The sequence below is a fragment of the Euleptes europaea genome, chromosome 3, assembly GCF_029931775.1.
Source record: "Euleptes europaea isolate rEulEur1 chromosome 3, rEulEur1.hap1, whole genome shotgun sequence".
In the NCBI taxonomy this organism is placed as follows: Eukaryota; Metazoa; Chordata; class Lepidosauria; order Squamata; family Sphaerodactylidae; genus Euleptes; species Euleptes europaea.
The window spans coordinates 16,700,944-16,771,617 of NC_079314.1; the positions used below are offsets into that span (position 1 = coordinate 16,700,944).

The 70,674-nt window shown below is 46.3% G+C and overlaps 4 protein-coding genes across 4 annotated transcripts in view; 3 read left to right on the top strand and 1 right to left on the bottom strand.

Annotated features, from left to right (window-relative positions):
- Positions 1-2,182: 2,182 nt before the first annotated feature.
- LOC130474699 (membrane-spanning 4-domains subfamily A member 15-like) lies at positions 2,183-11,523 on the top strand. Its single transcript, XM_056846398.1, has 6 exons — positions 2,183-2,320; positions 3,375-3,500; positions 7,142-7,198; positions 8,416-8,583; positions 9,101-9,220; positions 11,440-11,523. The coding sequence occupies exons 1-6, from the start codon at positions 2,210-2,212 to the stop codon at positions 11,521-11,523; spliced, it is 666 nt and encodes a 221-aa protein (XP_056702376.1). The 5' UTR covers positions 2,183-2,209.
- Positions 11,524-17,986: 6,463 nt separating this feature from the next.
- On the bottom strand, positions 17,987-31,724 carry LOC130475495 (cytochrome P450 2A13-like). The gene is made up of 9 exons (XM_056847284.1): positions 31,545-31,724; positions 28,023-28,185; positions 26,717-26,866; positions 23,971-24,131; positions 23,620-23,796; positions 21,697-21,838; positions 19,971-20,158; positions 18,532-18,673; positions 17,987-18,168 (listed from the first exon to the last, which is right to left on the bottom strand). The coding sequence occupies exons 1-9, from the start codon at positions 31,722-31,724 to the stop codon at positions 17,987-17,989; spliced, it is 1,485 nt and encodes a 494-aa protein (XP_056703262.1).
- Positions 31,725-42,877: 11,153 nt separating this feature from the next.
- LOC130475498 (membrane-spanning 4-domains subfamily A member 4A-like) lies at positions 42,878-55,211 on the top strand. Its single transcript, XM_056847288.1, has 6 exons — positions 42,878-43,015; positions 49,700-49,822; positions 51,583-51,639; positions 52,688-52,855; positions 53,425-53,544; positions 55,131-55,211. The coding sequence occupies exons 1-6, from the start codon at positions 42,905-42,907 to the stop codon at positions 55,209-55,211; spliced, it is 660 nt and encodes a 219-aa protein (XP_056703266.1). The 5' UTR covers positions 42,878-42,904.
- A 10,983-nt stretch (positions 55,212-66,194) lies between these two features.
- The window catches only part of LOC130475497 (membrane-spanning 4-domains subfamily A member 4A-like), a 10,787-nt gene continuing 6,307 nt past the window's right edge, over positions 66,195-70,674 (top strand). Inside the window, exons 1-3 of the mRNA XM_056847287.1 lie at positions 66,195-66,305; positions 67,321-67,437; positions 70,587-70,643. Coding sequence (XP_056703265.1) covers positions 66,195-66,305; positions 67,321-67,437; positions 70,587-70,643 — 285 coding nt within the window. The remainder of the gene's footprint in view (positions 66,306-67,320; positions 67,438-70,586; positions 70,644-70,674) is intronic.

The following is a 70,674-nucleotide window of genomic DNA, read 5'->3' on the forward strand; positions in this document are numbered from 1 at the left end:
CAAATTGAAGACCGTGGCTTCCTTTATTGAGTCCACCCATCTCTTGTTGGGTCTTCCTCTTTTCCTGCTGCCCTCCACTTTTCCTAGCATGACTGTCTTTTCCAGTGACTCTTGTCGTCTCATGACATTACCAAAATACGACAGCCTCAGTTTAGTCATTTTTGCTTCTAGGGTCAGTTCAGGCTTGATTTGATCTATAACCCACTGATTTGTTTTTTTGGGGGGCAGTCCACGGAATCCGTAACACTTGCAGCTGCCTTTCCCTAAATGCGCGTTTTCCCCATCCGAATTCTCAGAACTCCAAAATAAATCCCCCGTGCAGAGTTTTGAGAATTCAGATGGGGAAAACGTGCATTTGGTGAGACAGCAAGGTAGACTTCCCCTGACTATGGAAGATCCACTGATTTAGTCATTTGTAATAATCTCTTTTCCTTTCTGCAAATGTATTGAAATGTATTAGGACAGCAAGGGGAATAGCTTGTTGCTGGGTTACGGTAAACCATAACAAGAACTGGGTGACACTTACTTTACTGCCGCCTCTATGTCTGTAGTGCTTATCAGCTTTACCCTGAATGTTGATGGGTTGTCATATCTTGCATTTGGATAAATATCTCTCCCTCTGTACAATTGGGACTCAGAGATTTCTGCCCATTAGGGCATCTGGGTCGCAGCTGCCAGAATAAACTCTTTTCTTGAAATAGAGGTGGAGATTCAAATATTTCTGCTTCCTCGGAGATCTTTCTGAGCAAAAGAAAGGGAGGTTTGGATTTCTCCCACCTTGCTTTCAGATTGCTCCGTTTTTTGTTCTTAAAATGCTTTTTTATGCAGCTATTGGATTTTTTTTGGGGGGGATCTTCTCTCACAGTGAGCATTGCAATTAAAAAGCAGCATTTAAAGGGGTGGGACTTGATTTGAGCTTGGAGGCTGCTGGTGCAGAGATTCCTAACAGGAAAGTGCAGGTCCAGCCAGCAATGAACCTCAGGCAAAACTCCCATGCATAAATGACCAAAAGCTCTGCTCACGATCTGAGTTTGATCCCGATGGAAGTCGGTTTCAGGTAGCCGGCTCAAGGTGGACTCCGCCTTCCATCCTTCCGAGGTCAGTCAAATGAGTACCCAGCTTGCTGCTGGGGGTAAAGTATAGCCAACTGAGGGAGGCACTGGCAAACCACCCCATAAACATAGTCTGCCCAGTAAATGTCAGGATGTGACGTCACCCCATGGGTCAGTAATGACCCGGTGCTTGCACAGGGGACTACCTTTACTTTAAGAGCATCAGAAGAGCCTTGGGGATGCAGCCTGTTTCCCGGCTAGGCCACACCTGCCTTGGCCCACATAAGGTTCCAGCTTCCGGTTGGGAAAGACTTGGAGTTTTAGGATGGAGCCTGGGGGGACAGAATTTGGGTACAGGAGGGAGCTCGGCAGAGATATGAGTAGGGTTGCTGACCTCCTGGTAGTCACTATACAAAAAAAAAAAAAAAACCCAGCACGCAGGCTCTTTCTGTTAACTGTGCGGTTCTCTATTCACAACTATATACAACTCTAATGAAAAAAATTCCAGCAAAAAATAAACATAACACAAAGGTTACAACTTATCTATACAAATATCACACTAAAAAACAACCATGTAGCGATATGCACAATATAAACTCAGTAGAAGAAATGCACCCCCTCGAGGCTTCTGTTTGACACCCATGCCATAGAGTCCACCCTCCCAGACTGCTGTTCCCTTCAGAGGAGCATCCTTATCAAAGGAGAGATTTTGCCTATGGGACCAAATGTGCTGCCCTCTGATAAATGCATGGTGCAAGGGTATGCGTTGGTGTCTATTGCACTGTATTGGCTCTTAGCCTCCTGGTCTTACAGAGCAGGAAAAAAATGGGAATGTGTGCTTAGAGATGCGATGAGAATACAAACTGAAGACATAATTGTGCCAAATGACTCTTTATTTCTCTCTGTGGGTGCCAGACTCCCTTTTTACCTGCATTATAGACCAATGACCAAAAGTCATCCAGTCCCTCTCCTTGCACTGTGACCCTGATACAAGAGGGGTCCTGCTTCCTCCTCCCGAGGCGGAGCCTACTTGAAGATATTTGCTCTCATTTCTGTCTCTCTCTCTCCCCCTCTGTTTTTCCACCCCCTTGACCACTTCTGCAGCCAGCTGTCTCTTCCGGATCCTGATTCATGTCGTAAGCTTCTTGCTAGTCACTATGGACCTAAGGGACTCAACAACATTGGAGTCCATTTCAATGAACGTAATACCGCCTCCTGTGCCACAGCCAGTGAAGACGTTGTACAGGGGTGAACCGATGGCCCTGGGGGTAAGTGAGGAGCACGGGAAAGCCCTTGCATACCACAAAAGATGACTCAAAAATGCAGGCTCATCTCACTCGGGAAGAGTGCCTGTTATGTCTCTGTATGATTAAACCTCAGTTCCTGCCTGTGTTCCTGCATCTTTCCTTACTGGGCCAACCTATTGTCTCAGGCTAGCCAATCGCTTCAGATCTTGCAAGCTAAACAGGGTCAACACTTGGAAGGGGGGCCTCCAAGGAAGACTCTGCAGAGGAAGGCAATGGCAAACCACCTCTGCTTCTCACTTGCCTTGAAAGCCCCTTGCTGGGGGTCACCATAGGTCAGCTGCGACTTGATGACATTTTCATACACAGAAGCAGGGTCCATCTTGGTTAGTACTTGGATGGGAGACCCCCTAGGAAGCCCCGATTCACTATGCAGAGGCTGGCAATGGTAAACCACCCCTGTTCATCTCTTGCCTTAAAAAAACCTACATAGTACGCTTTCCACCACCACCACTGGGTGAAGAAGTCTCCACTCCCTGCATGACTTTAAACAGAAATGGCTATGTGAGAGGTTAATACACTGGCTATGAAACACAGCATATTGCTTGGGCTGTATGGTGGTTAGAATGTCTTAGTAGGGCCTAATTGACCTGGGTCTAAATCCCCGCCTCCATGAAGCTCAGTGGGTGACTTGGGTCAGTCACACCATCTCAGCCTAACCTCCCTCACAGGGTTGTTGGTGGAAGCAAAATGGTGGCAGAGCGGGGAAGACAATCGCTGCTGACCTGATCTCTTTGGAGGAAAATCAGGACCCAACTGCACAGGTAGAGGCTGCATTTGCAGGTTTGGAGCCCCCGTGGAAACATCCTCTCTTCCCACTGCCTGAAACCTATTGGTTTTCCAGCCTGGGTGTTAGCATTGGGCTCACGCCACACTTCACACATGAGGGTACGACATTCTTGTCTTCTGCCATACACAGAAATGACCACCATGTTAGGAAAAAAATGGTGGCCCTTGTCTTAATTTGGCTGTGGAACACAAGGTAATGCTAACATGCCATTTTCCTCTGTCTTGGCAGATCACACAGATCTTGATCGGCATCTTTGAATTCACTTTTGGGCTTGTGAGAGCCATGGCAGCATATGGTATACATTACTATAGCCCTGACCATCATATCACAACTCCATATTGGATGGGAATTCTGGTAATTATCCACATACAGGTTTGGAAGAAGCAGACCTCGAGGCTTTCAACCCACAAAGGACCGTGCTTTGGAGAGTCCAGCCATCCTAAATTTAGCCCAGTAGATGCTTAAAACTTAGCAAAGAATGTACAGCTGTAATGGATCCATTGTATTGATGGGATTTTATTACACATTGTCAAAAGAACTAGAAGCTTGCCTTAAATACATCTCAAGATATCCTGGGAGGGTGGGGAGAAGTTAGTGAGGGGAGGGATCCCCTTCTTCTGCCCTTAGATTGGAGAGGGGGCACTGGCCAAGAGCTTTCTGTATAACTTTCCCAATGACTGTATATGATTGCAATTAGCAGAGGGACTAATGACATGATAAATGATCAGTTTTCAGAAGTTATCCTCAAGGTAGAACTTCCAGAAATGCATGATGTCCTTTTCCATTCATGTTCTGGGCTTCAGGAGATTTTTTGTTCCCCACTGTAAATAGAGATCCAGCTGGAGGGCCTGAACTAAACACTTTCAAAGGCTTTGCTTGTGCAAAGCTGCTTAGCAGCAGAGTTCTCCAGGATTTATCTATTAAAGGGTGATTAACAACCTTTTGGTTGTTATATACGCTGACTACTTGAGCATACGAGAGAATTTCAGAAGAAAATCAGCTTGTGTTTCATAGATTACAGCAACGCTTTTGACTGTGTGGATCACGAAAAGCTATGGCTGGTTTTAAAGGAAATGGGTGTGCCACTACATCAGATCGTTTTGATGTGCAACCTGTACTCTGGACAAGAGGCCACAGTTAGAACAGAATATGGAGAAACGGAATGGTTTCCAATCGGCAAAGGAGTCAGACAAGGATGTATTTTATCTCCCTATCTCTTCAATCTATATGCAGAACATATAATTAGGAAAACTGGATTAGATTTAGATGACGGTGGAGTGAAAATTGGAGGGAGGAACATTAATAATTTGAGATATGCTGATGACACTACATTATTGGCAGAAAATAGTGAAGATTTGAAATTACTATTGCTGAAAGTTAAAAGAGCAGGACTACAGCTGAACATCAAGAAAACAAAAGTAATGACTACAGGAGAATTACACAACTTTAAGGTTGACAATGAGGAAATTGAAATTGTTGAAGACTTTCTATTCCTTGGCTCCACAATCAACCAAAAGGGAGACTGCAGCCAAGAAATCAGAAGGAGATTGAGACTGGGAAGGGCAGCCATGAAGGAGCTAAAAAATATTTTGAAGTGTAAGGATGTGACTCTGGCCACCAAGATTAGATTAATTCATGCCATCGTATTCCCTATTACTATGAATGGGTGTGAAAGCAGGACAGTGAAGAAAGCTGATAGGAAGAAAATAGATTCCTTTGAAATGTGGTGTTGGAGGAGAGTGTTATGGATACTGCGGACTGCCAAAAAACCAAATCAGTGGATTATAGATCAAATCAAGCCTGAACTGACCCTAGAAGCTAAAATGACTAAACTGAGGCTATCGTATTTGGGTCACATCGTGAGACGACAAGAGTCACTGGAAAAGACAGTCATGCTAGGAAAAGTTGAAGGCAGCAGGAAAAGAGGAAGACCCAACAAGAGATGGACTGACTTAATAAAGGAAGCCACAGCCCTCAATTTGCAAGATCTGAGCAAGGCTGTCAAAGACAGGACATTTTGGAGGACTTTCATTCATAGGGTCGCCATGAGTCGGAAGCGACTTGACGACACTTAACACACACAACAACCTTTTGTTCTGATAATCCAAAGAAGTACAAGGGTGTGTTCAGTTCTTTGAACTTTTAGCAGCAACCCAGACAGAAAACCGGCAGAAACGTTTATCTTTTATTGAGAAAAAGAGTGTTCTCTTTATTGAATATGTCAGAAGAAAATACAGGCATGAAAAAGTTAAACCTACAATTACTGTGAAGATAAATGGTAAAATTATCAAAGTTCCTGGCATTACTTAATTAAATTATAGTGAGTAATCGTTTAAAAAACAAATCAGGCTTCAGCTTTTGACTAACTGCTTTTAGGGATTATCAAAAAGCCCAGTTTGTCTCACCAAGGGCGATAACACATAGCTGTTTTGTCTTGCGATTCTCCTGCAAAAGTAGCGAATCTTTATTGTCATAATGTATGATCATCTCCCACCTGCGGGTCCAACCCACTTCAGTTGCGAAACTTCCCCTGGTTTTCCAATCCCTGTTTTGTCCCGAAAGTAAATAAAGCATCAAGGCAATTCTGAGTGCTTGATGGTGCGTGTTTCAGCGCACGGGTTGACTCCCCTTCCTTCCGACATTCCCCATGGACATAGCTCCATTTTGGGATCCTGAGTCCTCTACCACATGACAAAATGATTTCCAGTGCTAGATGCCTCTGATCTAGTGGGTGGGAGTAGGGTTGTGCATATTGATATACCTGAACCAAAAATAAACTCGAAATTATCCATTTCAGCAATATTTGGGTTTCAGCTGAATACCCAAACCTGGGAATCGGCCTGAAGCCGATTGAAAAACCCGAATAACCATTCAGCTTTTTCGGGTTCAGCTATTCACCTTTGCTCAGACTCTGTGCTTTCTCCCATTTTTCTACCTTTGACTGGTTTGTGGGTTAATCTGGATCAAGCATAAGGGTTATTTAAAAGACGGGGCTCACCCAGCCCTGTCCAGAGGGATGTATCCTCCAATCTGGCTCCAATATCACCTCTCCATGAAAACCTGTATTCCTCCCTCTGTTCCTCCCACCTAGGGTCATACAAATTTTTTTTGGTAAATTTCAGGTTCAGGTTTATTGGGCCTGATTTTTTTCAGTAAACCCGGAATAAGCCAAATACCCATATCGAGTTGAGGCTTCATTTCCCCTCACTGTGACCATCTCTTGAAATCGGATTTTTTATTACTGTAATAAAGGAGAGTTCACAGGATGTCATTTGCCACCCAAAGAAATGTTTTCTGTGCCCATAAAATTGCACCCCCTGTCCCAATGTTCACCAAACTTTGGTGTCTGTCTAAGGAGAGTCCCTTGCGGCAAATTTAGGGACTTGTAAGCTCCAGCCCTGCGGCAAACCCATAAACAGATTTCAGCAGACGGCAAATCCACGAAAGCAGTTTTATTGGTTAGAATCGACAGCTTTCAGAAGCCATATTCAAAAGGACACTAGTAAGGGTCAAAGGCAAGGCACATAGCATATATGGGAGAGCAAAAGGAGATAACGGGTTACCCAGGCACCCCCCCCCAACAGGCAGGAAGGAGCACTCGACGATTCCTACAGTATGGGAATCTATGAAGACTAAACACGGGGCTTAGACTGGCCTTGGACAGGATAGCACAACAGCACCTGGAAGCAACACAACACTACCACATATCATCCTCATGGCCTGCTCCTGACAGGACTCTACCTCCATAAATGTTCCCTCAGGAGCTTTGGGGGGGAAAAAACCCATAGACGATAATGGACCCAATAATGCCGAAATACCCCTTTACTGGTATGGGTATTTGGCTTATTCCGGGTTTACTGAAAAAAATCACCTGAACCTGAAATTTACCGAAATTTTTTTTGTATGACCCTAGGTGGGAGGAACAGAGGGAGGAATACAAGGTGCTCAGATTCAGACCTTCTATTCTTTCTGACTTCCTTTTCTCTCTTCCACAGTACATCATTTCTGGATCCCTGTCTGTGGCAGTTGCCAGGAACCCCAAGGTATCACTGGTAAGTAATCAATTTAGGACTTGGATAATAGGATCAGACACCATGAACTGGCAGACAGATATAAAAAAATATGGGATACCGTGTTTTAACACACATTTCACTGTTCCTGACCTGAGGCTTTCTCAAAGGCAGGAACTTAATGTTTGAAACAAACAAAAGAAATAAATCTAATTCACTGTTGTCTCCATTGGTTCCAGTGAGAAATACGTCTCCAGGAGTAATGTCTTTGCTTTCTTTCCAGTCTAGATGAAATTTTAGGGATTGTTAACATTCATCCAGTGGAGCTTGCAAGACGTCAGTGATATGTTTTAAGTATATTCCAGTGTTATAAAAGAAAGGGTTGTGACTCTAACAGCTAATGGTTGTTGTAGCATCTAGAACACAACTTATCCAGTTAATGTAAAGATGTGGAGAAACATTTATACTCTCAGGTAAAGCAACAGGCCAACAAAAGTGAACAGGAAAAATTCCTTTGGTAATAAAAAAAGTGTTTTATTTCTGCTAGGTTTAGAAAATGAATCAGAAACAATCAAAGATATCAAAACAGATCACTATTTCTGATACTTATTTGGCATATCAACGGAGAGTCCTTTCCTTACATCTCTGAGATGTGGCAGCAATGAATCTTTCTGAAAATTCTTAAAATTTCACCTCAATTAAGTCAGAAATTACATTACAGCCAGAAATGTGGTTCGACTTTCACTGGATACAACATTGGGACCCTTTCTATTATCTGCCTGAATTTTTGCAGGGATGATCCTCAGGACAAGAGATACAACCATGGAAAATCTCATCCAAATTGGATGAAAAAAGCAAAAAATGAAAAGAAAAAGAAGTTACACTTTGTAATCTGTCTCCCATCATCATCACCAATAAAGAATAAAACAAATTATGAGTTTAATAACAAAAATGATCGTGATACTTTTGGAACTCTTCACATTTGTATAGGAGTGTCAGCAGCAGCCTGAATAGCCCAGGCTAGCGTCATCCCATCAGACCTCAGAAGCTAAGCAGGGTCAGTACTTTCTCGGATTCCCAGACATGGGTCTCAGTTCTGCCTTGGAATTGTCCATGCCAGGGGGTTGTCATAAAGGGCAGGGACAACCAAGCAAAGAGAGGATGAAGCGTGACTGCCATCTGCACAGGCTGAAAATATCAGGGTTTCCATGGAAGCAGGTGGGACCTAAGACAATTCATGGTTTGCTTTCTCCCTGAAGGTGAAATTCATGCTGGGGATGAATGTTGTGAGTTCCGTAGGAGCTGGCACCGGGATTATCTTGCTCTCCATTTCGATAGCACATTCAAGATACTACTATATGTGCGATCCATATTATACCAGGAGCGTACCGACTGAAATTTGCCGTGAATTCATTACCATCCCTGTGGTGAGTTTGCCCTGTATAAAGGAGGGAGGAATGGGAACAGCTCCCTTCTTGGTGAAGTTTGCCTCTGAAGGGAGAATCTCTATGATTTCATCATTTCCACTGTGAGGTACAGAACCAGTGGCTCAGTGGTAGAGCATCTGCTTGGTATGCAGAAGATCCTAGGTTTAATCCCCGGCGTCTCCAATTACAAACAACCATACAATAGGTGATGGAAAAGACCTGAACTTGAGACCCTGGGGAGCCACTGCCTGTCTGAGTTGACAGTACTGACCTGGATGAACTGACGGTGTGATTGATTCAGTATAAGGCAGCTTCGTATGTTCAGCTTCCCATGCAGATTTTGGGCATTGGTGCAGAACAAAAGTAATGAAAGTGGGCTAGGGGCATAGTAATGGAGCTCCTCCCAGTTGGGACTGGATGCAGCATCCTCTCATGCATTTATTTGCACTTCCCTACATATTGCAAGAGTTGAGTTTGTGTGTGTTGCAATAATGTGGTCATTGTGCTTCTCCGGCAGAATCAAATGCAGAGCATATCTGCGGTTCTCCTGGCCTTTACCATCCTGGAGTTCTTCATCACCATCACCACGGCTGCCTTTGGGTGTACCAGCCTGTGCCGGAACAGCTTTAGCGAAACGGTAATTGCCTAGATGGGGAACTCAGTGGTATGAAATGAAAACTGGAGTGGAGGAAGGGGTACCCGGGAGAGGAGGTTGCTCTGGCATAGGGGACATGGTGATCAAAACAGGGTTCTACTCAGAGGTGGGATCTGGATCCAGGATGCCCTGCCCATTGTGGAGCAATGCATGCATGTAGCCAGAGATCTTGACCTGCGAATGTCAGCCTCCTCAGCACATCCCGGTTCCTCCATTAGTTTCCTCTCTAAGGCCATTTATGCAGGGTCAGTTTTGATGCTCGCTCAAAGCTGTTTTTTTTAAATGCAACCTTTAAAACGCTTATTCACGGTCCCAGTGCAAAAGGAGAAATTCCACACACCCCACTCGCCTGCTCCTTTGTTCCTTCTGTTAGCAACCTCAGTTTGCATAGCTAACGCACGGCTGTAAATTTTGCATGCTTCTTTGAGGGGATTCTTCGCAGCGAGGGCGGAGCAAACACAAAAGGTCGCGTTAAAGGGGCTCTTAAGAAATGCGAAGTAGGTATGCGCTGGCTTTGCAGTCACTTCCTGAATGACAGTTCAGTGTGCAAAACTCAAAAAAAGCTGCGGGGCACTTCAGCCTGGAACGCAGTGCTAATTACCAAGCATAAATGGACTACGTGAGCTGGTCTGATCCATGATTTGGGCATACTGTTGTGTGGAGAAATCAAAGTGTGAATCTGTGGCATGGAGAGAGCCATGCTTCGGTGTTCAGAAGTCATTCACAGGAAGCGCTAAAGAGTATTTCTGGAAAGATTCCCTTCAGAGGCAGGTTAACAGAGACCTTTTGGTTTCTCAAGGCATGCGATAATAGGAACAATCGGTGATGTAAATGTGAAAGACACAAGCAGACTCATGGCTGCGTTTCCACTCATGGGCATCAGTAAGAAAAAAAAATGTAGGAGGCTGCCAGGAACTAGAAAAATGCCTCCAAGGTCTAGATCCAGCCTGCAGGCTGCCTTCCCTGACCTACAGGGCCGTGGCTCAAGGGGAGGGGCCATGGCTCAGTAGTACAGCATCAGCTTGGCATGCGGAAGGTCCCAGGTTCAATCCCCGGCATCTCCAGTTAAAGGGACTAGGCAAGTACTGTAAGTGACGTGAAAGACCTCCGCCTGAGACCCTGGAGAGCCGCTGCCGGTCTGAGCAGACAGTACTGACTTCGATGGACCAAGGGGCTGATTCAGTATAAGGCAGCTTCATGTGTACGGCAAATCATGCATATGTCCATTGCGCTCATGATCACTGTTGTTTGGATCACGATGCACCCTGAGCACAGAGAACAATTTGATGTGACCCTCAGCTATTGGAAGGAGTCTAGGCACTCTAGATCAAGGTTGCTTTTTGAGCTTGTGGGCACAATTGGAATTCTGACAAAGGCCACGACAAAATGGTGGCCGCTGGAGGCAGAGGACTCAACCGCAAAATGTCAGGTAGTGAGGTTATGCATAAGTCTAGTAATAACTTCTAAGCCTTTCAAGCAAAAACATGATGCCTTTTTAAATGAACAAATTGTTAAAAACATTTTCTTGCTTACACTTAACTTCTTTTACAGCCCATTCCTAAGCTGAGGTGTACAGGGACGCCACTGCGCCTCTTCCTAAGCCGATTCCCTTACACCGTTAAACAACAAAAAAAGCCATTTTGCGGCTAAAAAGCAAGTGTAGCACCGCCATTCTCGGTGCCAGCGGAAGTGGCCAAAAGGGGCCTGTCCCGGGACGCCCCCTGCCCCGGCATGCCGGCGCCATGGAGAGGCCGCGCCGGCAGAGGGGGGAGGCGTGGTCCCGCAGAGCTCGGCAGCCTCCGGGACTGGCCTCGCTGCTGGCGTGAATGCGTGTAATTGTGTGATTACACGCATTTACGCCGGCGGCCAGGTCACACTGCCTCCAAAGAACTTTCAGCCCCATTCTCAGTAATGGCCTGTTAGTCACCCACCGAACGTCCCGCGTTGGCAGCTGCTGCAATGCTTTTTTGAATCTGTGCCGCCAACGAGATCTCCAGGGGCAAAAGGCCCGCCTGGCCCTGCCCACTTTCTATAACACTCTGTGGGCGCCAAGACAGGTTTCAGAGGACACCGTGGCACCCATGGGCACCACGATGGGGATGCTTGCTCTAGAGAGTATAATAGCAAAGGCTGAAGGACTGAGCAGCTGTAAACCTGGCCTCATCTGTTGCATTGATTGGGGTATCTCTTCTTTCTTTCAGACTGTTGTGATTTATCAGTATGCACCCCAGGAAGACCTCCCGGCTTCCCTGCCAGCAAAAGGAAAAGAACAGAAACTGAGATAAAAACGTGGAGCATAAACGTGGAGCATAAGGCCCTTTGTTTAAAGGCGAGCCAAAGAGGCCAATACATTGCACCCCTTCCCCTTGGCTCACATAATGAGTAGGAGGCTATTGAGAGGCAATGCCAACCTTCAGGTACTGTGGTCGAACTCTAATACACTGTGGGCGACCTTGGTTCTGCACTGGAGTTGGCATTGCCTCTGATATCTCAATAGCCTCCTGCTCATTATTAAGTCTCAAGCTCTATAACTATTTGAGAGCCAGCATGGTGTAGTGGTTAAGAGCGGTGGACTCTGATCTGGAGAACCGGGTTTGATTCCCTACTCCTCCAGATGAGTGGCGGAGGCTAATCTGGTGAACTGGATTTGTTTCCCCACTCCTACACATGAAGCCTGCTGGGCGACCTTGGGCTAGTCACAGCTCTCTCCGAAATCTCTCAGCCCCACCTACCTCACAAGGTGTCTGTTGTGGGGAGGGGAAGGGAAGGAGATTGTAAGCTGGTTTGATTCTTCCTTAAGTGGTAGAGAAAGCAAGACCAACCCGCATGGGGGAGATATCAGCCAGCGTCAACAAAGCTTATATTTAATTACAGTCACCCCCCAGTGCAACCCCAACAGTCTCAAGTCCCATCTGCCCCTTTCCCCTTTCTGTATGCTTCCCTTGGCTTTAAGGTCCACGGGGACTGGACTGGACTGGCTCGTCCTGATTCAGATTCATTTATTAATACGGCAAATGTCATTAAAAAAAACATTCATATAGGTTACAGAATTAAAACTGGAGAGTATACAGCAACTAAAACTATAGGATACACAATTCATAGACAGTTTTAAAAAATTAAAAGACCTTGAATTAGTAAAACATTCTCCATTTTAAGTTAAATTACCAAGCCCCAGCTTTGACTGATGGATCTTAGATATTGCGGCACAGAATTTAGCTACTTGTTTCACCCTCTGGTCTGATCCATCCCATAGGAGACTCCTCAGTCTCCCTCAGCTATCCTTTATTAGATCAAGGAGAAGGGAAATTAGCCTGCATCGACTTCCTGTTAGAAAGAGCACCTGAAAAAGACATGCGCAGGCGATTCAACTTCACCTGACTTACAGGGACATCTTCATTCTGACCGTGGTAATCTCTAAAATCTGCCTTCTGTTGTAATAGTCAAGATCTAAATTTAGTCATTATGGGGTTAATGTATTTGTTTAGCCACCTCATAGACCTGACCTCGAAGTATAATCTGGCTTTTAGCCAATCCCACGTATTATTTGGGGTGTTTGAGAAACTGATTTGCCAATTTGAATTACGCCATTGTTTGAGTTGCTTAACGAGCTCAATTGGTTTCCTGTAGAGATTTTGGCTAATTTTGGCTAAAATGGCTAATTTGTAACTCAGTCGTATAGCCACTTGCCGGCCATGCCTAATTGCTTGTTGGTATGTAACCTAATGTTTTAGTAAGCCGATTATGTAGAGCTTAGGAGTTTATTATTTTATCAGGAATTTCCCGTTTTACCTTTTCCCTATAGGCTAGATGAAGTTTGCTACTTTGATTAATAACTACCGTCTCAGCGTTATTATTTTCAACACCCTTCTAGGATCTCCGAGGGCAGGGCGGAACATCTGGCTCGTCCTGGCTGCTGCAGCCATGTGCTCTCTGCAGCCTTCTTCCCAGAGCTCTCTTACCGCCTGCTCTCCTGCCTCTCGCCCTCGGCTGTTACTTTCCCCAGCCGTGCATTGTCTCTTGCCTGGGGGTTGGCTGCCGTCCTCGCATTCCTTCTCGCGGCAGCTGCCTCTAAAGTCTCTGGACACTCCTCTGCTCCTGTGTGTGGGGCTTTAACTTCTCTCGCAGCCACTTCTCTCCTGACGCACCTTCTGTACCTGCAGCCTTGCCTTCCTCCTTCTAGCCCTATGCCCCTTTCTCCCATTGGGGTATTCTTCACGGAGATTTGCTGCTGTTTCGACGCTGATTTGCGTCGGAGGCAAATTTTGGTTATTCACTGCAGATCCGTGTTTCCCCCCACTGAGCAAAATAAGCCGGGTTAAAAGAGAGGCAATCTGTTTTTAAACTCCCCGCTTGTCTGTGCTCTTTCCTCCCTCCTTCCCTCCTTCGCCTCCCTCTTCCATCCCCTCCTTGTTTACTCCTGACTTGGCTGTCGGCATCTGTCCAACACTGGTCAAAGCTTGTAGGGGAAGGGCTGTCTGCTGCACACAGAAACCTTAAAAGGAGCCATTCAAACCTGCTGCCTTGAGAATGAGCCAAAGCCAGAGGCTGGGCTACCCTTTCTGATGAGGTCCAAGCATGTTCTTTGAGCCAGGCAAGTGGGAGGTGGAGAAACTGGAATGCTAAAGCCCCCAAGGACTGGAGGAGGAGATTTGGGGGACAAAGGATTTCCAAATTGTCCTCCCTCCGCACACACTCCTTATAAGATCCCAGGACATTTCCTTAAACAGCAAACATGGTGGTCCCATCATGCCAAGCAGTATGTTTTTATATGCCGACTTTCTCTACCACTTAAGAATCAAACCGGCTTACAATCACCTTCCCGTCCCCTCCCCAAAACAAACACCCTGTGAGGTAGGTGGGGCTGAGAGCTCGAAGAGAACTGTGAATAGCCCAAGGTCACCCAGCTGGCTTCATGGGTAGGCGTGGGGGAACCAACCTGGTTCACCAGATCAGCATCCACTGCTCATGTGGAGGCGTGGGGAACCGAACCCGGCTCTCTGGATTAAAGTTCACTGCTCCAAACCACCGCTCTAAACCACTATGCCGGCTGTCAAGTAGTTATAGAGCCTGAGACTAATAATGAGCAGGAGGCTATTGAGAGGACTTTTTAGCAGAGAGGAAGGAGAGGGTTTTCCCTTCGGATCTGATCCCGCGCAAAGCTGCCTGCAGAGCTTGCTGGGGTGGGTGAGTGGGGGGCGAGGGGTGACGGGGGGTGGGTCGCACTGCATTTGTTTCTGACGGCCCGGGAGAGCCTCTGTCGGCAAGAGCAGCAGCGGGGCAGATTTCCAATCCTGGGCTGATTTGGCCACGAGTAAGAACATCAGAAGAGCCTTGTAGGATCCAGCCTGCTTCCTGGCTAGGCCATGCCCGCCTTGGCCCAGGTAGGGGTCCCGCTTCGGGTGGGGAAAGTCCTGGAGATTTGGGGGTGGAGCCTGGGGAAACACGTTTGGAGACAGGAGGGAGCCGGGGGGATATGATGCCATAGATCTGCCGTGATCCCCCAATACCCACACATGGAACAGTTTCCAACCTCACAGGTCCAAAGGTACGCCAAAAGCCAAGTCCAAGGGTTCAAGCCAAGGCCCAGACAGAGCAAACAGTCCACAGCAAGGTCAGGAATAGATAGACGTGTTGCTTCCACACAACTACGCCCTTTCCAGCTGCTTATTAACAGCACGCCACTTAGGCAGCCTGTAACGTAGGGTTGCCGGGTCCCTCTTCGCTACCGGCAGGAGGTTTGGGGGCGGAGCCTGAGGAGGGCGGGGTTTGGAGAGGGGGAAGGACTTCAGTGCCGTAGAGTCCAAGTGCCCAAGCAGCCATTTTCCCCAGGTGAACCGACCTTTATTGGCTGGAGATCAGTTGTAATAGCAGATCTCCTGCTACCACCCGGCGGTTGCCAACCCTACTGTTAACGCCATGCACCTGCCAGCCACCTCAGACCTGCTCCTGCAAACACTCATCCCCGCTGTCAGTGCTGGGTCGGTACTGCGCTGCCAGCCGGGCACTTCGCCTCCGATCCTGCAAGGTCCCCCATGTTCACCTCCTCCGCCATGCCTGAGCCTCCGGTGACGAGCGGGGCGAGCAGACGGGCAACTGGCTTTCTGCAGCCGGCTCATAGCTGGAGGGCTGAGGAGGAGTTGCTATGCTCGTTCCTGGCTGCGGGTTTGGGTCCAGGGGCATAGACTTTCCAATTTCCCAGGGGTGGGTGGGCTGGGTTCTGGGCCAGAGGCATTGCTAGGACATCACAGGGAGGGGCTTCCTTTGCCACTATCTATGGAGGCAGGGCCATGGGGGATTTAGGGAGGGGTTCCCCAGAAATTTAGAGGGGCTTCCCAGAAATTTAGGGAGGCGTCAACAAATGATCTTCAGACAGCTTATGAAAACATACTCGGGACTTCTATGGATTCTCTAATTAACTTCTAACGAGCAAAGCTGGGCCTCTTATACTCAAGGCCTTTAACATATATACGTGCTTGGTGTGACTTTAATCATAGATGCCGACTCTTATACACTGAGTATGTCATATTCATAAGTGCAGATTATACTTTATTGATTACAAAGAATATATTTCAAATCAGAGAATATGTTTCCAATACATTTTTAGTGAATGAATACATTTCTTCAGTGAAAGAATACATTTTCAATAACATATGATGATTTCAGGCATTACACTAGAATGACTGTCTTTTCTAGTGACTCTTGCCCTCTCATAATATGACCAAAAGACGACAGCCTCAGTTTAGTCATTCTAGGGTCAGTTCAGGCTTGATTTGATCTATAACCCACTGATTTGTTTTTGGTTTTTTTGGCAGTCCATGGTATCATTAACACTCTCCTCCAACACCACATTTCAAAGGAATCTACTTTCTTCCTAAACTGAGGTGTCTTCTAGCACATTTTAATCACACCAGAGAGCTCGGATCAGCATACGTGGCTCTTCCCTCCTCGTTTTATCCACACAGCAGCCCTACAGTGTTAGATAGGGCTGTGATTGGTCACCCAATGAGCTTCGTGGCAGAGAAGGGATTTGAGCCCAGATCCTAGTCCAAAATTCTTCCCTCTGCACCACGCTGGCTCTGATCCTTCATTGCTATTTATCTGAGTGCATGGGTGTGTCTTAGGACTAGGAGAGGTAGAAGCAAAACATCTTCCACAGCCTGGCAGGGTAGGCCCAGGCCCAGGGAATGAAACAGAATGAATGTGCTTACACAGAATCACAAATTTCTCAGAGGGCGCACGAGATGTTGCAGTGATTGGCAGAAAGATGGAAGTGCTGCTTAGAATAATAGAATCACAGAGTTGGAAGGGGCCATACAGGCCATCTATTCCAACTCCCTGCTCAATTCAAGATCAGCCTTGAGCATCCCTGACAAGTGTTCAGCCACTGATTGAAGACTGTCAACCAGGGGGAGCTCATCGCTTCCCTAGGCAGCCTTTCTACTGCTGAACTACTCTCACTGTAAAAATGTTTTGCCTAATATCCAGCCGGAACCTTTCTGCCCCAATTTAAACCCATTATTGCGAGCCTTATCCTCTGCTGCCAACAGGGACTGCTCCCTGCCCTCCTCGAAGTGACAGCCCTTCAAATACTTAAAGAGAGCAATCATGTCCTCTCTTAACCTCCTCCTTTCCAAACTGAACCTCCTGCCCTGTCCTGCTAAAAGGGCTTGCCAGGATGTATTTACCAGGTGAAGTTTATTTATTTCTATGCCACTAAAAACTGCTTATTTCCACACACTAAGGCCATTTTTGCATGGTAATTAGCAGTGCGTTCCAGGCTGAATTGCCCCGCATATTTTTTAAAAATTTTGCACGCTGAACCGTCATTCCGGAAGTAAACTAAACACTTGTTTAGTTCACAGCCCTATCTAACTAAACACAGCGAAGCCGGCGCATAACTGCTTCGCATTACTAAAGAGCCCAGATAACACGACCTTTTGTGTTTGCCGCGAAGAATCCCCCTCAAGGAACAATGCAAAACAACAGAGGTGCATTAGCTATGCATATGCTAATGGCTATGCAAACAGGAACAAAGGAGCAGGCGAGTGGGGGGAGTGGAACTTCTCCTTTTGCATCAGGACCATGAAAAGGCATTTTTAAAGTCGCATTTTTAAAAAAGTGCTTTGAGCGAGCATCAAAATTGACCATGCAAAAATGGCCTAAGCCTGTATTAAAGGGCGGAACATTCTTTCTTCAGGTCTGTTAGCAACTTTAGCTGGGGAGGGAAGTCTATTTAAATCCAGAAAATGGTAGAAGGAAAGAATTAAACATTCCAGTGCTCTATGCCTCTGCTCTGGCTTGGAGCATACCACAGTTACCTTAAAGGGAAAAAAAGAGAGCAGATGTAACAAAGATACATTTCCAGTATATTTTGTCAAAAGCTTTTTCAGCGTGAAGTGAGAAAATTCCTGGATCTTCTGTGACCCTCCAACACTAGATATATGCTGCTCAAGATCAATTTATCAAGGAGCTTCTAAAGGATAAAAGGAAAGGAAAGGATCTTCTGTGTAACAAGTAGTTCCCCATGCTTATTTCTCTGATGAGTGTCGCATTGAAAAGGAGGGAACACAGATTATATGGAACAAAAGGACGTGGGTGGATATTTGGTAAGGAAAAGACTAGCGTCAGAACTTTACACTTGACTGTTTCATATTATTTATAAGATTTCCTTGCTGGTTCTTTGGATGGCCAAATTCAGAGGTGATGAAGGTTTTTTTTTTTTTTTAAATCGATACTGTTGATCCTCCTTCAGCACGGGATCATGCAGATCTCATAAAAACGTGGAATGCTAGCAAAACCAACCAGCTTGGGGGAGATATCAATTTCTTCTGGTGGGATCCGAGATGTGAAGCAGAAGTTCTGAAGGATACTGGTGAGGAAAAGGAAAAGTTCCATTCTGGCCAGTGGCTCCCCAAAGCAGTATCGTTTGCCTAGTCAAAGGAAGAAAGGAGAGATTGCTTATTGGCTAGCAAAGTCCCAGGTGGCTGGCTAGCAAAGTCCCAGGTGGTCTGGCTACGTTAGTTCTTGACTTGGAGGAATGGGGGTAGGATTACCAACCCCCGGGTACTAGCTGGAGATCTCCAGCTATTACAACTGATCGCCAGCCGACAGAGATCAGTTCACCTGGAGAAAATGGCCGCTTTGGCAATTGGACTCTATGGCATTGAAGTCCCTCCCCTCCACAAACCCCGCCCTCCTCAGGCTCCGCCCCCAAAACCTCCCGCCGGTGGCAAAGAGGGACCTGGCAACCCTAAGTGGGGAAGACAGGGAGAAGGGCTGGGAAGGGAGCTCACCTGCGGAGAATGGCATGAAAGCATCGTTCCTTTGGAATTTCCCATTCTCATCCAGGAAGTTTTGGGGGTCAAATACATATGGTCTCGCGAAATGCTTGGGGTCCCTCAGCACAGAGCCCAGCAAAGGGAACACCTCGGTCCCCTGAACACAGAGAAAGAGAAAATGACGGGGGGTTATGTGTAACACATATTTACAAACTGGTTAGAACAGGGGGAGGCCTGAAAAAGAAATCAGACTTATTACGAAAGAAGGAATAAGTAAGAAAAACACCTGAAGGGGTGTTTGTGTGTGTGCGGGAAGGGGGCATTGAGCAGAAATTAGGACCAAAACCAGCCAAACATCAGCACTGTTGAAGAACACAAAATGTCTCAACAAGTTTAAGACAGATATAAAATCAACTTTATGGGTATGTTTTAAACTGTGGCTGTACTCTTCTTTGAGTCCATAATTAGAGGAAAGGGAACTAAAAGTACTCCAAACCCTGCATTATCAACACTGGTAGACAGTGGCTGTCTGAGGCCTTTTCTCCTTTAAATGGAGATAATGGTGAATGACTTCAGAAATGTTGGCACCCTAGGTAAGTCCTCAGATTCTGGTCCCTAAACACCGTTGTTTGTTCCTGCCATTCTAATCATTTTAAGCTTTTCATGTGTCTTTGAAAGAGAAGAATAGTACAGGCAACAACTCATAAGAACATAAGAAAAGCCATGCTGGATCAGACCAAGGTCCATCAAGTCCAGCAGTCTGTTCACACAGTGGCCAACCAGGTGACTCTAGGAAGCCCATAAACAAGACGACTGCAGCAGCACCATCCTGCCTGTGTTCCACAGCACCTAAGATAATAGGCATGCTCCTCTGATACTGGAGAGAATAGGTACAGTATGCATCATGACTAGTATCCATTTTTACTAGTAGCCATGAATACTCTTCTCTTCCATGAACATGTCCACTCCCCTCTTAAAGCCTTCCAAGTTGGCAGACATCACCGCATCCTGGGGCAGGGAGTTCCACAATTTAACTATACATTTTGTAAAGAAATATTTCCTTTTATCTGTTTTGAATCTCTCACCTTCCAGATTCAGCAGATGACCCTGCGTTCTAGTATTATGAGAGAGGGAGAAAAACTCCTCCCTGTGCACTCTCTCCATACCATGCATAATTTTATAGACCTCTATCATGTCTCCCCTTAACCGCCTTCTTTCCAGGGTAAACAGCTCTAAGTGTTTTAATCGCTCCTCATAGGGCAATTGCTCATCTAGATCATTTCCATTTCTACCATGTGGAAAGTTAATGATTCCTCAGTATTGCTTTAATGAAGTATTTTGGTATTTAACTCCTGCTGCTGAACCAAATTCCCCATCTTTATCACACTAGTTCACCAGCGATGACAGAATGGACAGCAGCTTCTCGGGAAGGTTCACTGAGCCATAAACCGTACCTTGGGAATTGTGTATCCTCGAAACTGGGTATCACGGATCACGCGTCGTGCTAGCCCCATGGGGATCATGTTACAGTATCTCTGGATCTCATGGATCACGGCCTCAGTGTAGGGCATTTGTGGGCGGTCGTCCATGGTGGGACCACGATTCTTGCCAATTACTTGGTCTATCTCCTGACGGACCTTATCTGTCGAAAATCCACAGGATGTATAGATGGCATTTGGATGAGTTCATTTACACGTGTTTAATTATGTCATACAGTATAACAACTTGTAGACAATCTAACCAGATGTTTGCATAATTGGAAATATACTTTGTAAGTAATTCCAAACATCTCTTTCAAGATTTATACAATTGGCTTATAATAGATGGAGACCATCATTCCATTTTTTTATTTTCAGACAAACCTGCATGCATGCCTGGTCTGAGATATAATTGTCTGTATATGTTTTTATATCTGTAAATATGTGTGTATGTTTAATAGGGGTATCAATTGAGCACTGAGGAAGGCCAAACAGGCCAAAACACATCTGGCATGTGGTTACAGTATATCAACCTAGGATATGCCATTGTGCTGTTTTAACGATATTTTAAAAAAAATTATCCTGACATAGCGCCTTAAATAAATTATACTTTCTTTATCTGTTTATTTTATTTACCCCACCCAACCTTGGGTCCCCAGCTTCATTTACAGTCACACCTTCCTGAGAGCCAACAAGGAATCCAATTGGCTTCTGCAGTTGTATTCCCAGCTCAATAGCATGGTGCACAGCTGAAGCAAGGTGGAGAAAGTGTCCTGGGAACACATTTGCCCCTGGACAGGAATTCCCCATAACAAGAATGGGAAGCCAGATGCAGATTACACAGCCTTCAGTGGTCTCCCCCAGGCCTTTCCTGCACATGCTGAAGAACTCACACATCTGGAAGCCTACAAAATTCCCTGAAGGAAGTGTGTGGCAAGTGAGGCGAGGGCATACTTAAATACCCAAACGGCGGTCCTGAGCAAAGAACCCAGGTCTGTAGCCTGCCGCCAGGATCCACCCCCAATGATACCAAGCCAGATGGGCTCATTTAACTGGGAGCGGGAAAAGATGGGGCTCAGCTGCACGGGAAAAGTTCCCACCTGAGAGCTTGTGCCACCTCAGAAGGGCTCTCCCTGCAGACGCCGTTTTACATGCCCGCCCCTGGACCCTGTCAAGTTACTGCCGCCTCTGTGAGGCTTGGGGCTGGCCAGATAGGTAAGGTTGCCAGGAGATCTCCTGTGACTACCTGGCAGTTGGCAACCCTACAGATAGGGTTGCCAGGTCCCTCTTTGTCACCGGTGGGAGGTTTTTGGGGCAGAGCCTGAGGAAGGCAGGGTTTGGAGAGGGGTGTGGCTTCAATGCCATAGAGTCCAATTGCCAAAGTGGCCATTTTCTCCAGGGGAATTGATCTCCATCTGCTGGAGATCAGTTGAATTAGCAGGAGATCTCCTGCTGCTACCTGGCAGTTGGCAACCCTACGGCCAGAACAGCTTCACCTCTCTGGACACCACCCCAGGCCACACACACACACACACCTCTGCGCAGGCCAACAAACTGGGGCTCCAGCTGAATCTTGAACCTGCACATCTGGAAGCCTACAAAATTCTCTGAAATTTAACCCTCTTGGACATATTTCAACCAGAACCTCTTTTGCCCTCTTGGAAGGGCTGCACCCTCCCTCCCTCCTTCCTTCCACAATCACCTGCAATCTCTGGATATTTGAGCAGAATTAGGAATCCATGACGCAAGGTCGTGCTGACCGTTTCAGTGCCAGCAAAAAATATGGTGAGTGTTGTCAGGACCAGATTCTTCATACAGAACTCTGAGTTTGGGTTTTCCTTTTCCTGGGCAGAAGAACATGGAAACATGTTTCACTGATCATGCTGGAAAAGCTAAAATACGACTGTCGCTCTCTGGGACGCTCTTTCCCCCCTCACCATTGGCTGGGCTGCTGTGAGGTCATGATCAAACAGCTGAGGAACATGGTCAGTCGTGGAATGCTGAAAACCAACACGCCTGCTGTACGTGAAGTTAAAAGGAAACTTGTACAAGGGAAAACTTCACATAATGCCTTGGGACAGGAGGGCTGATAAGACAAAGGGAGCAGAAAGCCAGAGAGCAAAAGAGAGAAACCTCATATAATGACTGTGGAAAAAAGAATTATATATGTTGATAGAGGGCAGAATTAACAGGATTAGCACATGGTATTTTCATCCCCAAAATTAGACTGTTATTTTTATTTCGCCCAACACACACACTCTAACACAGGGGTGGGGAATGTCAGGCCCGGGGGCCGTATAAGGCCCGTGAAATTATTTGGGCTGGCCCTTTGTGGGTCCTGGCAGATCTCCAGCTCAGAGGGATCTAAGACTGGCGGTCCGCCCCCTTCCGCGGACAGGAATAGCCTCTGTTCAAGGCGGATGTGAGTTTGTTTTGTCCAGAAAAGGAACCCTTTTCCCCCCTTGCAGAAGAGTCGTTAGCTATGGAGCTGCTACGACCGCCCAAGAAACTGTGTTGACCCTTTCCCACCCAGGCCGTGGAGAAACGTATTCCCTCTGTACTACAAGAGGGCTGGGGGCAGAAGTGGCGGCAATGAAGGGGTTAAAGGGGGCAGGCCCAGAATGCGCCGGGGGGGGGGGGAGAGTTCTTAGCCAGTGTGTCCTCATTTCATCCCTGCAGGCGGAGGTAGCAGGAGCCGGCTGTAGAATCTGGCCCCGACCATGCGGAGCAGGAGCAACTCTGGCTTGCGGCTGGACGGCTACGCCCGGCTGGTGCAACGGACCATCCTGTGCCACCAGGTGGGCGATTGTGTCACCGGTTGGATGCCTGCCTTCCAGCGCGGGGGGCGGGGTTTCATCTGGGGCAGCTGCCTGCTTGGGGCTTGGTCAGCTAATTTTTGTATGGCCCACGAATTATGTTATAAATATCCAAATGGCCCTTGGCGGAAAAAAGGTTCCCCACCCCTGCTCTAACAGATACGACCTTTCATCCTTCCCTTCAAGATACTACTGGAATCTATGCACCAGCAGTCTCCAAGCTCAAATCAAGTCCCCGCTCCTTTAAAAGCTTTATAATTGGCTTACTTTGTAGTGCTTACTGAGACAGAAAAGTCCCCCCAACCCACTTGCTACATAAAAAAAGCATTTTAAGAACAAAAAACAAAAAATGGAGCAATCTGAAAGGAGGGGGGTGGAATCCAAGCCTCGGTTGTAAAAAGACTTTCTTCTGCTCAGAAACAACTCAAAAGAAGCAGGAAGAATTTAAATCCCCGCCTCTGGACACGCTGCTTTGTAACTGGCTGTGAAAGAAACCAAGCTTCTGTGTCTCCCGCTTTGCCTTATGCATGGGGTTTTCACCCGGGCTGAGCTCAGGGGAGAGGGGAGAATTGGATTAACAGAGGCACAGGAAGTCCCAGGTTTGTGAGGGCTGGCAGCAAGGTCATCTCTAATGGAGGGAAAACTCAAGAACAACCAAGACAGACCAGGGGCAAACGTGAGTGAATGACCTACATCTTCTTGCATAAATAACCTACATTTTCTCTTTTCTTGCATCTACCAAATTTCTACTAGCAGTATCAAATAGTACTTATAAAATAATAACCATAAGAGTGATAAGAGAATCATACTTGATGCATTTTTATCATGAAGCTGTCTATGAAATCTCGAGGGGAGTTCAGGTCCAGGGTCTTCTGGTTCTCTTTCACCTTCCTTGCAATGAATTCTTCCAGCCCTGACAGGTGCTTGAAGGCTTTGCGTTGAGGACCAGGCATATACTGCATAGGTCCAGAGAACATGTCGTAGAGCTGTACATTGGGGTTGTCGGGATGGGATAGGGGAAGAACATATATCCTTATTCGTGAGAGACTTGCCTTGTTTGTCACTATGAAAAATACAGACATTTGTGTACAGGCATAATCAATTTTTAAAAATTCGAATCCGGAACTTCCTCCCTTCCCCACTCATCCGTCTAAATTTACCTGCCCCCATGAGGTTGAAGTAAAACGGAAACTTTCCGTGATCATGTTCAGCAAAGAGAGGAACTCCTTATCTTCATAGTCAAAGCGGTTGCCAAAGGTGATAGAGCTGATCACGTTGGACACGGTACGACTCAGAATATAGGTTGGGTCAAAAGGTGCACCTAGAAAGAGAGCGATAAACCCCTTGAAGTCAAACCTCAATCTAATTTACAAATCAGTTCAGTGCTTGCTTGAAAACTGGGTTAGGGAAGAGAGTGCATGAACGTCCGTGCTTCATACATCACAGTAATATTAGACAGAGTTGATTTGGCCATTTGGCAAATCACTCATAGAATAGAATAATAGAATCATGGAGTTGGAAGGGGCCATACAGGCCATCTAGTCCAACCCCCTGCTCAGGGCAGGATCAGCCTAGAGCATTGCCCAGCCCCTGCTTAAAGACTGCCAGTGAGAGGGAGCTCACCATCTCCCTAGTCAGCCACTGTTGAACAACTCTTACTGTAAATTCCCCCCCAAATATCCAGCCAGTGCCTTTCTGCCCATAATTTAAACCCATTATTGCGAGTCCTGTCCTCAGCTGCCAACAGGAACAGCTCCCTGCCCTCCTCTAAGTGACAGTCCTTCAGATACTTAAAAAGAGCAATTATGTCCCCCCTCAGCCTCCTCTTCTCCAGACTAAACATTCCCAACTCCCTCAGCCTTTCCTCATAGGGCTTGGTCTCCCGGCCCCTGATCATCCTCATCGCTCTCCTCTGCACCCGCTCCATTCTGTCCACATCCTTTTGGAAGTGAGGCCTCCAGAACTGCACACAATACTCCAGGTGTGACCTGACCAATACAGTGTACAGCAGGACCATGACATCACACGATTTCAATATTATGCCTCTGCCGATACACCCCCAAATCACATTAGCCTTTTTTGTCACTGCATCACACTGGCTGCTCATATTTAACTTACAGTCCTACCCCAAGATCATGTGCACGCACACTGCTACTCAGGTGTGAATCCCCTATCAAGCACGTGTGTCCCTTATTTTTGTTACCCAGATATAGAACTTGGCACTTATCCTCGGCACTCATTTGATCTCAACACATCCCTGGACTGCAGTACACCCCATCTTCACAATAGTTACAAATTCTTGTAAGCACCATTGAAGATACTGTAGTCTTTGGAAGTGGGAGAACCAATCATGAAGCTCACTGGGTGATTGGGAGCAATCATAAAGCTCCTTTGGCCACGGTATGTTACACTTTCTCAAATAACCTACCTTTCAGAGGTGTCATGACAATAAAAGATATTGCACTGTATATCTTCTGTGTGTGTGCTTTACACCTCAGCAGCTATACATGCCAGTTCCTAAACAATTGTGATAATCCTCCTTCTCACAAGAGCTGGGCCACCCCTGGCATCTCCAGTTATAAGGATCGAGAGGTTGGAGATGTGAAAGACCTCCGCTTGAGACAATGGAGAGTCACCGTCTGCCTGAGACAATACTGATCTTTATCGACTAAGGGTCTGATTCAGTCTAAGGCCACTTCATGTGGGTCCCTGTGGGTTCCCCATTTTTTTGGTTGCCCGTTCTGAGAGCAACAAAGATGTTATCCTCCTGCTAGAAATCTTAAGAGCTTGGGAAGCCTGTTAGGGCTGGGGAATGAAGAGTTAATAAGGATTTAGTTCCTTCAGCTTTTGGGGAGGATGATGTAGAGAGAGGTATGACGGTGGTGGTTGCTGCTACCCCCTTCTTAAGTGGCAAGATACCTTAGGCCACTACTGGCTTAAAGTACCACTAAAAGAAAGCAAGAGTCCAGTAGCACCTTAAAGATTGACAAAATTTCTGGCAGGGCATCAGCTTTTGTGAACTGTTTAGTCAGTCTTTAAGGTGCTACTGGACTCTTGCTCTTTTCTACTGCTATTGACAGACTAACACGGCTGTGTGTGTTGTGTGTTAAGTGCCATCAAGTCGTTTCTGACTCATGGCGACCCTATGAATAGGGTTGCCAGGTCCCTCTTCGCAACCGGCGGGAGATTTTGGGGGCGGAGCCTGAAGAGGGTGGGGTTTGGGGAGGGGAGGGACTTCAATGCCATAGAGTTGAATTGCCAAAGCGGCCATTTTTCTCCAGGTGAACTGATCTCTATCAGCTGGAGATCAGTTGAATTAGCAGGAGATCTCCTGCTACTACCTGGCAGTTGGCAACCCTACCTATGAATCTATGTCCTCCAAAATGTCCTATCCTTAACAGCCTTGCTCAAATCTTGCAAATTGAGGGCTGCGGCTTCCTTTATAGAGTCAATCCATCTCTTGTTGGGTCTTCCTCTTTTCCTGCTGCCCTCAACTTTTCCTAGCATGATTGTCTTTTCCAGTGACTCTTGTCTTCTCATAATATGTCCAAAGTACGACAGCCTCAGTTTAGTCATTTTAGCTTCCACGGTCAGTTCAGGCTTGATTTGATCTAAAACCCACTGATTTGTTGTTGTTTTTTGGGGTCCAGGGTATCCATAACACTCTCCTCCAACACCACATTTCAAAAGAATCTACTTTATTCCTATCAGCTTTCTTCATTGTCCAGTTCTCACACCCATACATAGTAATAGGGAATACGATGGCATGAATTAACCTGATCTTGGTTGCTAGTGACACATCCTTACACTACCCATCGCGATCTATCTCCGACCTAATACCGGTATTTACGGCCATCATTTATTTTATTAAGCAAGGTTTCCGGAGATACCCAAACTCTTGATCACCTTTGGTGTTCCTAAGTGCCTCCAGAAGGAAGTGGGCCTCCTCCAGGATCCTTTCTTCAATGGATCGCTTCCCCATCCCAAAAGTTTTCAAGGTTGCGATGGCGAATCGGCGTAGCTGCTTAGCCCTTTCCCCTTGACTGAATGCAAGCCCTGGGAGTAAAAGAAGGAGACAGGGGAAAGTTATCGGAAGAGAATATGTCTGGGAAAACACAGTGCTTCGATAACCAATGGAGAGCAAAAACACACACACACACAATAAAATTGTTGTATTGTAAAGCATCACCCAGGAGCCCTGTGGCTGTTCTCTATACGAAACATTCCGTGGGAAATGGTTAAAAACTTGGTTATATTCAAAATATCACCTGTCTAATAAAGGAAAATGTCAATTTTTATTGAATGATTCAGTGTTAAGCTGCAGTACTGTGCAGTCCAATGACCCAGTGCTTGCACAGGGGACCTTTACCTTTTTAAAACATTACCAATTTATGACAAGCCCTTTCTGATTGTAAGGGTGGTCAGAGGGCTTCCCCTCCAAAATGGGGAGAAGCCATCTCTGAAGGCAAGGTGCGCTTGTAGCCTTTTTCATTCAGGTGGAGTTTAAAATCCCTTCCATCTTCAAAGTCCAAACTGTTTCTCACAGTAAGGTGAGCAGGATGGGGGGTGCGGTTCTCCCTCCAACACAGCTGTTTAAATTCAGGTCAATTACTGCTGGGAGTAATAGTGAAGTCTTGAAACAGCTACTGTTCAAGGTTAAAGCAGAAACTGCCAAAATATAAGATAAAAAACAAATAAAATAAAACCTACATACAGCAACAGTGTTTTGTGTTGTGTAGGCTCCTATGATGTAGTGTCACCTTGCACACTAACAGCGCATTCCTGAAAGGAATGCCTGCGCCGGGCTTAGGAGGCAACCCAGCGGCGTTGCCTCCTAAAGAGGTTTCGGCACTGCCGAAACCTCTACCCGACGCCAAAAACCCACGCAACCCTCATAGGGTTGCACGGGAGATCTTAACAAAAATAAAAAGGGGCGTCCGGAGGCCGGCGGGAGGCTGCGGCAGAGTCCGGGCCCAGCACTGCAGCGGCGGCCAGGGACTGGCACCTGGGCCTGCACGCCAGCGCTGGGGCCACTCACGCCAGCATGTGCCTTCCGGGCGCCAGCAGTGTGGGCCCCTGCGCCGGCAGAGGCCGTAGTTGGCCTAAGGGCTTTGGGCACACCCGCCGGCGCGCCTCAGGAATGGGCTGTAAAAGTATCATAGAGATGCAAACCCCAACCTAGAATGAGCTCGCTGCCAAAGACGAGACTGACCATAGCCATGGAAAATCCAGTCAAATGTGGCCTGCTCCCCACGGCCACTGAACTCTTCACCCTGGTCCACCAAGGCCTCCTTCACCGCATCGTACCCACGCAACACCACAACCCGTCGGGGGCCCAGATGGATGGTGTAGACAGGGCCATATTTGTCACTGATCTGAAAGAGAGCACATGACCACATGAAGCTGCCATATCATAATCAGACACTTGGTCCAACAAAGTCAGTATTGTCTACTCAGACCGGCAGTGGCTCTCCAGGGTCTCAGGCTGAGGCCTTTCACATCACCTACTTGCCTAGTCCCTTTAACTGGAAATGCCGGGGATTGAACCTGGGACCTTCTGCATGCCAAGCAGAGGCTCTACCACTGAGCGACAGCCACTCCCCAATGAGAGAGAGGAGCACTGTGTGAAAGGGAACAGAGGAGGAAGGGAAGGGCATTGTTGGGAAATTAGAGTAGCTTAATAGCAAGGCAAACTAGTTATATAAGACAGAGAGCCCAACAGCTTGGGATGCTCACCAAAATGGTACTTGAATTAGTATCATTTGTTCTTTAAGAGTTTTATGATTTCCCGACTTATGGCTATCACACTTGTTTGGATTCTTCATTCTATTTTGTTTGCTTCCATTGATGAATAATGATGCATGTTGCAGATTCCATGAGGAAAATGAGATCTCGCTGGGGATAACGTCACACAAGACACAAGGGTATAAAAATGCTCCAAGGGCTGGGTCTACAGAGGGAAGGGAGAAGAAGAAGAAGAGTTGGTTTTTATATGCTGACTTTCTCTACCACTTAAGGAAGAATCAAACCGGCTTACAATCACCTTCCCATCCCCACGACAGACACCCTGTGAGGTAGGTGGGGCAGAGAAAACTGTGACTAGCCCTAGGTCACCCAGCTGGCTTCATGTGTAGGAGTGGGGACACCAACCCAGTTCACCAGATTAGAGTCTGCTGCTCACGTGGAGAAGTGGGGAATCGAACCCGCTTCTCCAGATCAGAGTCCCCCACTCCAAACCACCACTCTTAACCACTACTCCAAGCTGGCTCTCATGATGTCGCTGTGAAAGGAGTGGACGCAAATGGGAGCTATGGAGGATGGGGAAGCGTGGGATCCAGAGATCTGAGGGGTAGGAGTGTTAAAGACAGGGCTCTTTGTCTGCACACTTCGTTATCCCAACCTTTTAAAAGGGTACCATGAACAGCTAGTGATAAAAAAGCATCCCTTTTCTCCAGGGGAACTGATCTCTGTAGTCTGGAGACGAGTTGTAATTCCGGGGGATCCCCAGGTCCCACCTGGAGTCTGGCATTCCTACCCCAATCATACCCACATACACTCTCCTTGCAAACGTTTCAAATGTGCTGCAGCTGCAATCCCGAGTTACTGGAGCCAGCATGGTGTAGTGACTAACAGCTGGGGTTGCCAAGTGCCAGGTGGTGGCAGGCTAAGGTTGCCAGGTCCCTCTTCTCCTCCGGTGGGAGGATTTTCCGTTTTAGAGCGCGTGTGTGCACGTACGCACGCGCGCTGACGCACGCACAGCACTTCCAGTTTAGAACTGGAAGTGCCGCCTTGCAAAGGGCCTTTACCTCTTAGTTTGAGTGGTAAGGCGGCCCTTTACCACTCAAACTAAGAGGTGAAGGCCCCTCGTGAGGCGGGACCTTCGGTTCTAAACTGGAAGTGCCGCGCGCGGTATGCACGCGTGCATGCACGTTTGCTCCCCGACCCTCAGGTGGTTGGAGGGCAGAGGGGTCAATTGCCGGGGGTTTGCCTGCCACCAGCGGGCACCTGGCACCCCTATGGCAGGCAACCCCCCGCTAGTCCACCTGGCTGCCCGCTGACCAGCTGAGGGCCTTCCCACCGCCCCACATCACTTCCATCACCCGGAAGCACCGCATCCCAACGGGCCTTTTACCACTCGAACTCCCAGTTTGAGCAGCAAAAGGCCCCTTGCGATGCGGCACTTTCGGGTGTAAACCAATGTGACACGATCACGACACAGCTGTGTGTGCGATCTCTCCCTCACCTCCGCCTCAAAAACCTCCTGCCGGAGGAGTGGGGGGACCTGGCAACCCTATTAATAGCAGTGGTTTGGTGGACTCTGATCTGGAGAACCAGGTTTGATTCCCCACTCCTCCACATGAGCAGCAGTCTAATCGGGTGAACTGGATTTGTTTCCCCACTCCTCCACACGAAGCCAGCTGGGTGACCTACGGCTAGTCACACTCTCTCAGCCCCACCTACCTCACAGCATGGTGTAGTAGTTAAGAGTGGTGGTTTGGATTGGTGGATTCTGATCTGGAGAACCGGGTTTGATTCCCCGCTCCTCCACATGAGCGGCGCAGGCTAATCCGGTGAACTGGATTTGTTTCCCCACTCCTACGCACGAAGCCAGCTGGGTGACCTTGGGCTAGTCACACTCTTTCAGCCCCACCCACCTCACAGGGTGTCTGTTGTGGGGAGGGGGAAGGGAAGGTGATTGTAAGCTGGCTTGAATCTCCCTTAAGTGGTAAAGTTGGCATATAAAAACCAACTCTTCTTGTTGTTGTGGGGAGGGGAAGGGAAGGTGATTGTAAGCCAGTTTGATTCTCCTTTAAGTGGTAGAGACAGTCAGCGTATAAAAACCAACACTTCTTCTTCAACAACTTTTTAGAAGGGCTGTATTTTGGTGGGCCGAGCCATTAACGTCTCCAACCTCTGATTCCATGATTCAAACTGTTCTGAACATCAATAGAGGCCTCTATGCATCTCAGCGCCTCTTTCCCTAAGATTTGGTGCATTGGAGTGAGTTATCTATCTAGCACATTTTTCTACCCTGCCCTTTTCCCAAGAATTTCAAGGCAGCAAACGCAGTTCTCCCCTTCCCTGTTCCATCTTCACAACAACCACCCTGTGAGGTAGGTGAGGCTGAGTGACGATCTTGGGACGGAAGGTGGCATGGTATAGCTCGATCTTATCAGATCTTGGCCCCTTGGAAGGGAGACCACCAAGGAAGACTTTGCAGAGGAAGGCAAAGGTAAACAAGTCTAGCGAACATTTTCACTAATATTGATTTTTCTGAGAGGGAAAGAAATAACAGCTTTCTCTCTGCACACTCTCTTTACATCGTTCATCATTACTTTGTCAACTGGCCTCCTTTGGTTTTCTACTTAAAAAAAAAAAAAACTAACCAAAACCAGCGGCTTGAACCTGGCTCATTGGGCAGTATAATCAGCCAGCAATCATATAGAGCAAACATATTAAAACATAAAACGGTGTTTTATGGAGAGATTTCAAGCTGGGGAGATTTAAAGTGCATGGAGAGATTTAAAGCAGAGGAGCATGAAGGCTTGGAGACAGGAAACACTAAAGTGTGAAACAAGAGTGAGAAAAGAGAAGAGGAGATGGACAATTGGACCCGGAGTCGTCTTCAGAAGCATACCAGAAGTATAATCAAATGTTTCAGGAACGATTGGATAACTTTGTGTTCTAGATGTGTGCGAGAGAGAGAAAGAGGGGGACATGCATAAGGGATTACCTTCACAAGAGAACGGTGCATGTCCTTTAAGTTGACCTCGAGCAAGTTTCCAATAAAGGGCAGAGGGGTCGGTCCTGGTGGCATTTTGCTCTTCCTACGCCTCTGTTGCCATGTCGAGAGCGCCATCAGGCAAGAGATGCAGACGATGAGGAGAACGGTCCCTGTCCCGAGGAGATCCATGGGGGCTGAAAGAATTGTGCGGCCAACTAGCCGTGACGATACAGCTGGAGAGGATCTTATAGAAACTCCGTCAGGAGGCCTAATACCTGCACTAGCTCTTATGCAACGTGTTTGCGCTGTCCACATCGGTCCCCTTTCAAGCCAAGCCAAAGTTCAGAGATTTCTGTGGGCATCGACAGAAGTTGCTGAGTGATCCATCTTGCTTGTTATCTAGCCCTGGCTATTTAAGACAGTTTGCATCAACACATGGAACAGGCCCCCGTTAAAGAAATCTCAGCTTCTGCCCTGGGAATTTTCCACCCCAAGTAACTCAGCTAGACTCTTTTTGCATAGTCACCCTGATAGGCATGAACACGTGGAAGGGGAGTGAGATTATTATCTGGCCTGACCTCTGTGTGTTTACCTGCGGAAGGCCCAACTGCGTTTTGTTTGCAAGTTCGGGTGGAAAGCACAGGTGTTTCCTACTATGCAATGGTGGCTGCACAGAAAAAGCATACCAGAGAATCCTCAGAAATGATTTAGAGGGTAGCCATGTTGGTATGCAGTAGAACGAGCTAGACTGGAGCCCAGTACATAAGAAAGGCCATACTGGATCAGACCAAGGTCCATCAAGCCCAGCAGTCTGTTCACACAGTGGCCAACCAGGGGCCTCTAGGAAGCCCACAAACAAGACGGCTGCAGAAGCATTATCCTGCTTGCGTTCCAAAGCACCTAATATAATAGGCATGCTCCTCTGATCCTGGAGAGAACAGATATGCATCATGACTAGTACAAATTTTGACTAGTAGCCATTAATACCCATCCATGAACATGTCCACTCCTCTCTTAAAGGCTTCATGTAGCATCTTAGTAGTAGCATCTTAGAGATCAACAAGATTTTTGAGGTGTGAGCTTTTGAGAGTTAAAGAGCTTCAGGAAAGCTATAGCTTTAACTCTTTTTAAAAAAACAAATTTCATTTCTTTTCACAAACAGCCATTCAAGCATAAACACTCATATTACAGATGATATGGCTCTTACATTTTTTTGAAATTACATTTTAACAATTAACTTCTTTGAATTACAATACTCTACATTCTCAGTATGTCTTCATATCTAATAATATATTTCCTATAAAAACATGTATTACCTAAATAATTTTAATTCGGTTTTGATTTAATTCCATTCTTATTTGTTAGCTATATAATTAAAGAAAACATTCAGTTTTTCCTGAAATTCTGAAATTGGTCTATTATGTATGAAAGATGTTAGCTTTGCCATAATTGCATATTCTGTTAGCTTATTCATCCATTCAGTCATATCTGAGAGCCAGCGTGGTGTAGCGGTTAAGAGCGGTGGTTTGGAGCGGTAGAGTCTGATCTGGAGAACTGGGTTTGATTCCCCACTCTTCCACGTGAGCAGCGGAGGCTAATCTGGTGAACTGGGTTGGTTTCCCCACTCCTACACACAAAGCCAGCTGGGTGGCCTTGGGCTAGTCACAGTTCTCTCAGAACTCTCTCATCCCCACCTACCTCACAGGGTATCTGTTGTGGGAAGGGAAGGGTCTCCCTTAAGTGGGAGAGAAAGTCGGCATATAAAAACCAACTCGTCGTCTTCGTCGTCGCCTTCTTCTGTCTGCCTACCATTTTGCCACATATATTACTCTTGCCACCATCACTATATACTTGAATAGTGCGCTATATATTTTGGGGATATTACTTGTCAAGATATTTAATAACATACTTGTCAGATTTGAAGCAAACCTGAGTATTTGCATTTCATCATGTATCATTATCCAGTATTTCCTTACTTTCTTACATGTCTACCACAGATGATAAAATGTTGCATCTGTATTCTGACATTTCCAACACTTCCCATTGTAATCTTTGTTAGCTCTTGCTATGTCTTTAGGTGTGATATGCCACCTGAAAACCATTTTATTCCAACTCTCTCTTAATATTTGACATTCTGTAAACTTTAATTCTTTAGTCCAAAGATTCTCCCACTGATTCATGTGTATGCCCCTTCAAAGTTCTGCATCCATTGTATCATGAAATCTTTTACTTGCTGTTTCAGTATCATATTGCAATAACAGTTTATAAAAATTTCCTAATAAATATCTTGAGACTCCAGTGATTAGTTGTTCAAAAAGTCATCTTTTTTTCTAACAGCCCATTCCTGAGAAATGGGCTGGAAGTGCATAAGAGGGGGTGTGACGACAACGCCAGCATTAAGTGCTCTCTTGTTCCATGATAAGAGGGACTTATGCTGGCACCAGGGGCAATTCTGGTGCCTGAGCGTTGCAGAGCTGCATGCCACTCCCCTGACACTGCAGTTACTCTGGGACCCGAATCCCAGAAGAGAAATGCGGTGCTGGCATTGGGGGGTGGGGCGTTCCCCGGGCATTTTTGGAGGTAGAGCCCCCCAAATTTGCAGCATGGCTGCAAGGGCCTCTCCTTAGACGGTCACTGAAGTTTGGTAACCTTTGGGATGGGGTCCAATTTTATGGGCCTGCAAAGGGGTTGCCCCCGTTCTCCAGCATTTGCAAGCCAAGCTGTCCATTGGTTTTCAGGTTCAGAAGTTCAGCATTGACAAGGACTGGCAGAAAGAGCCGATTGACAGGCTGGCGCCTCACAGTCTGGGGGCTGCCTTCGTATCTGGGATACATAACATGATGTCCATGCAAATTAACTTTCAAACTGAGGAAAAAGTCTTACATGTAAGAAAAATAAGGCACAGAAAACATTTCTTTTGGTGGCAAATTACATCCTGTGAACATTCCTTTAATATATTGTCGAAGGCTTTCACGGTCAGAGTTCATCGGTTCTTGCAGGTTATCCGGGCTGTGTGACCGTGGTCTTGGAATTTTCTTTCCTGACGTTTCGCCAACAGCTGTGGCAGGCATCTTGAAGATGCCTGCCACAGCTGCTTGCGAAACATCAGGAAAGAAAATACCAAGACCACGGTCACACAGCCCGGATAACCTGCAAGAACCAATTCCTTTAATATGTTAATCAAAAATCTGATTTCAAGAGATGGTCACTGTGCGAGGAAACAAAGCCTCTACCGAGGGTGACCTTTAGTTTCAGAGCAGGTTTTCGGGGGGGGGGGTGATATCGGAGCCAGCCGAAGTCTTGACCACGGGGGCTGTCTGAAGCAGATTGCTCATCCATGTGGGTGAAGAAGTCTTCTTCAGAAGCCTGGTGGTAGCAGCAGTTGAAGCTGGCACTTTTTAGTTGGAAGGTATATCCCCACTTACTGATCTAGACACACACTAGTCAAGGGGAGATGTAGAAAACACACGTACACTCCAGTTGACATGGGGCCAGCTTGATAGGAACTCCTATCAGTTCTTTAGCTACCCACCCCCCAAGATCCAGGCTCTCCTCTCCCCCCCCCCCCCCACCTCCTCCATCACAGCCCATCCTGCCTGTGACCTTCTGGACTTGCAGAATCAAATAAGAATCTTATTTCCCAATCTAGTGAATCAGCATTTGTGGTTATTTATTCATTTACCATTCTTAAATGTTGTACAATTAACTATATGTTGATATTCCATAGGCAGTGTTGTTTACTGACTGCATTGGGGGTGCAGAAGGAGGGCCCAAGACTATCACTTTCATACATACTGAATAATGCAATTTCAATCCACTTTCAATGCACTTTAATGCATTTTATTTTGCTGTTTCATGCAGTAAATCTGCAAAGGGTCTCCATGTAGAGTTGCCTACTCTTGGTTGGGAAATTTCTGGAGATTTGGGGAAGCAGCCATTTTCTCCAGGGGAACTGATTTGTGATCTGCAGATCAGTTGTAATTCCCAGAGATCTCCCAGCCCCAACTGGAGATTTGTAACCCTAGTATCCAGAGAGGTCTCTGTTGTTGTCCAACAGCAGTGGAGTTGTCATTCAGAGATCCCTCCAGAAGATGTTTGGCCAATGAACTATCCCTCAGGATTAGTGTGGCTTTGTGCCCAGAACTTTTCGGGGGCTGTGTGCAAAGCTTATTGGCTGAGTCAGAGGGAAGATGTGAGTCATGACAGAGTAGAGAAAACTCTCCTCTGCTCACTCAGGGTTGAAGCTTATTAGGCCACTGCAACCAATTAGATGTTAAAATCTCTAGAATATTGCTAAGACCATCAGTTTATGCATCTATAGAATAAGTACTGCCACCGCTGGAGTAGAAAGAAAGATGGGAGAAGAGTTATCTTTCATTATTGCTGAAGGCAAATGGTGTTTCGTTATATGATCAAGTTTACTATTAATTTACTGAAAGTGCATTAATTCGGCATGTGTGAAAGCATGTGCTATGCTTCCTTCATGGTTACCTTGCTGCATTCCTGGTCATACTTGCAGTGTCCCCCCCCCCCAGCTTTTTTGGTCCCTCTGATGGACGGCCTCTAGTTCCCCCCTCCAGGCATCCCAGAAAATACCTGCCTACAGGAGGAGTAAGCCAATACTAAGCAGTGTCAACCAATGAGAAGTTGTGGGGCCTCGGGTGGGGGGAGAGTTAAGTGGAAGGAAAGTCCGTCATGGCTTCAAACAGGGCCGGGGGAAGCCGCCCACAGAGAAACAGAGAATAACTACCCGGAAATCAGGTAGGTACACACATGAACACACATGAAGCTGCCTTATACTGAATCAGACCCTTGGTCCATCAAGGTTTGCTAATAGGCATTTGTGTTTATCAAGAATTTATACACTGCCTTGAAAGCCCTGTTCCTATGGCCCAAACAGAGGATCTTGCCACTGGACTCTGCAGGTTTGTTCTCACCCACAACTACTTCAGGTTTGGTGACAAGTTAGACCTTCAAATCGGTGGCATAGCCGTGGGCACCTGCATGGCTCCACAGTATGCCAACATTTTCATGCTGGATGTAGAACAGCGTTTTCTGTACCCCAGCCCATTGGCACCTCTCCTTTACTTGATATTCATTGATGGCATTTTTCACCAGGCTTTCAACAATCTAACTATGAATTTATCTGAACAAGAAATAAACTTCCTGGACACCACAGTACAGATACACAAGGGACGCACAAGCATCACATTATACTGGAAGCCGACAGATCAGCAAACATATCTCCTTGCCTCCAACATGCTGATTTTCTAATTAATCCTTTTCCTAGGATGCCTATTTTTTACATCTTGCCTAAAATTCACAACAATATTGTTTCTCCACCTGGCCCTCCTATAGAGTCAGGCATAGGATCTCTAACAGATCCTCTATCTAAATATTTGGACTTTTGTTTGCAGCCTTTCGTAAGCACTAGATTTTACATTGCAGACACCCGCCAATTTCTTGTTTATTGAAAACACCACTATTCCCCCTGGGAGTGTTTTGGCTACTCTAGATGTCAAGTCGGCTTATTGTCAGAATCGGCTTGAATCAGCACCGAAACCTACCGTGAAGAATGCCCCTTAGAGGAATGTAGAACGGTCTTATCTGACCTCTTAAGTTCACATACACATCTGGATTTATTGGAAGTGATATTTGAGAAATTTCCCCCCCACATTCCAGGAACAAATTTATCTGCAAATCAAGGGAGTGGCAATGGGCTCTGCCTGTGCCCCATCCATTGCCAATTTGTATTTCATTTGAGACGTTATTTATTTTTAATAATAACCCATTCGTTAATAATACATTAGGCTACAAAAGGTACGTTGATTATTTGTTTTTTTATTTTTTATAAACCCACTGTTTTTGATGATTTTCTGACCTGGATTAACACTGTGAACCCACATATTAAGTTTACTGGTACTCGGAGTTCTACTGAGTTACCCTTTTCGGACACCATAGTTTTTGTTTCCGATGATCTCACTTTAGGAGTCCATCTATATAGGAAATCCACAAACAAAATTTTGTTACTTTATTATAATTCTTTTCACCCTAGACATTTAAAAAAAAACACCTCTCTTATGGACAGTTTTTGCATCTTAAGAGAAACACTGCTAACTGGAGGGAGTTTGAACAGGCAGCTGATTAACTTTCCACATCATTGCAGACGAGGGGTTATCCCACACATATTGTATAGCATGCCCATATGAGGGCAGATAAACGGGAATGTAATGATTTCCTTAAGGAAAGAGACAACATAGAGATAACAGCATTGTATCTAGGGCTGTTGAATTTAAAAAAAATCTGTATAGTTCGGATTCAGCTGAATCCGGCCCGTTTAGATTCGGGATATGCCGAAGTCCGAACTCCCCCACTTCGGATCTGTGTAATTCGGCGGGAATTCAAAGTTCAGGGGAAAAATTCGGCCGAATAAAGCCATTAAAAACACAACCGCGCCTTTCCGTGGCTCTGGGGGGCATTTTTGGGGGTAGAGGTCCCAAACTTTCAGAGGAGCTTCAAAGGACTCTTCTTGCCAGACCCCCCAAGTTTTGTAAAGATTGGATCAGGGGGGGCTGAGATATGGGCCCCGAAAGGGATCCCCCCACCCTTAATGTGTATCTCTGAGCAGAGCTTGCCGCCCATGCACAAAGCTCCCAGCCCCGACAAACAGCTGATGAGAGCAAGGGCAGGGCAGCTGCTAAGAACTTTGCAAAGCAACACAACTGCAAAGCAACACCTTTGCAAACATGCAAAGGGCGGGGCAGGTGTGAAGAATTTTGCAAAACAATACAACTAAAAAAAGCAACACAAGCACGCAATGCAACACCTTTGCAACAGTGCAAAGCAACACCTGACACCTGGGAGTTTGCAAACCATGGAAAGGGACACAGGCAGCTAGCTATGCATAATGAGCAGGAGGGGGTGGAATTTCTCCTTTTGCATTGGACTTGGGACCAGGCAGATGCATTCTTTAAGTCACCATTTGAAAACCAGTTTTGAGCAAGCATCAAAATAACATAACTGATCTTATGAATGAGGGAAAACCTGAAGACATAAAAATGAAGCCCCCCCTCAAACCAGGGAGAGAGAGACTGGAGGGGGAACGCACACCCCAGGCAGAACCGGCAAAAGCCCCCTTTGGCTTCCCCCCCACCCACAGAAACTTCTCCCTCCCCCCACACACACAGACTCTGCTTTCCCCCCCACACACACACACACTGAAAAGAAAAATTATAGATTAAAGCCCCCAAAGGGGTCTTACTGTGGCTGTCTTCTGTTCCATCAGGAAAGGTTGGGTAATCCAATATGATTCCATTTGTATCCAATATGAGATCCATATGTATGCATCTCTCGAGGGTGATCCATGCATCCCAATAGGGAAAAGGGGAAAGCCCATATCTCGGGGGCCCCTGACCCAATGTTTACAAAACTTGGGTGGTCTCTTAAGAAGGCTTGTCTGAATATCCCCTGAAAGTTTTGTGTCTGTACCCCAGAAAATGCGCCCCCTGCAGCCACGGAAAGGAGCGAATGTGCACAAGCACCCCCGCACACACATACACCAGGATTTCCCCCCCCTCTCTCTTTCCCCGGCCAAGCCGCACATCAGCTGATTCCTCCAGTACTCAATCCTGACTGATTGGCCAGAAGAAGACCCAGCTTGGCCACCGATTGGCCGGGGGAGGAGAATGCTGCTTACTGACGGTTATGCTGCTTACTGATGGCCAAATTTGCCGAATTTATTCATGAACTCCTGAACTCGCTGAATTCGGCCCCCCCCCCGGTTGCCCGCCAGTTTTGAGTTCGGTTCCTCCCCAACTAAAAACCACCGAATCAGGGGAAATTCGGCTGATTTTCAGTTCGGGCCGAACCGAATCAACAGCCCTAATTGTATCCATTCAATATACCCACCTGTCTGGAACCATACAATAGATTACCGTATTTTTTCCGTATATAAAATGATGTTTTTTTTTCTGGAAAATGTAGGTAAAAATTGGGGGTCGTCTTATACACGGGAAAATATGGTGGGGAAGAGAGCGGGGCCCATCGGAAGGCCAGCCACTGGCCGGCCACTCAGGGCAACCGGGCTCTTCCCGGCCTGCATTCTTCCCCGCCTATCAGCTGACAGGCGGGGAAGAGAGCGAAGAGCCCTGTCGCCCTGGCAGGCCGGAGGCATTTTCAGCGGAGCTGTATCTGCCTCTCCTTAGGAGGACCCCTAAGTGAAGGCTGGGTCAGGGGGTCCAATTTTATGGGGCCCCAAACGGAGGAAAACTGGGTGCCTATAAAATTGGACCCCGCTTTGCCACCTCCCGGGCCCGGGCTTAAAATCATAGAATCATAGAGTTGGAAGGGACAGGGCCATCTTAACGCATGGGCCCAATGGGCACTTGCCCGGGGCCGCACGAGCATGGGGGCCCTATGCTAATCTGTGTATGTTAAGTGACTTGCCATAAATAAATACTACTACACAGTAGTCTCTAGACTATACTAAACTATAAAATACTATTTGCTGCAATGTTATTGTGTTACAAATGGACATTGTGATTTGTCTCTGATTATCGACCATTTACTTTTTATTCCTGTGAGTGGTTGTCGTAGGGGCCCCAGCACACTGGTTTGCCCAGTGGCCCATAACGCTGTTAAGACGGCCCTGGGAAGAGACCACCAGGGTCATCTAGTCCAACCCCCTGCACAATGCAGGAAATTAACAACTACTGAAGTGCTCTGGTTGTCTTATAGAGTCCAATGAAGACAATTAGGAGGAGGTTAAAAAGAGCAACAGTTCTTTATTTAGCTAAACAGAGACCCTGGAGGTGAAATAACCCACAAACAAGATGCAGAGTTACTCACCTGAGAAACAAAGGAAAGTCAGTATCATTTATGCATTCACATGGGGCAGGCCCATGGCTGCTGACAAGCAGATTGATACACAAAAGCACCAATGCAAATTAAGTGTCTACTTCACTCTAATTAGAATAACCTATAGATATTGGCCGAAGGCTTCACTTAGTGAGTGCCTGATCTTGTGAGCTCGGTAACCAGAAACCACATTTCTGAAGATGAACGTAATTCAGAGCTCTCTACTGGTGAGAGGCCGTACCAGGCACAGAGAGCATGATTTGTTGGTTCATGGCTCCCGGATGCCAACTTCCCAAAGCTTCCATGTGTGTGCGTATGAATACATAGTGTTCTAAACCAGCCCTTATATCTGGGCATTACACTACCTCCCCCCACATCCCCAGTGACCCAGCTTCTGCTGCTGCTGCGCCTTTGTCCCTGGATGGTTCCTCCGCGTCCGCCCGGGCAGCCTCCCGACGGAGCTTTTCTCCAACGGGGCTTGGGCGCCCAGCGGTGCATCTGGGGGTGGTCAACCACCCTCCCCGCCCCCGCCCGAAGGATGAAAGCGAAAGGTGGCTCTGGCGGCCTCTGACAAGCCCCCCACCCCCTGCACCCCGGTCCGGCTTGGCCTTCCCGCGATCCACGGCTCGGGAGCGCCTCTGCTGCTCCCTCCCTGCGCAGCCCTGGAGTGGCGGGGCCTGGAAGGCTTGCCCGGCTGGGTGAGTCGGCGGAGGGGCAGTGTCGCTGTGCGTTGGTTGCTGGAGAGCCTCATTGGGCAAGAGCAGCGGCGGCGCAGATAGGGTTGCCGGGTCCCTCTTCGCCATCTGCGGGAGATTGGGGGGGGGAGCCTGAGGAGGGCGGGGTGGGACTTCAGTGCCATAGAGTCCAGTTGCCAGTTTAGCCACTAACCGCTTTGGATTTTTCCACTATTAAACCATTTTGATGCCTTTTTCACCTACCTTTTGGTCTTGCGCTTTTTTGTGCATCCATGGTACAGTTGTGTTTTGTATTTTGTGTATTGTAAACGCAAGTCCTTTGATTATTGAACATTGTTTGTGAATATATTTTGTATCTTGAATTTGGAGCTTTTGCTGTTTTTCTTGTTTGGATTTGCTATTTTACAGCACTATTAGTTGGAGGTTGGCAACCCTAGGCGCAGATTCCCAAGGCTTGTTTTTGTCCCCATTTTTTTCCTTTCCTGGTCGTGGCCCCCTCCTCGATGGGGTGTGCTTCTTCATTGCCCTTTCACCAGCTGGGTCCAGATGCATTCTTGGTTTTAATATTCCACATGTTCCAGAGTTCAGTGAATTCAATTCTAGCCGTCTCAAGGGCAAGAGGCTTCAGGTGCCTTATACTGAATCAGACCTTTGGTCCAAGTCAGTATTGTCTACTCAGACCGGCAGCGGCTCTCCAGGGTCACATCACCTCCTTGCCTAGTCCCTTTACCTGGAGATGCCAGGGGTTGAACCTGGGACCTTCTGCATGCCAAGCAGATGTTCTACCGCTGAGCCACAGCCGCTCCCCAAAGCCATGAACACGTGAAGCTGCCATGTACTCAATCAGACCCTCGGTTCATTAAAGTCCGTATTGTCTACTCAGACCGGCAGCGGCTCTCCAGGGTCTCAGATGGAGGTCTTTCACATCACCTCCTTGCCTAGTCCCTTGAACTGGAGATGCCGGGGGTTGAACCTGGGACCTTCTGCAGGCCAAGCAGATGTTCTGCCACTGAGCCACGGCCCCTCCCTAGCTGAGCATGAGGCTGGACTTGGCATTTTTAGGAGAATGGTATACCAATTACAACACAACTCGTTCTTGGGATCAAAATTGCCATAAATAATACCCTGAAGGGCAACACAACACCCAAGGGTTTCATGTATCCTTGCCAGCCTCCAGCAGGGGCCTGGAGACCACCCAGAATTGCAGCTGATCTCCAGACTACCCGGATTGCTTCCCCTGGAGAAAAAGGCTGCTTTGGAGGGTGGACACTGAGGCATTATGCTCCACTGAGCTCCCGCCCCTTCCCAAATCCCACTCCCCACATTCTCCACCCCCCCCCAAATTCTCCAAGAACTTCCCAACCTGGAGTTGGCAACCCTGGTTCTGTCTGTCTTTTCATTGCATCCTTGTCAAAGGAGGGATTTTGCCTATGGGACCAAATGTGCCACCCACGGATAAACACAGGATGCAAAGCTGTGCGTTGGTGTCTGTTGCACTGTATCAGCTCTCGGCCTCCTGGTCTTACAGAGCAGGAAAAGGGGGAGGGAAATACATGCTTAGGGGTGTGATCAGAATTCCAGGCTGAAGACATAATTGTGCAGAGCAACTCTTTATTCCAGATTAATGAACAGAGAGATGACCTCTCTGCCGGTCCCTCTCCTACAGCTGTGACTTCCTTCCAAAGTGGAGTCTGCTTGAAGACATTTGCTCTAATTTCTCTTTCTCTCCCCCTCTGTTTTCCCACCCCCTCCACCTCTTCTGCAGCCAGTCATCTCTTCCAGATCCTGATTCACATTGTAACCTTCTCGCTAGCCACTATGGACCTAAGGGATCCAGGGACACAGGAATCCATTTCAAAGAGCATAATACGCCCTTCTGTGCCTCGGCCCGTGAAGAAGTTGTACAAGGGTGAACCGATGGCCCTCGGGGTAAGTGAGGAGTACCGGGAAGCCCTTGCATGCCACAAGAGATGACTCAAGAACGCAGGCTCTTTCCCTCACTTGAGAAGAGTGCCTGTTATGTCTCTGTGTGATTAAAGCCTCTGTTCTTGCCTCTGTTCCTGCTTCTTTCCTTACTGGGCCAACCTATTGTCATACCCTGACCTGGATGGCTCAGGTAGGGTTGCCAACCTCCAGGTACTAGCTGGAGATCTCCTGCTATTGCAACTGATCTCCAGCTGATAAAGATCAGTTTGAAGCGGCTCGTGCTGTTCAAGTGACCAGGCTCTTAGAATGGACCACTTCCTAAGAAGGTTCGCTGAAGCTTCCCATGTGGCCAATGGCAGCCATGCATTTTACATTGCTGCAAATCCAGCTGGTACAATCTGCCAGGACTGCAATAGAGGACAACCTAGAGAGGAGGAGGGAGGAGGGCCAGGAATACTCAGTGGCCAATAGGAACCCAGGTAAGGAAGAACAGTGTTCTTTCACCAATCACAAAAGGTGTTTTTGGGCTGGAATTATTTTCAAACGTTTCTGTGCTTGGCCAAAGACAATAAAAGCAGGTCTGGTTCCCAGACCAGGACGGTTGAGAGTTTGGTGGCTTTAGCTCCTGCTGCCTGATTCTTTCTCTACGATCCTGGATCCTGGTGCCTCATCCTGACTTCCTGGATTGCAACCTGCTGCTTGGGTTGGATTCCTTCCTGCCTGCTGCCTGGAGAAGACATAGAAGGGTTTAAGATATCATTGTTTTCCTTTTAAACAAGTAGTTGTATTTGGGGCTTATTTTCTACATATTGCTAGAAGCCAGCAAGCCCTTGCCTGTTGGTTGGTTGTGGGGGGAGGGGTTGCTAGTTTGAGGGGGTGATTTGATTATTTTGGGTGGGAGGCTCTCCATCATCCATGGAGAGCCCCTTGCAGCCACGCTGAAAATTTGGGGACTCTACCTCCAAAAATGCCCCCACAGGAACTCTGAAAAAAATCCCCATAGACTATAATACCAAAATTTACCAGTATGGGTATTTGGCTTATTCCTGGTTTACCAAAAACAATTGGGCCCAATAAACCCAAGCCTGAAATATACTAAAGTTGGTATACATAAGAAAAGTGCAAAAGGATATGAACCAAGGAGTCCACTAACTGAAGAGGGCAGGGACACAGCCAGTCTGAAAAAGAGATCCTTAGCATACGGCCCAGCAAAGCCATTGAAAAAGGGCAATTAAATCTTGATTGCTTAACGATTCTACATAACATTGGACTAACCAGAGAATCCAGATAGGAAGGAAGATTACCCTTAGATAACATGCCCAGCGCAAGTGGAGAACATGTCCTCCGAGCATCAAATGAGTGTAACTCTTATGGCAGCGTGGCCTGAGCCCAACGCTAACACCCAGACTTGAAAGCTGATAGGTCTCAGGCTGTGGGAAGAGAAATTTACCGAAGTTATGATGTTAGCCAAAATGCCCGGTTAAGAATTATTATATGGGGGAATTAGCGTTCAATAACTGGCACGGGTCACAACTTAAGCAGGGATGCAACCTTTGTATACCAGCGGCCATACCATGACCAGAAAATGAGGCAGAAGCAATGGAATTAGGTTTAAAAGAATTTTACTCAAATTATATGTTCACACACACACATACAAAATTACACATACACATCACACAACACACAGAGTCTAGGAATCAAAGGTGTTAGAGACACTTGCCAATGTGGCAGGCCCTCTGAAGACGGGTGATACTGGTCCAGAAGCAGATTTCCAAGGTTCCATGCTGCTAAAGGAGGGAGAAGGGGTATGGATTCCCATGGCTCAACCAGCGAGGCTGGAGAGCTGGGTGGTCTGGCATTGCTACCCAGACCGACAGAATAACAGCAAGTATGCAAGGGGGAGACCTAAGGTAGCATATGGATTAAAGGAGAGCCCAGTTATACCTTTCTCTGGGGGCAGGGTGATTGGATTACCCCTTCGTGGTTCCCGTGTGAGACAAAAGGTGACAAAAATGCTAATGGTCAGCTGCCGGGGTGGGGGAAGAGTAGTAAACTTAAGTTAGCGTGCTGTAGAATAGTTAATAAATCAAAGACAGTCACAAAACTGCACAAACACTTAGTTTTTAAATAATAAAGCATAGAAAACGCCAAAGATACATCCAGTATCTATATAACCATAAACAATTTTTCAAAATGGCATAAATGTTAAACGAAAGTTTATACAATCCTGGCGTAGTCACTAGGAACTCATCCTTCTCATAAGGAGGTTCAACTTGACGACCATACAAGAGGTAAGATGAAATGCAACAGACTTCCGGTTGTTTTTCTGTTTCGGCTTAGATATAGCCTTCCTCAGGGGCCACTATATTGATAACATAAATAAAAAAATGCAGTACAACGGCATAAACATATGATATAGAATTAAAATATATATATATATATACTATATACTATAAAGACAATTACTTACACGCTTGCTGTTAATAACAAAGCTTCCGCGTTGGCAAAATAGCCATGTCACCGCCCCAATTAAATACAAAATATCCACGTGATACACTGATTCAGTAATATTCTTAAAGGTGCAATGACACAATGTTACAAGGCATGATAGAACATATACAGAATTACAATTATAAATAGCAAGACAAATCTAATGTGGTATTTAAACCTTTAGGATGTACAGTGTCAAAGAGCTGGATGTATTTAGACTCTTGTCGCTTCAACAACAATTCCAGATCAACCCTGTCATGGTTGTGTGAGCTTTCAAAGCGCCATAATACAAAAAAAGATAAGTCTTCATCACTATGATTTTTATTAAGAAAGTGCGCCGTTAAAGGTGCCTCAGCTACCTGGTTCCTTATTCTAGATCTATGCTCGCTGATGCGATATTTGATGGGTCTAGACGTTTTGCCAATGTACCACTGCCGGCAGGAACAAATTACGCAATACACAAGATTGCGTGAGTCACAATTGTTAAAGCTGCATATCTTGAAGGTTTTCTTAGTAATAGGATGTGTAATTTCCTTCACAGTAAGCATGTACTTGCAACTTAAACAAGAGCCACATTTATAATTACCATGAGGAAGATTTGAAATGTTGCTCTTGTGTGTGTGCTGTGTAAGCATATCTCTAAGAGAACGTGTGCGTTTATATGCTACACGGGGTGGCAATAAACATCCTGGCAAGTGCTGCACTAAATGCCAATGGCGATAGAGAACTTGCCGGATAAGTGGAGACATGGATGTGTATTGCAATACACAGGTGAGACGATCTTCTTTTGTATTGCATGTGTCTGTAAGTAGTTCAGCCCTAGGTTTCTGTTGGGCTTTAAATCTAGCTCGTTCAATAACCCGTGATGGATAACCTCGCTGTCTCAAGTTTTGTGTGAACTGTTGCATAGACTCTTTGTAGTCAATTTCTTCTGTAGAGTTTCTTTTTAATCTTAAAAGCTGACTAAAGGGTAAATTATCTCTAAGGTGAAGCGGGTGAAAGGAATTGTAGTGTAGTAGGCTATTGCGTGTCATGGGTTTGGTGTATGAGCGCACGCCCAATTTACCGTCAATCTTCTTATAGACGGTAACGTCTAAAAAAGGGATCTCTACACTATTGCATTCACCACTAAGGGTGATATGTGGATTTTGTAAATTAATCCAATCACTGAATGCGTGGAAGCTCTGCTCATCAGACATGACTAGGAACAGATCATCCACGTACCTAACATAAAGAACGATATTGTTGCTGAATGAGTTGTTGTGTAGGATGTGTGCATGTTCAAAAGCTACCATATAAATGTTAGCAATCGATGGGGCGCATGCGCTGCCCATCGCTACCCCGTGTGTTTGCATATAAAATGTATCATCATGCACAAAGTAGTTTTTTTCGGTCACAATGTCAAATAAGTTCAACAAGAACTGAGTAGATGGTTGTAGATTGGAACGAGTGTTAAGAAGTGTCTCAATTATAGCTCGTACTTCATCAGTCGGTACATTAGTATAGAGGGCATTAACATCTAGAGTGCCCAATACTGAGCTTAAAGGAACCTTGACTTGTTCAATTATGCTAATAAAGTGCCTAGTATCTTTAATATAAGCACTGGTAGCTTTACTGAAAGTATTCAAAAATGACTCAAGATATTTAGCTAATGGTTCTAATATGGAAGAAATGCCAGCCACTATTGGTCTACCTAAAGGTGGTCGTGTAGGTTTGTGAATTTTAGGAAGGATATAGAATCTAGGTATTTTGGGAAATTTATTGTAAAGAAACTCAGCTGTTTGTGTTGTAATCTGGTCATCTGCTAATGCCTCATTAATAACCGTGCGAATGATGAGTTGTATCTCATCCGTCGGGTCATGAGATAATTTGCAATAAAATCTACTGTTGTTAAGCTGTCTGTAAATCTCATTGTTATAATCTGCCTTAGACAAAATAACTATGGCCCCGCCCTTATCAGCAGGTTTCACTATGATGTTAGAGAGACTGGCCAAATTATTAAGAATTTCCAAATCTTTTTTTGGTAAGTTGTGCCTCCTATGCATTTTGTGCTGTTCTAATTTGGTAATATCACGATTGACTACATCATAAAAGGTCGCAATATGAGGATCATAAGATGGGGGGATATATCTTGATTTAGGTCTAAATGTATTAGAAACTTCCGTGGTATCATTTCCAAATTTCTCTTTAAGTTTCAATAATCGTATGAATTTGAATATATCTATTTTAGTCTGTAATGGTGAATAAGCTGGAGTAGGCACAAAGCCTAACCCATACTCTAAAACTCGAATTTCATCTGCAGAAAAATGTTGTTGAGATAAATTAACCACTATCTGTTGTTCCTCCCTCCTCTGCGCCTTTGAAAAGGACGTGAGTTGCCACGTCCTCTAACATAACGGGACCGTAAATTATATTCCCTGTCGGAACCACGACTAGACAGACTAGAGGATTCACTGTCATAATCATATAATCGGTTACGGTTGGTCCTATGTGTGGCAGATGTTACAACTGTAGTTTCATTATACCAGGGATATACAACATCTTGGCTGTAATCATTAGAATTGACACAAACTATTCTATTTCCATTAATTTATGCAATACCGGGGGGGGCGGGGAACGGGAGTCACTTGCAGATGAGATTAACGATCTTGAACAAAGACGCATATGGCTGGATCCGGGGTGCGTCGCTTTGCATAGCCAGGGGACGATCCTCCGCTACTGCTATCTCGATGCTTTCTGATGGGCCATCAATCATACAGATGATGTGGGGAGAGGGGGGGGGAAGGATTGCGTGCATGCCTGGGCAGCTCTTGCAAAATGACAGCTTGCTGGAGACTGGGTCAGAGAAAATGGATTCCCTTTGGTTCTCTCTGAGAGGCTTCTCTGCCCATGGTTCCTCCTTGTCAGTATCACTGGATGGTGCGGGAGCCTTCCCCATTGCGTTTGGGGCTTGGCACATGTCTGGAACGGCGGTGGCATGCATCTGTTGGAGTTGCCATGACCAGTCCGGGAGATTGGCAACCCATTTGCTTACAATGAAGGGGGGCCTCCAAGGAAGACTGCAGAGGAAGGCAACAGCAAACCACCTCTGCTTCTCACTTGCGTTGAAAACCCCTTTGCTGGGGGTCACTGTAAGTCAGCTGTGACTTGACGGCACTTTCACACAGAGAAGCAGGGTCAGTCCCACTTAGTACTTGGATGGGATACCACAAAAGGAAGTCCCGATTCATTATGCAGAGGTTGACAATGGTAAACCACCTCTGTTCATCTCTTGCCTTAAAACTCTATGGGGTGGTGGAAATCAGCTGCGACTCCACGGCGCTTTCCGCCTCTACCCACTGGGTGTAGAAGTGTCCACTCCCTGCACGACTTTAAACAGAAACGGCTACGTGAGAAATTTAATACGCTGGCTATGAAGCACAGCAAATAGACCAGCTGTATGGCTATTAGATGTCGGAGTAGGACCTAATTGACCTGGTTCTGAACCTCTGCCTCCGCGAAGCTCACTGGGTGACTTTGGGCCAGTCACATCATCGCAGCCTAACCTACCTTACAGGGCTGTTGGTGAAAGCAAATTGGGGATGGGGTGCTGGTGAGAAAATCTCTCCTGCCCTGATCTCCTTGGAGGAGAAATTAGGATCCAACTCCATAGAAAGAGGCTCCATTTGCAGGTTTGGAGCCCCTGTGAAAACGTCCCACAGCCTGAAACCTATTGGCTTTCCAGTCTGGGTGTTAGCGTTGGGCTCAGGTAGGGTTGCCAGGTCCCTCTTCATCACAGGTGGGAGATTTTGGGAGTGGAGCCTGATGAGGGCGAGGTTTGGGGAGGGGAGAGGCCAAATTCCAATGCAGCCATTTTGTCCAGGTGAACTGATCTCTGTTGGCTGTTGGTGAAATAACCTGTTTTTTATTTCAATATTACAGTGATTATAACTGATCTTGGTTACCTGATATTGAATTATTGGTGAAGTATAATATCCAATAGACACTAATAAGTTGAGCTGGTGCTGTTATTTCATTAACGTTACCTGGAGGTTGGCAACCCTAGGCACAGACCACACTTGACACATGAGGGTACGGCATTCCTGTCCTCCGCCATACATGGAAATGACCACCCTGTTAGACAAAAACGGTGGCCCTTGTCTTAATTTGGCGGAAACCAGGATGATGCTAACAGGCCATTTCCCTCTGTCATGGCAGATCACGCAGATCCTGATCGGCATCCTGGAATTCGTTTTTGGGCTTGTTATAGCTGTGGCGGAATATAATGCATTCTATACCCGTCAAGAACATCTCAAAACTCCATATTGGACGGGAATCCTGGTAATTATCCACATGCAGGTTTGGAAGAAGCAGACCTCGAGGCTTTCAGCCCACTAAGGACCATGCTTTGGAGAGTCCGACCATCCTAAGTTTCGCCCGGCAGATGCATTGATGGGATTTTACTAGACAGTGTTACTAGAAGCTTGCCTTAAACAGACGAGAGCTTCCTTTGTGCATAAAATGGAATTCTAGACTAATTAGTGTTTGATGGCTTTTCTTTGCTCAGAATCCCCCCAACACAGGGGAGCATCTCAACATATCCTGGGAGAGTGGGCAGACGTTATTGGGGGGCATCCCCATACTCTACCCTTAGATTGGAGAGGGGGCACCTTACCAAGGGCTTTCTGTATAACTTTCCCGATGACTATATATGATTGCAATGAGCAGAGGGATTGGGGGTGGGGTTATGAAACAAGAATGATCGGTTTTCAGATGTTATCCTCAAGGTTGAACCTGGAGAAATGCATGATGTTTTTTTCCTTTTGTGTTCTGGGCTTCAGGAGATCTTTAGTGCTCCACTGTAAGGAGAGATTCCCTCCTGCATCCAGCTAGAGGGGCTGAACTAAACACTTTTAAAGGCTTTGCCTGTGCAAAACTATTTAGCAGCAGAGTTCTCTAAGATTTATCTGTTTAAAGGGTGATTAACGACCTTTCATTCTGATAATCCAAAAAAGTAAAGGGGTTGTAGAGGAAAGCCGTCCACGGCAATAAATTGCAGGCTGGAATGTTTATATGCCAACCGCTCAGAGTCTAATATCAATCTAGAGTAAGCCAAAAAGCCTGAACCAAAGAAATTATAACTGCAGGAATTATGGGAACCCATTTCCTTGACAGGGGTGAGTTCAGTTCTTTGACCTTTTAACAGCAAACCAGACAGAAAAACTGTAGAAAGTTTTATCTTTTATTAAGAAATGAGACTGTTCTCTTAATTTTAAAAGGCAGAAGTAAATACAGGCATGAAAAATGACTGAAGATGACTGTGAAGATAAATGCTAACATTCTAAAAATTCCTAGCATTGCTTAATTATATCACAGCAGGTAATAGTTTAAAAAGCAAATCAGGTTTCAGCATTTGTCTCATTGCTCTTAGGGATTATAAAAAAAAAAACCAGGTTATCTCCCAAGAAATCTCACCTAATCTTCTTCTGAGACTTCATTCCAAAGACATCTGATTCCCTTGTCAAAGTAGTGTATATTCATAGAAAAATATTAATCTTATCTTTCGCTAAACTTGTTCTATCACCATCACGTGATTATTATCTAGATAACTGATCGGTTCTTAACTAAATATGAGATAATCAACATGAGTGCAAATAAGCCGATCAGCATGTGCACCAGTTACAACTGATATAGCAAGATAAGAAGTCTAATCTCAGCTCTGAACCTCTACTAAAAAGCAGGTAAGCTTAACTTTTCTGTGAGTGTTTCAATTAACTTTCCGAGGTGAAAGCAACTCTAAGCAAACAGAGTTCATGGACAGCTGGAAAGTGCTAGAACTCTCCGTTAGCTTGCAAACTCCAAGAAAGGGTTAGTGCTATCATAGTTATGGCTGCACCACAATCTACATAACCTACCATGGTTTGATAAATCTTTGGAATTCTAGGACTGGACAGAAGCTCCATTTTGGGATCCTGGGTCCTCGACCACATGACAAAATAATTTCCTCTGATCTAGTGGGTGGGAGGAACAGAGGCGGGAATACAAGGCGCTCAGATTCAGACCTTCATATTCCTTCTGATCTCCTTTTCTCTCTTCCACAGTACATCATCTCTGGATCCCTGTCTGTGGCAGTTGCCAGGAACCCCAAGATACCACTGGTAACTATCCAATTTAGGACTTGGATGATGGGATCTGACACCATGAACTGGCAGACATATAAAAAATCTGGGATACTGTGTTTTAAGACACATTTTACAGTTCCTGACCTGAGGCTCTCTCAAAGGCAGGATCTTAATAGAAAGAAAGAAAGAAAGAAAGAAAGAAAGAAAGAAAGAAAGAAAGAAAGGAAGGAAGGAAGGAAGGAAGGAAGGAAGGAAGGAAGGAAGGAAGGAAGGAAGGAAGGAAGGAAGGAAGGAAGGAAGGAAGGAAGGAAGGAAGGAAGGAGAAAGGGATATACTTTGAAATCTGTGTCCCATCATCGCAACCAATAAAGAATCAAACCAATTATGAATTTAATAACAATAATGCTAGAGTACAGTTTGGAAATTTTTGCATCTGTATAGGAATCTCAGTAGCAGCCCTAATATCCCAGGCTAACCTCATCCCGGCAGACCTCAGAAGCTAAGCTAGGCCGGTCCTTGGATGGGGAGACCACCAAGGAAGACTGGGGCTGCTATGCCGAGGAAGGCAATGGCAAACCACCTCTGCTCATGTTTTGCCTTGAAAACCCCGTGAGATGGAGACTCCGCGGGGTTGCCATGAGTCGGTTGCAACATGATGGGGCAGGAATTTCAGGGTTGTGTAGAAATTGTCTATAGGAATCTCTGGGTTATGTAGCAAAGCAACTAAAAAAAACTCCCACACACCATATTGTTATAAGCCAAAAAGGAGCGGCCAACCCTTAGCCGCCCGACTTTAAGCCCCTGAATGATGTGGAGCTTCCGGCCCCGATCCTGTTTTCCTTTGATCCAGAGCTTGGAATTTGCTCCATCCTCTATATTTCAAGTATTTCTCTTTCTGCAGTGCCTGGGCATGGGTCCCAGGCCTGCCTTGGAATTGTCCATGCCAGGGGGTTGTCATAAAGGGCAGGGACAACCAAGCAAAGAGGATGAAGTGTGACTGCCATCTGTGGAGACTGGAAACACCAGGGATCCCACGGTAGGAGGTGGGACCTAATAGAATTCATGGTTTGCTTTCTCCCTGTAGGTGAAAGGCATGCTGACAATGAATGTTGTGAGTACCGTGGCAGCTGGCATCGGGATCTTCTTTCTCTCTATTTCAGTAGCAATTTCAAGACACCGCGAGAAATGTGATCTAGATTATACCATGGACATTCCACCTGAAATTTGCCATGAAATCATTACCATCCCTTACGTGAGTTTGCCTTGTCTGCAGAAAGGGGGGGGGAGGAATGGGAGCAGCTCACTTCTTGGTGAAAGTTGCCTCTGAAGGAAGAAAGCTCTCTATATAATGTCGAAGGCTCTTAAGGCTCTCTATGTTCTAGTTATTCCCACCATGAGCTACAGAACTAGGGCTCAGCGGTAGCGCATCTGCTTGGGGTGCTGAAGGCCCCGGGATCAATTCCTGGCATCTCCAGTTACAAACGACCAGGCCATAGGTGATGAAAAAGACCTCCACCTGAGACCCCGGAGAGTCTCAGTCTTCGTAGACAGTACTGACCTTCACGGACTGACGGTCTGGTTCAGTATAAGGCAGCTTCATGTGCTGAACCTCCCATGGAGCATTTGGGCGGAACGAAAGTAATGAAAGTGGGCTAGGGGCCTAGTGACTAAGGCTGCCCGTGAGACCTGCCATGCCTTTCCGGCGCCTCTTCTAGTTAGGATGTGTGCAGCATCCCTCTCATGCGGTTGCACTTCCCTACACATTGTGAGAGTTGTGCTTGTGCACGTAGCAATGACGTGGTCCTTGTGCTTCTCCCGCAGACTCAAATGCACCACATGTCTGCTGTTCTCCTGGCCTTCACCATCCTGGAGTTCTTCATCACCATCACCACGGCTGCCTTTGGGTGTGCCAACCTATGCCGGAACAGCTTCAGCGAAACGGTAATTGCCTAGATGGGGAAGTCGGTTGTATGAAATGAAAACCGGAGTGGAGGAGTGGCTATTTGGGAGGGGAGAATCTGTGGCGTGGAGAGAGCCATACTTGGGTGTTCGGAAGTAATTCACAGACAGCGCTAGAGAGTATTTCTGGACAGATTCCCTTAAGAGGCAAGTTAACAGAAACCCTTTGGTTTCTCAAGGCATACGATAATAGGAACAATCAGAAATGTAAACATGAAAGATGCAAGGAGACTTGTGTCTTCGTTTCCACCAATGGGCAACAGTAAGAGAAAAAAAAATGTAGTAAGCTGCTGGGAACAACATGAATGCCTTCAAGGTCTAGATCCATCTGGCAGGCTGCCTTCCCTGACCTATGGCAGATCATGCGCATAGTTAGGGCAGATCATACACATGTTCATTATGCTCATGATCACTGCTATTTGGATCATGATGTACCCTGGGCATGGAGAATCATTTGATGCGGCCCCCAAGAGCTATTTGAAGGAGTCAAGGCATAGTTAAATTGTGGAACTCCCTGCCCCAGGATGTGGTGATGGCTGCCAACTTGGAATGCTTTAAGAGGGGAGTGGACATGTTCATGGAGGAGAGGAATATTCATGGCTACTAGTCAAAATGAGTACTAGTCATGATGCATACCTATTCTCTCCATTATCAGAGGAGCATGCCTGTTATATTATGTGCTTTGGGACATGCACAGGATAATGTTGCTGCAGTCATCTTGTTTGTGGGCTTCCTAGAGGCACCTGGTTGGCTGCTGTGTGAACAGTTTGCTGGACTTGATGGACCTTGGTCTGGTCCAGCAGGGCCTTTCTTATGTCCTTAAGGCACTCTAGATCAGGGGTCCCCAACCCTTTTGAGCCTGTGGGCATCTTTGGAATTCGGACACAGGGTGGTGCGGGCAAAGGACAAAACGGCTGCCACACAAAGCAGAGCCAATCAGAAAATGTCAGCTAGTGAGGTAATGCATTAGTCTAGTAATAATTCTTTAACATTTCAGGGGGAAGCTCTAATCCACAGGATGCATTTTTAAATTATCATATTGTTAAATAACATTTCCTTCCTTGCACTTAACTTTCTGGGTTAGTCACCCACCGAAGGTTCCGCGGTGGCAGCTGCTGCTGAAGCCGTGCTTTTTTGAATCTGTGCAGCCAATCAGATCTCCACCTGGCCCTTCCCAATTTCTGAAACCCTCAGCGGGAGCCAAGACAGGTTTCAGAGGACACTGTGGCACCCATAGGCGCCACGTGGGGGTCCCTTGCTCTAGAGCAGAGGTGTCAAGCTCATTTGTTACGAGGGACGGACATGACATAAATGTCACTTGGTCGGGCCGGGCCGGGCCTCGCCAGCCCAGATCGGGAGCCCGCAGCAGGCTTGCCAGCCCAGATCAGGACCTTGGCTGGCTTGGCTGTGCCTTGGCTGGCTCATGGGCTCATGGGCCAGATCCTAGCCCGCAGTCCATGTTTGGCAACCCTGCTCTAGAGAGCATCACAGCAAAGCGTGAAGACCTGAGTTGCTCTAAACCTGGTTTCGTCCATTGCGTTGAGTGGGGTCTCTCTTCTTTCTTTCAGACTGCCGTGTTTTTTCAGCTCACAGGCCAGGAGGCCCCTTCGGCTGTCCTGACACCAGTCAAGGAGGATGAGGCACCCTGAGCGACCACTGCCCCCTTCCTCCCACATCAAAACTGCTTTGCACTCCTCTTGGAAAAAGGGATGATCGTACAGCATGACTTTCCTGGCAGAGGATTCGCCTGACATCTTTTTTTTTTAAAACTGCCAAATATTGCAAATAAACCAGAAAACTGGCTGGATTTGTTTTTTTAATTAAAAAATTATTATCCTTTGCTTTGTTCTTTATTTTGGTTTCCTGTTTCCTTACATATTTATTATATTGGTACGTTACATGAAGCTCACCATCTCCAAGTGTAGCAATCTTCATGGCTACCACTGGAAATCCAATACTCTCACAAAATGGGGATTACAGGGTTTGCGGGGGGTGAGGAGTGTTGCATTGCAGTTTGAAGGAGGAAGAAAAGCTGTGGATACCTGAGACAAAACAGATGCATTTTTGCAATAGACAAGACTTCAAAGTAAAACAGACATTTTATGCAGAGCTTGTATACAGCCGAACCATGTCTAGCCAGAAGTCAGAACCATGGAGTTCAAGGGGGCTCACCCTCAGACATATGTGCATAGTTAGGGTTGCAGTCTCAGAAAACTAAATATTCCAAGACTATAACAGGAATACAGAGATCCTATGGAATTTGTTTGAAAATTGTACGAGTTAATAAGCAGATTCTGAATTCTTGGTGGCAGGTAAAAACATCATTGGTTTTCAAATTTGATGAAATACACTATGGCAATTACCCTCCTCCCACCACCACCTGGACGAATGAAAAATATCTAGTCGTTTTCTGACCCAAATTTAGGAAGATGAGGAATCTGAGAAATCCTTCATTGGTTTAAGTCTAACTCTTGTTTATTTTGGGGGAACCTGTCAAGTCAGTTTGTCAAGGAAGTATCAGGTTTTAACTTGGCCAGTGAAAAGGTAACAAGAATGAGGGAAACTCATAGTTTATTATAAGAATGTAGCTGGTGGGTTCTACTGACAGATGTTTGTAACTTCTGAGAGAGAGATTGCTCGGCTCTTCACTCCTTAGGTAACCTCTCATAAGTGTATTTGATACAACTAAAATTTACAGAGGCAGGTACGATACACACAGCTTCCAATTTTTCTTCTTTAAAACTTGGCAAGGATCACCCCCTTTTCTTTGGCGCTATTTCCCTCGGGGAAGGAGTACCGGTTTTACTTCCCTAACTCAGGATGTTCCTCGATCCTACACATTTCGCCTCCTTCCACTCTAGCTGCCAATCTCTAACTACGACTCTCAACTGACAATAGTAAAATTATGAGCTGTCCGTCACAAGCTCATACTGACCTTTGTCTGTTTGAAGCATGGATTATATATAAGAAAAAACCTTATGCTGAAATCTAAACTAAGAAACCAAACAACCAGCATAACAAACCAAAATAATACCTAAATACAGAGCCTTGCTCTCTACTTCCAATAGTCAGTTACGTAGGGCTGTTGGGAAAAAAAATCGGTATAGTTCGGATTCGGCTGAATTCGGCCCGTTTTTATTCGGGCCGTGCCGAAGTCCGAACTCCCCCGCTTCGGATCCCTGGAAACTCGGGGGGATCCGAAGTTCGGGGGAAAATTCGGCCCCCCTCGCGCCTTCAGGGGGATTCCCTGAAGGCCCGCAGGGGGCCCTTTAAACAGATCTGCGCCTCCCAGCTGGGAGGCGCATATCTATTTAACGCCCCCCCCAGCCCTGCCGAGACTCTTGGCAGGGCTGGCGGGAGGCTGGCAAGACCAGACCCCCCAGACCCCCCAACCCCCCCTTCCAGCCCTGCCGGGAGTCCCGGCAGAGCTGGGGGGGCTTTAAAGGCACAGATCTGTTTGAAGACCCGCCGTGCCTCCAGGGAGCTTCCCTGGAGGCGCCCGGCGGGCTCTTTAAATAGATCTGTGCCTCCCGGCCGGGAGGCACACATCTATTTAAAGCCTCCCCCCCAGCCCTGCCGGGAGTCCCAGCAGGGCTGGTGGGGGGCTGGCAAGACCAGACCCCCCCAGACTCCCCAGACCCTTCCAGACCCCCCTTCCCTGGAGGCGCGCGGTGGGCCCTTTAAATAGATCTGCAATTCCCAGCAGGGCTGGCGGGGGGCTGGCAAGACCAGACCCCTCCAGACCCCCCAGACCCTTCCAGACCCCCCTTCCCTGGAGGCGCGCGGTGAGCCCTTTAAATAGATCTGCGACTCCCGGCAGGGCTGGTGGGGGGCTGGCAAGACCAGACCCCTCCAGACCCCCCAGACCCTTCCAGACCCCCCTTCCAGCCCTGCCGGGAGTCCCGGCAGGGCTGGGGGGGCTTTAAATAGATTTGCGCCTCCTGGCCGGGAGGGAGCTTTAAATAGATTTGCGCCTCACCATCCTCTCCATGCAATGACTCGATTGTTACCTTGATCTTCCTTTTGTTATGGACTTAACCAAAAAAATTGTATGCTCCAGTCAAGCCAAAGAGATAAAAATTTTAGACATCCTAAATGACTGTGCCCTCGAACAGTTGGTTATAGACCCAACCAGAGGGGATGCGATCCTGGATTTAATACTCTTTGGTGCTGCCAGTGATTTAATGTGGGATGTGGATGTAGTTGAGCCAGCTGGCAATAGTGATCACAATGGCATCAAATGTAATTTATATGCAAATGGGAAAGTGACTGGGAAATCTCACACAATTACCTTTGACTTTAAAAGAGGGAACTTCTTTAAAATGAGAAAACTGGTAAAGAGGAAGTTGAAAGGAACAGTTAGGAGGGTTAAATCTCTTGAAAAGGACTTACTCAAGTCCACATTACTAGAGGCTCAGCTAGCTTGTATACTGCAGGTCAGGAAAGGTAGTAATAAGTCCAAGAGGTCACCACCATGGCTAACGGGTAAGGTGAAGGAAGCAATCAGAGAAAAAAAGTCTTCCTTCAGAGACTGGAAGGTTTGCCCAAATGAGGCGAACAGAAGCAAACACAAATTTGCACAAAGGAAATGCAAGCAGATAATTAGAGATGCAAAAGAAGATTTTGAGGGGCATATTGCTAAACACATCAAAACAAACAATAAGAAATTCTTTAAGTATATTAGGAGTAGGAAACTAGTTAGGGAAGCGGTTGGACCATTGGATGACAATGGGAGTAAAGGAACTCTAAGGGAGGATAAAGCGATTGCTGAAAAACTAAATGAATTCTTCTCATCTGTCTTAACTGTTGAAGATACAGGGCGGATTCCTTCTCCTGAACAGAGATTTTGGAGAGGGGAAAATGAGGAACTGGGGCAAATAGTGGTAACAAGGCAGGAAGTCCTAGAACGTCTAGACAAACTGCAAACTAACAAGTCACAGGGACCAGACGGTATTCATCCTAGAGTTCTTCAAGAACTCAAATGGGAAATTGCTGAACTTCTAACAAAGATATGTAATATGTCCCTTCGATCAGCCTCTGTACCAGAGGACTGGAGAATAGCCAATGTGACACCCATTTATAAAAAAGGTTCCAGGGGGGACCCAGGAAATTACAGGCTAGTTAGCTTAACGTCTGTTCAGGGTAAATTAGTGGAAAGCATTATTAAAGATAGTATTGTCAAGCATATAAAAGGGCAAGGTCTGCTGGCCAAAACCCAACATGGCTTCTGTAACAGTAGGTCCTGTCTCACTAACCTATTAGAGTTTTTTGAAAGCGTCAATAAGCATGTGGACAGGAATGAGCCTGTGGATATTGTGTATTTGGATTTCCAAAACGCTTTTGACAAAGTCCCCCACCAAAGACTGCTAAGCAAACTTCATAGTCACGGGATAAGAGGACAGGTCCTCTTATGGATTGAGAGCTGGCTGAAAAATAGGAAGCAGAAAGTAGGAATCAATGGTCAGTTCTCACAATGGTGGGATGTGAGCATTGGGGTGCCTCAGGGATCTGTGTTGGGACCGGTGCTTTTCAACCTGTTCATCAATGACCTGGAGTTGGAGTTAAATAGTGAAGTAGCCAAGTTTGCAGATGACACCAAATTATTTAGGGTGGTTAAAACAAAATTGGACTGTGAAGAGCTCCAGAAGGATCTCTGCATACTGGAAGAATGGGCATTAAAATGGCAAATGAGATTCAATGTGAGTAAGTGTAAAGTGATGCATATTGGGGCAAAAAATCCCAACTTCACATATACACTGATGGGATCTGTGCTGGCAGCGACAGACCAGGAAAGGGATCTTGGGGTGGTAGTGGATAGCTCAATGAAGATGTCAACCCAGTGTGCGGCTGCTGTAAAAAAGGCAAATTCCATGCTGGCCATAATTAGACAAGGAATAGAGAAAAAAACTGCTGATATCATACTGCCCTTGTACAAATCTATGGTGAGACCACACTTGGAATACTGTGTACAGTTCTGGTCACCACACCTAAAAAAGGATATTACAGAGCTTCAGAAGGTGCAGAAAAGAGCAACCAAAATGATTAGGGGACTAGAGCAACTGTCCTATGGGGAGTGGTTAAGACGCTTAGGGCTGTTTAGCTTGGAAAGAAGGCAGCTGAGGGGAGACACGATAGAGGTCTATAAAATTATGCATGGTTTGGAGAGAGTGGACAGGGAGAAGTTTTTCACCCTCTCCCATAATACTAGAACACAGGGTCATCTGCTAAAGCTGGAGGGTGAGAGATTCAAAACAGATAAAAGGAAGTATTTTTTCACACAACGCATAGTTAAATTGTGGAACTCCCTGCCCCAGGATGTGGTGAGGGCTGCCAGCTTGGAGGGCTTTAAGAGGGGAGTGGACATATTCATGGAGGAGAGGGCTATTCATGGCTGTTAATTAGAATTGATACTAGTCATGCTGCATACCTATTCTCTCTAGTATCAGAGGAGCATGCCTATTATTTTGGGTGCGGTGGAACACAGGCAGGATGGTGCTGCTGCAGTCGTCTTGTTTGGGGGCTTCCTAGAGGCACCTGGTTGGCCACTGTGTGAATAGACTGCTGGACTTGATGGGCTTTGGTCTGATCCAACAGGACCTTTCTTATGTTCTTACCCTTTTTTGTTGTTTTTAACTTTCCTGGCTAACTGGAGCTCATTCTGCTCTTTAGCCTTTTTGACTTTCTCCCTACTAGTGCTGGCTACTTGTTTGAATTCCTCTTTGTTGATTTCTCCCTTTTTCCATTTCTTGTACATGCCCTTCTTAAATCCTATCTCAACCAAAAGTTCTTTAGTCATCCACCCTGGTTTCTTCAAACCTCTACCTTTTTTTCTCCTCGTGGGAACTGATTGAAATTGCACCTTCAATATCTCCCTTTTAAGAATTTCTCATCCTTCAGGTACTCCCTTCTCATTCAATATTCTCACCCACGGGATCACACCCAGTAGTTCCCTAAATTTATTGAAATCAGCTTTCTTAAAGTGTAGAGAACATGTTTGACTATTTCTTGCTTCCCTTTCTGCTGTATAACAAACTCCAGGAGAACAGGATCACTCCCACCTAAACATCCCACTCCTTCTACCCCATAAACCAAGTCATCATTATTGGCTAAGATGAGATCCAAAATGGCTGTTCCCCTTGTTGCTTCTTCCACTTTTTGGACTATGAAGATGTCTGCAGGGAAAGTGAGGCATTTGTCGGACCTAGTTGTTTTGGCAGAGTTAGCCTTCCAACAGACGTCAGGATAATTGAAATCTCCCATTACTACCACATCTTTATTTTTTGAATGTTTTGGACATCTGTTCCAGGAAAGCATCACCTAACTCTTCAGTTTGGCTTGGGGGTCTATAATATACCCCCACAATGACATCACTATTTTTTTCTCCCTTAATTTTTACCCAGATGGTTTCAAGCTGGGTTCCACTGTTTAAGTCCTGGACCTCCTTGCAGGTGTAATCATCCCTAACATATAATGCTACCCCTCCCCCCTTCCGATTTGGTTTATTTCTCCGAAATAGGTTATACCCTTCAATTAATACATTCCAATCATGAGTGAGAGAGCTGTGACTAGCCCAAGGTCACCCAGCTGGCTTCATGGGTAGGAGTGGGGAAACAAATTCAGTTCCCCAGATTAGCCTCTGCCGCTCACGTGGAGGAGAGGGGAATCAAACCCGGTTCTCCAGATTAGAGTCCACCGCTCCAAACCACCGCTCTTAACCACTACACTCCCTTTAAGGATGGGATATGGGCGGGGGAGGGGTACAGTTTGTAGCTTTTTTTGGTCCTTGCAGCTGACTTATGACAACCTTGTGGGGTTTTCAAAGCTGTTGCCTGTTTCTGCATAGCACCCTAGACTTCCTTGGTGGTCGCCCATCCAAAGACTGACCAGGGCAAACCCTGCGTAGCTTCTGAGATCTGACGAGATCGGGCAGGGCAAGCTGGTTCATACTGGAAGGGTTGCTGATGGAGCAAAAACGGAGCAACCCTTTGAGGAAGCAGCTGCCACCCTGAAAGCAGAACTAGACCGTTGGACCCTTCCTCAAGAGGGAACACCCAAGTTTCCAAGGCAAGAGGCTAACAGAGATGGTTTACCACTGCCTGCCTCTGCGTAGCGACTCTGGGCTTCCTTGGTGGTCTCCCGTCCAAATACTGACCAGATCAGGCTAACCTGGGCTCTCCAGGGCACCTTACACCCAAATCCAGAGAAATGAGTCTCGGACTCAACGGAACAGCCCCGATTCTGCAATACCTGGATGCTGCGGTTGCTCTGGGGTTCCCCCCTCTGCCCCAAGGTGGCAACAGGCAATGTCTGGAGATCTTTGAAAAGCAACAACAACAGATGATTCGAATTGAATCTTCATTTCCAAATCTGCTCCCTGCATGGTGTAGTGGTTAAGAGCGGTAGTTTGGAGCCGAGGAGTCTGATCTGGAGAACCGGGTTTGATTCCCCCACTCCACGTGAGCGGTGGAGGCTGATCTGGTGAACTGGATTTGTTTCCCCACTCCTGCACATGAAGCCAGCTGGGTGACCTTGGGCTAGTCACAGTTCTCTCTGAACTCTCTCAGTCCCACCTACCTCACAGAGTGCCTGTTGTGGGGAGGGGAAGGGAAGGTGATTGATTGTAAGCCGGTTTGAGTCTCCCCATTGCTTTTTTTGTTTTGTTTTTGATTTTCTTTTTTAATTTTTTTAAATTTTCTTATTAAGTCACCTACATTTTCAATATTGTCATATTCAGAGTTACATAAAATAAAACAATTTCAATCTAATCAGCCTAATCAGTATTAACTTGGGAAAAGTTAATACTGGTTAGGCTGATTAGTTTGAAATTGTTTTATTTTATGTAACTCTGAAGATGACAATATTGAAACTGTAGGTGACTTAATAAGAAAATAAAAAAAATTAAAAAAAATTAAAAAAGAAAAAAGAAAGTATTAACTTAGAAAAAGTTGATACTGATTAGGCTGATTAGTTTGAAATTGTTTTATTTTATGTAACTCTGAAGATGACAATATTGAAACTGTAGGTGACTTAATAAAAAAATAAAAAAAATTAAAAAAAATTAAAAAAGAAAAAAGAAAGTATTAACTTAGAAAAAGTTGATACTGATTAGGCTGATTAGTTTGAAATTGTTTTATTTTATGTAACTGTGAAGATGACAATATTGAAACTGTAGGTGACTTAATAAGAAAATAAAAAAATTAAAAAGAAAGAAAAAAGAAAGTATTAACTTAGAAAAAGTTAATACTGATAGGCTGATTAGTTTGAAATTGTTTTATTTTATGTAACTCTGAAGATGACAATATTGAAACTGTAGGTGACTTAATAAGAAAATAAAAAAATTAAAAAAAATTAAAAAAGAAAGAAAGTATTAACTTAGAAAAAGTTGATACTGATTAGGCTGATTAGTTTGAAATTGTTTTATTTTATGTAACTCTGAAGATGACAATATTGAAACTGTAGGTGACTTAATAAGAAAAAAAAATTCCCCTCCTCTATCAAATTAATATCTAGATAATCCCCTCTGTATTTGTATTCTAATTCATTGCATCATTTCAATAAACGACGTATTATCATCCTATAGGCTTCAATTGTTAAAGACTTCATCCTTTCAGCATGAATCGATTGAATTAGATTAGGTCGTCGCCTTTAACAGGCTCCCCCTTGCTGATGGGGGTGGGAGGGGAGAGATTCAGCTGCTTCTGCCCCCCCCCCCAACAACATCTGGCCGCTGGGCAGACGGCGTCCCCTGGAGCAGAGGGCGTTTTTCCGCCCCGGTCTCGGCGCCGCCTCCGCTCCCTCCCCCTGGACCGAAGCGAGGAGGAGGAGGAGGAGGAGGAGGGGTTTTGCAAGGGGCAGGCGGTGGGCGGCTGCGATCGGAGGCCGGCTGGGGGGTGGGTAGGTGGGCGGACGGAGCCGAGGGACCCCCTCCGCCAGCAGTTGCGGGGAGTCCCGCCTTAACCTGCCCCCCCCCGGCCCACCTGGTCAGGCAGGCGTGCTCCAGCATCTCGTGAGCCTCCACTTCTTCTGCCACCTCGGGATTCGAGTCATTCTGGCAAGTATACCGTCGCGCGCGTGCGAATGAGGGAACGCGTGTTTGGAAGCCCCGGTGTCCTGCAACGCCGAGAGCCGCGCTTGACTCCGGCAGCCTGTTGGGAGCATCCGACTTTGCTTACGGGGTGCGTGCAGAGGCGCTGGGGAGTCCGCCTGCTCGCCCTCCTTCTCCGCCTTATGGGTCTCCAACAGCTGGATGACAGGCTGGAAGGACCCGGGAGAGTCTCTTCCCAGGCCAAGGCTTCGCCTGTTGGATTTCTGGTCTCCAACAGCTGGATGACAGGCTGGAAGGACCCGGGAGAGTCTCTTCCCGGGCCAAGGCTGCGCCTGTTGGATTTCTGGTCTCCAACAGCTGGATGGCAGGCTGGAAGGACCCGGGAGAGTCTCTTCCCAGGCCAAGGCTGCACCTGTTGGATTTCTGGTCTCAAACAGCTGGATGGCAGGCTGGAAGGACCCAGGAGAGTCTCTTCCCAGGCCAAGGCTGCGCCTGTTGGATTTCTGCCTGCTTCAAAAGCACGGAAAGACTTGTGTGTAGTTCACTAAACTGTATGTAGTAGAAAAGGGCAAGAGTCCAGTAGCACCTTAAAGACTAACAACAATATTTTCTGGTAGGGTAGGAGCTTTCGTTAGCCACAGCTCACTTCTTCAGTTCTGAAGAAGCTGTGAGCTGTGGCTCACGAAAGCTCCTACCCTACCAGAAAATATTGTTGTTAGTCTTTAAGGTGCTACTGGACTCTTGCCCTTTTCTACTACTGCAGACAGACTAACACGGCTACCCACGGTGAATTAAACTGTATGTAGTTCACTAAATTTACTGATAACTTAGGAGCAATGTCATTGTTGTAGCCTCTTACTTAGACATACGTGGTAACCTCTTCTTTAGATATGTTCATAGTTGCGTTTATGGCGCAAACCCTTATTCAGACTCGCAGACGGATCTCCCTTATACTTATCCCCCCTATGTTTTCCCTTCTTCTTCTTTTTTGTATCCCATATATGAAATCATAAAAATATTTTTTTAAAAAACCAGTTAAGTTCATCACAGCCATTAAAAAAAAAAGTGCTGAAAGGCTTAAGGGACTGGCCCAACCCAGAAGGCGCTTACAACCCCACCTGTTTGAAATTTAGGCGCAGAATCTGGGAAGGCAGATCTGTTCCTTAACTGGAGTTTGCTTGATCCAGATTCCTTCCTCCGAATGACCTGAATTGCCTGTGAACCGGCCGGGCCGGATTGTATTTGTTTAATCGATGTTAATCCGTCCAGAGTAACTCCCCCATCCCCGCTTTGGACTTCATGATGAGGATCTGCTTCGGCAAATAGCTTGCAATAATAATAATAATAAAAAAAACCAAAGAAAGAAGCATTATGGGGTTGCCAATCTCCAGGCAGGCCCTGGTCCCCCCCGCAATGACTATTCCCCACACAAGAGAGATCAGTTCCCCTGGAGAAAACGTCTGCTTTGGGGTGTGGGCTCTGTGCCATTACTCCCTGCTGAGCTCTCCCCCCCTCCCCAAACCCTGCCCTCCCAAGGCTCCACCCTTGACAATCCCAAGAATTCCCCGATTCAGTTAGCAGCGCTACTGAGTGCTCAACTTGTTTGGTTATTTAAAAAAGCGTTAAAGGGTAAGGAATGAAGGTCGCCCCAGTGAAGGAGGCCAAAAAAGAGTGTTTTGGTGTCTCTTTCCAGTATACTGCAGTTCGTTTTCAGAAAACAATGTGTGTTTGTGTGTTTGTGGGTGTGTGTGGGTTTTTCCAGTTGATTTGGCTGTGCCTTCGCCAGTCCTGTGCATTTTAATTTCCGTGTGTTTTGAGTTGGGATGCGTTTAAACAGGCAAACTGTGCGTGTTAATCTGCTTCAGTTTTGTGCGTTGGAAGAGGATGTGGGTTTTTTGCAGCGTGGCGGCGACACGACCCGCCCCTTTGTGCCCAGGGAGATGCAGGTCTTTTACGCAGGGCTCTTTCCCTCGCCGTCACCCCTCCCTGTGGATCTCTGTTGTGATTGTGCAATGCCATTTCCGACCATCTTGCTCTCCCCCCCTCCCCGCCTTTCGCCTGCATTTTCAGGTTCCGGTTTTGTCTCGAATTTCAAAACGCAGGGGAGAGCGAGGCAACCTCTGTCTGTCGGAAACAGCCTGCATAATCACAACAAAGACCTGAAGTGTGACGGTGAGTGAAACAGCCATGCATAAAAAAACGAAGTGGGCTGGAAAAGTTGTAACCAAACAAATAGCTATGCATGTCCAGTGATTTTGGAGGTTTTGCTTCACAAGATCAGTATTGTCCTCTCTGACTGGCAGCGGTGTTCCAGGGTCTCAGAAGGAGGTCTCCCACATTACCTCCTACTTGATCCTTAGCTGGAGATGCTGGGGATTGGATCTGGGACCTTCAGCGTGAGAAGCACTCTTCCACTGAACCACAGCCAGCTCGGGAGGGGGTCTGCCTATTTTTGGAGGAGCTCCTATTCAGACAGGGATGATTTGCTCTGATTTCTGCCTCTCCATCTCCTTGATAGCTTCTGCCTTCAAATACCTGGCCCGGATCGTGACTGCAGTCGCCGACAGACGTCTCCTCAGGGGCCACCATGGACCTCAGGAGCTCTGAGGCGCTCAAATCCTTCTCAAGCAGCAATGGAGCACCTTCTGCGTCTCGATCGCTGAAGAAGTTCTACAGGGGGGAGCCGATGGCTCTGGGGGTGAGTACAAAGTGTGGGGTGAGAGTTCATGCATTTAGGGCATTTAGATGCTGTCTCTCCAGAGTCCTGCTTGAGGCAGCTTACCAGTAAAACCATAAAATCATAAACACATCAGTCATGGCCAATACAAAAACAAAATAAGCAATTTAAAGCATGAAATAACCATTGACTGTAACAAAATAACCAAATGGCTCTAAGAAAAGGAATGAAACAAGCAGTAATTAACTAATGATGATATGCCATAATTTGCCACCAAGATAACTAAATCACCCATGAGCGCCAAATATTTTCCCACAGGGGTAGGCCTTCCATTTGCATTTCTGAATGATTGACTGTCTTGTCTCCTTCCAATCATTTTCTGCAAGGGTGGAATAATTCTTCCATGTCTCTGCACCTGATTCAGTTGAATTATTCTATTGTTCCTGATGCAAGGAGATTGCAGAATTCCCTGTTCCCAGGGAAATCTAGATGGTGACTCCTCATCTTCTAGATGGTGGTTCCTGATGCAAGGAGATTGCAGCATTCCCTGTTCCCAGGGAAATCTGGATGGTGGATCTCTGTATGAATTCCTGCTCTGGGCTTGCTGCCTTCCAAAAAGGATCCATGCATAGAACAGAGACTCATGCAGAGGGGGTCTGCCATTGCCTGGCTCTGTTGTGTAGCGAGCCTGGATTTCCTTGGTGGGCTCCCATCCAAATATTAACCTGGGCTGACCTTGCTTGGCTTCTGAGATCTGACAAGGTTGGGCTAGGCTGGGCCACCCAGGTCAGGGTTAAAAGCAGTGTGGGTGAGTCAAATGCCAATTTCTAACCAGTAATGTTTTTATTCTCCTTATAATGACATTCCCAAACATGTTTCCAGGACTACAAATAGGCTTATCGTTGGCCCTGGATTTTTTACATGGCTGACACTCCATCCCAAATGTTCCATACGTTGGACGCATTTTGTTAGGAGTACAGTGGCGGTCCACCAACAAGCACTAAAGCTAACGCCCCGCTTGATCCTCTCTTGGCAGATCACTCAGCTATTCATCGGCATCCTGGAAATTGCTTTTGGGCTTGTGATAAGCTTGGTGAGCTCTCAAAATTTCATTTACATCCTTTTGCAGACACCGCATTGGACTGGAATCCTGGTAATTATGTGCACGTGGGAGTGGAAAGACCTGTCTGAAATGCCTTTGCTTCACAACTGGCCATGCTCCGCATCCTATGCCCTCCAACCAAGGGTAGTCCATGGGTTGCCAAAAGCTCGGCAAAGAAGGGGCAGCTGTAGCTGATAAAGGGTTTGAGGTGGAATCTTTGGCCCTTTAAGCTGTTTGGAGCAGGTATCTTATCCGGGAATTCCTGCATCTAAAGCCTTTTAGACTGATGGGGAGAATATGCCAGAGACTATTTGGAGTTCCATTAATGCCGATTTAGTCATGTCTACGTGCCTTTTCCCCCCTCACACCCAGCTTCCTTTCATGTTTGTTTTCTGTTGCCCAGTAGTAAAACAGTATACGCAAGTTGTCAGCAACTCTTTCAACAGGGCCATGCGTCTTCTTCACACGCAGATTGTACCCTGGCCATGTCTGTACCAAATGGCATTGCGGATCCCCCCCTCCAAATCCTGAATTTTCACTTTTTCCTCCATTAATTATGGGGTCATTTGCTGCTGTACTTGAACTCACATGAAACTGCCTTATCCTGAACCAGAACCTCAGTCCCTCAAAGTCAGTACTGTTGACTCAGACTGGCTGTGGCTCTCCAGCCTCTCAGGTAGAGGTCTTTCACATCCCCTACCACCCGGTCCTTTTTTGTGAACAGGAGATGCTGGGGACTGAACCTGGAACCTTCTGCATGCAAAGCAGAGGCTCTTCCACTGAGCCACCATGTCTCCTACTTCCACAGCTTCATTAAGCTCTCCTGTTTTAAACTGAAATCCTCCAACCTCCGGCCATAAGCAACAACCCAAGATTTCATACATGTAGGCAAATGGAATCAATTTTTCTAGGCCTCGGACATTGCTAAACCATTGACAGACCACACACACACACCCCGCCACCTTAGAGGACACCCAAAAAAATACATGAAGCGGCCGTATACTTAGGCTTGCCAACCTGCAGGTGATAAAGCAAAATAAGCATCACGCTGTACTGTAATGAGAGTAACTCAACCAAATAAACAGCCCGCACGGTATCTTAAGCAAACACAAGAGTATTTACAACAATGGCAATAGGTAAGGAGCTACCTAACTAACTACCTAATAACATGCCTTGCATGTCTCAGAAATATTTCGCAGTCGCCTTGAATAAAGGTCAGAACGTTTCCAAGGAAGAAGATTTCTGAGACATGCAAGGCTGATGAAACCTCAGTTGGTGAAATGCAATTTAATACCTGGGATTTGCGTCCCTATATGCGGTCCTGAACAAACCTTTCCAGTGAATCCCACTAGACGCTTGACGTGACCCTTTTAAGAGATCCATGTTGACTTCGATACTACGAGTGGAACTGAAGATATTACCGTGCTTTTGAAGGCTTGTACAATCTGCACACAGCTTATTATCGTTTGTACCTACCACTGTTATTAGCCTGTTGTGGGACAATTTAGTGATATTGGGCGACAACGCATGGTCGCTTTATCCTCCTTTAATCCCTGTTTTAGCCAGGATCGAATGCACATTAGGTGAAACGCATGCATTCGATCCTGGCTGAATCCTGGGTGAAACAAGGATTAAAAAAGGATAAAGCGACCATGCGTTTTCGCCCAAAGAGTGAAATTTGTCCACTGTATATAGTTGTATATATTTTGTTCAGTACCTTCGTGTGTTTGTCCACATATTGCATGTTATTAGATAGTTAGTTAGGTAGTTCCTTAGCTATTGTCATTGTTGTAAATACACTTGTGTCTGCTTAAGATACCGTGTGTGCTGTTTATTTGGTGGAGCTAACCTCCAGGTGATGGCTGGAGATGTCCCGCTTTTACAACTCGTCTCCAGGCGATAGAAATCAGTTCCCCTGGAGAAAATGGCTACTTTGGAATTGAAGTCCCTCCCCTCTCCAAACCCCGCCCTCCTCAGACTCCACCCCCAAAATCTCCAGGTATTTCCGAACCCAGAACTGGCAACCCTATGTATACTGTGTCAATCATTGATCTGTCAAGGTCAGTTTTGTCTAACTGGCCACAGTCCTCCAGTTGCTCAGGCAGAGGTGTTTCATGTCACTGCCTGTTTATTTATTTATTTATTTGAAATATCTATTAACTGCCTTTCTGCCTTAGGGAGCTCACAATGTAAACAAAGCAAAATACATTAAAAATCACAATTTAAAACAACAATTTAAGACAGCCAAATTGAATTAACCAGCTGCCGTCCTAAATAAAACTATTTTCCACTGCCTGCTAACCACTGAAAGGCCAGGTGCCCTTCTATGGGGAAGTCGTTTCATAATGGTGGGGCTGCCACCGAAAAGGCCCTCTCATGTGTGCCCACCAGATGACCTTCTTTGATTGATGGGACAGTCAGGAGGGCATCTCCCGGTGATCTTAATTCCTGGGCAGGAATATCTGGGAGAAAACAGTCCTTTAGGCACCCTGATCCCAAACCATATAGGGCCTGAAAGGGCAAAACCAACCTACCTGATCCTTTACGCTGGAGATGCCTGGGATCGAACCGGAGACCTTCTGCATTCAAAGCTGATGCTCTCCCACTAAGCCCCTTTCCCCTGCCCAGGAAACTGAAATGATTTCCCCAGTTTCACCAGTCATACAAATACAATAGAAAGTAATTGATCAAAAGGATCACGAGAAGCCACAGTTTCAGCAGCATTTGTCAGAGTTGAGTGTATTTTGGGGGGTTGTGCTATTCAAGCATGGTATTCGGAAGTGGGTTCTTGATCACAGTACCGTGAGAGCTCCCAATGCAGTTAATTCAAGGAAGCAAATTTCAAGCTGTGAAAAGAAGTCAGGGAAGAAAATTTAGTCGAGGCTTGTGGGACATCGCTGCACACGTTCAAGCCCATTTTCACATTCACAAGGGACTAGAAACCTGCTTTAAACAAATGGGAACCAAGAGACCCGTGGGAAATTTGACCATTTGGCGACTTGCCAACGCTTCCTGTATGGACCTCCTGAGGTGGGTAGAACAGGGATTCTAGGCTTACTTCTCAGTTACGGGCTCTTGGGACGAGATGACCAGACGATTTCCTGTCCGAGAGGTTTAGCGGTTGAGAAGAAAAGTTGGCAGAGATACCAGACATGCTGATTCAGAGTTTGCTTTTGACTTCCTCCTTGTGTCTTCCGCAGTACATTATTTCTGGATCCTTGTCTGTGGCGGCTGCCAGGAAGCCCAGGATGCCCCTGGTAATGGACCTATTTGGGAATAATTGGGCTG

Coding starts and splice junctions, on each gene's coding strand:
- LOC130474699 (XM_056846398.1), top strand. CDS start 2,210: ATGGACCTAAGGGACTCAACAACATTGGAGTCCATTTCAATGAACGTA. Junction 3,501..7,141: donor CATATTGGATGGGAATTCTG/GTAATTATCCAC, acceptor TCTCTTCCACAG/TACATCATTTCTGGATCCCT. Junction 7,199..8,415: donor GGAACCCCAAGGTATCACTG/GTAAGTAATCAA, acceptor TTCTCCCTGAAG/GTGAAATTCATGCTGGGGAT.
- LOC130475495 (XM_056847284.1), bottom strand. CDS start 31,724: ATGGATCTCCTCGGGACAGGGACCGTTCTCCTCATCGTCTGCATCTCT. Junction 21,839..23,619: donor TCATGATAAAAATGCATCAA/GTATGATTCTCT, acceptor TCTTCTGCCCAG/GAAAAGGAAAACCCAAACTC. Junction 18,674..19,970: donor GAGGATACACAATTCCCAAG/GTACGGTTTATG, acceptor CTCTGTGTTCAG/GGGACCGAGGTGTTCCCTTT.
- LOC130475498 (XM_056847288.1), top strand. CDS start 42,905: ATGGACCTAAGGGATCCAGGGACACAGGAATCCATTTCAAAGAGCATA. Junction 43,016..49,699: donor GTGAACCGATGGCCCTCGGG/GTAAGTGAGGAG, acceptor CTGTCATGGCAG/ATCACGCAGATCCTGATCGG. Junction 52,856..53,424: donor AAATCATTACCATCCCTTAC/GTGAGTTTGCCT, acceptor CTTCTCCCGCAG/ACTCAAATGCACCACATGTC.